The sequence below is a fragment of the Nicotiana tomentosiformis genome, chromosome 2, assembly GCF_000390325.3.
Source record: "Nicotiana tomentosiformis chromosome 2, ASM39032v3, whole genome shotgun sequence".
In the NCBI taxonomy this organism is placed as follows: Eukaryota; Viridiplantae; Streptophyta; class Magnoliopsida; order Solanales; family Solanaceae; genus Nicotiana; species Nicotiana tomentosiformis.
In genome coordinates, this window is record NC_090813.1 from 150,031,423 (window position 1) to 150,103,511 (window position 72,089).

Here is a 72,089-nt window from a genome sequence, read left to right on the forward strand (position 1 = left end):
TTCATTAGGCTATGCATTTTTGTAGTCTACTTTTCTTTCCTTTTCCAAAAATCCCTCAGCTGTAGCTCACAAATAATTGTGTCCATCATGTTTGATTGACATGCTTAGCAGAAGGAATGCGACTTAGTTGTAGTCTACTCTTCTTTGATTGTACTGTGGGATTAATGATTCTTTTCTTATGGGTGGCTGGTTTGGAAGGAAATGTGTTGTTACAGTGCTCATTGATATCTAATGCACGAAAGGCGTGGACTTTTCTCTTTTGTTTTGATATATTCTATGCAGAAAGCTTAAGCTTGACTTTATTCCTTATGCAGAATCCTTGATTTATATATATATATATATATATATATATATATATATATATATATATATATACTATATTAAAAGCACGAAGTTCCTTAGCGAAATGTCGTTCGCCTTTTTTTATCCTTTGAAAACAGATTTCATACTGAACAAATATGTCGTTTAATTATTTTTCCTACAATTTAGGAGTTTGAAATCAACTATAATTATGACTATTAAATTTTGTCTTATTTGAACTGTGTAGGAAGTCCTAATATTTAGTACTTTAAAATCGATTAATATTTTTCCTTATGTAAATTCTTCCTTATTTGAACTATTTAACACAACTATATTTTTGTAATGTTTTAAACTTTAACATCAACTAAACTTTTAATTATTGAAAAGGACGTGTTTATAAATCACAAAACACTGAATAGGTAGGAAGTTTGTAATGCAATGTACTAAATTACAATTCCTCTAATATGTTCTGTTATTCGGGTTAGAATACGCTTGTTGGGATCGAACAATAATTTGTTCACATTTTGGTTAATTTTAGATGATCTTCTTTTAAATTTGTGTTACCTTTGTAGTAAATATGTGATTTATATATATATATATATATATATATATATATATATATATATATATATATACACACACACACACACACACACTAAGCTCAACAATTGCATTATAAAATATTGGATTGCTAATTTATAAAATATTTTATTACTAAGCTCAACAATTAGAATAACAAAGAAAAATATTTGAAAATATAAATGAGAAAGAGACTGAGCGAAAATTGGTCCGCAAAAGTTAAATAACACTAACGGTTCAACAAGCACAAAGATCCAAAATAAAAAAGTAATCGATTCTTATTTTTTAATTTTTATTTAGAAATAAAATTTTGCATTTGATAAAAGTATAATTAAAATTAATATTTCAAATATGGGACGAGTTATATATCTTACACTATTATTTTATATCTATACTTATTTATATCAAAGTGAATAAAATCGCCAGTTAAAAATTCGTAATCTATTTATCTGCATCTACATATTTTACACTTTATTTTATAGCTCAAGCATATTCTTTAATATAACTTTAATGCGATTTTATTGAAAAATAATAATTCTTCTGATACGGATACACGCAACGCGCATACACTAAAACTAGTACTATATTAAAATCACAAAGATACTTAGCAAAATGTTGTTCATCTTTTTTGCCCTTTTCAAATAGAGTTCACACTAGACAAAATAGTCATTTAGCCATTTCCTTAATATTTGGTACTTTGAAGTCAACTAAAACTTTAGTTATTAATGTTTTTCTTATTTGAATGACTACACCAAAAAATCCTAATATTTAGAACATCAAAATCAATTAAGTTTACCTTATACAACTAAAATAATTAGTTTATAATTTTTTTTCTTATCATCTACGTACATAGAAATTAGCAATGTATATTTAATAAAGCATTTTTAAAGCTCCATTCATATGTGGTATACTTTTTTACAAATAAAGTATTTAAACTATTATATATACATTAATATATAATTATTTACTTGAAAATATACTTATGTAATTAAGTGTAGTTCATGTTTTTGACTACATACAGTATTAACCCATTCTAACCATTTTAAAATCATGAGTATTATGAAAAATATAAAACCCAAGTTTTAAAATAAAAGGGACAACTATATGGAAAAATAATGAAAATATATCAATATACAGCTCACTCAAGGTAAAATACTCTTAACTTAATCATTGCGCAAAATTATAATTTAATTATTATTTAATATTTAAAACTTTTAAATCAACTAAAATTTTAGTTATTAAATAACTCTTTATTTGAATTATGCATGAAATCCTAATATTTAAAACCTTAAATCAATTAAGATTCTACCTAAAATAAATTATTTATTATTTGAAGTGTGTACCATAACTATAATACCTTTTATGTTAATTTTTTTTAATATTTTGAACTTTAAAATTGACTAAATTTTATTTATAAATTTTTTTCTAATAATATTTGAAACTACACTCAATAATTATTTCGACTTGCAAACATCATTTCTTCTACATGTGTTGAATGTACTCAATAATTATAAGCAACATAAAGACAATAATTATTTTTCTATTAATGTATGCAAACTTGAAACAATAAGGATGAAGCAGTAGAAGATAAAATATATTCTAATTGAGTTATTGTTAATTATCTTTTTTTATTTTTACAAATATTCTAACAAATTACAGCTCCCTACAATTTTTATATATTAATTTATTATTATAAATTATTGACTCAACATTAGTCATTTTTAAAGTGAAAAATCATTTTTAAAGTTTATATTTTCACTTATTAATTTTTTCGTAGGAGCTACATGTCAGCCTCATCGTGATGTATTAACGCATAAATATAATAATAATTTTCATTAGATATTCTTACAAAATTTTGAGAACATTCATTTGGCTGGATTTGGGATACATACATACACATGAATTTTAAATTTATTTTTGTTATAACTCAAAGACATTATTTAATGTGATTTTTTAAAAGTTATTTTCTTATTGACATGAGAAACACGCGTAAACCTAAGACTAGTTTATAGAAACTGAATGGTTGTATGCAGAATGCTTAGCTAAGGATTTGCTTTCATTAGCTTTATGGTTACTCTTGTAAAGCACATTTTGTGTTCATATGATTTGCTGGTGATGCTGGAACTTAACTATACCCCAGACCCCAGTACACAAAATGAGGAGGATAGCTGATCTAAAACACACCCTCATCTCATGAAAAGACACAAAATGACATCACTAGTTGGCTTAGTTCAAGAGTAGAGACTATAGGTGACAAACGGGTGGGCCGGGCCGGTTTGGGTCAAAAAATTTAGTGACCGGCCGGCCACCAATCCGGGTCGGATACCGAGTTTTACAAACCGGACTTAACGAGATCTGGTTCATTCGGTCGAAAATTGAACCGAAACGGTTCCGGGCCTAAGGGGCCAGGCCGGACTGGGTTTATATATATATATATATATATATATAAAATAAAAAATAATCTTATAAAAAGAGTGTTTGAATAAAGGAAGCAAAGATTTTAAAATTCTTATATTTGAATACTTAATTAAGAAATTAAGATAATAGAATACAATGGAGATAGAAAAAAATTGCACTTATAATTTGCAAGTTCTTTTTTTATTTCAAACTTGCAAATTAAAGTTTACATCTAACAACTAAATTAACGAAAAAAGAGTAAATTCAAAGTTTAATTATTAAATATAAATCTAGAACTTCAAAGGTTTTGCATTGCCTTAGTAAGTTCTTCATAATCAATATGAACTTCTTGGTCATCTTCTGGAATGTTAAATTCAGATGGATGACCATGTGTTAATATATCTTCAAGTTCCTCGTCTTTTGGTTTATCAACATCTTCACGTCCCTGATTTCTTCGTTCCGATCTAATCCAATCTTCACGTCTCCTAGTTGTTGTCTTGCTTGACTAAATGCACTCTCTGATGCAACAGTTGAAATTGGTACATTCAGCACGTCCCGAGCCATAATGGAAATAACAGGAAATTACTTTTCATTCTCATGCCACCATCCCAACGGTGAAAATTTCTTAGTGCGAGGCTCTGATTGCTTTTGCAAGTAGAATTGAAGTTCATCAATGTTCATGCTACTGGTTTTAGTGGAAGGAAATGTAGCCAAAATATTATAACCATCAAGGCCTTCATCTTCATCCATATTAGCAGATGCAGTAGAAGTAGTATAATGCATAGTGAGATTAACATTGCCTACATTAATAGTAATATCATTAATTATATTTGCAAAATAATTATATAATTATTATAAATAATCATTTAACTTGTTCATACAACAATATATATCTGGGGTTTCAGTTGGTCAAATCTCCATATAACTATATAAAGCATTGATTAATTGATGACAATTAGACATCTTTACAGAAGGATTTAAAACATCACCAATTAAGTAAATCGGAGGAATAGAAAAGAAATATTTTTTGAATTTGGCTTGTATTTTTTCAACAACATCCTTATATTTTTCTTTCTTCTTAAATTTAGAGAGTAGAAAAAAAATTTCAGCTATATGTACTAAAGCCATAGTAACAATAGGGTAATATGCTCCAGAAAACTCAACAGTAGATGTATAAAATTTATGTAAAAATTGAACAACATCATTAATGGCCTCCCAAGTATTAGTTGTTAACATACGGTTTGGATCAGTACAATGCGCATTAGCAACTTCAGTTATTAGCAATCTATATTTATACCAACATTTTAAAAATAAGTTTGTATAATTTCATCTAGTAACAATTTCATCTGGCATGAATCTGGGGTTAAGGTTATGCTCTGTACACTTAGTCTTAAATTTCCTAATTCTAGATTATCTATTATTTCCTGGAATAACACCCACTGCTCTTCTAACATGAGTAATCTCAGTCGAAATTAAATCAAGGCCACTTTTAACGATTAAATTATAAACATGGCATGCACACCTAACATGAAAGATTTCGTCTAGTGGTGGTTTCAAATGTAGTCTTAATATTGAAATAGCGACATTATTGTTAGAAGTATTATCAAAAGACATACACAATACTTTTTTATTAAGATTATAAATTCAACAACTTCGCAAATAATAGTACTTATAAAATAGCAGTATGACTTTGATTTTCATCATATTTAAAAGCGATAATACGTTTTTGCATACAATAATTATCATCTACCCAATGACATGTAATTGTCAAATAATCATTTCCATTTACAACATGACCAATATCAGAAGTTAGAGAAACTCTACAAGGAAGGTGATCAAACAAATAACGTATGTATGTCTGATATTGTCCATGAAGTCTAAAGATATCAGAACTACAAGTACTTCTAGGGATACCTTTAAATAAGGGATTATAATTCCTTTGAATATACATAGTCAGATATGATGAAGAAGCAATTCTAGGGATACCTTTAAATAAGGGATTATAATTCCTTTGAATATACATAGTCAGATATGATGAAGAAGCAAAAGAAAAAGGTAGACAACCCAAATCAATCATTTTTTGCTAACTCCTCACAACCCTTCATTTTATCATATTTCATAAGTCCTCCCGTACTAGAGTTTAGAGTTCCTTGATTTTCATCTAAATCAGAGCCCCATTCTATAGGATGATTAATTTTCATATGTATACTAAGTGTTCCAGTCCCCCCTTAACTTCCTCCAGTCTTATGTTTAAAATCATCTTTACAAATTTTGCATATAACTCTATCAGAATTCTCTATTTCGTCAAAAAAATTCCAAATCTTACTTCTTTTTCTCCGATTAGTAGTCGGGGACACAAGTGATCTACTACTACCGCTACGGCCACCACCCCTGCTACCAACTCCAACACTACTAGGTGTAAGTGGTGTCTCATCTTCAATTTCTCATTCCTTATCTTCTATACCGAAATCTTCATGTAATTGTTGATAATCTATATTATTATTAGGTGATATTTTAGAAACATGTGTAGAGTCATTTAAATTACTACTAGATGTTGAAGAAGTATCTCTTTTTCTATTTTTCTGATTACCCCGATTAGCAACCTTATTACAAACTCTTTTTGCAGCATTAAATATATTGTAAAAATTTAACTACTAATAAAACTTAAATATGCAAATAAAATAGTAAATAAGAGAAAGAGTTGGAGGGAGTGCACCGAATTCCGCAATAAATTGAACACTTGATGATTTTCGCAACTCCAATGTTACCACGAAGAAACGTCAATTGTTCAAAGTTCAAAGTTCAAACTTCAAATAATACGATAAACTAAATTCCAAAAAAAAATGAGAGCCAAATAGTTGATTGCAATTTAGGTGAAGAATGAGAGAATGACAATTGAGATTGAGAATTTGAGTTTGAGAAATAAGAGATGAGTGAAGAAATGAAGAAGAGAGGGGGTGTATTTATAGGTTTTCAAAGGGCTAAATTAGTAATTACTAAAAGTATTATTTTTTAAAAAATTGCCCAAAAAAGGGGCCATTCTTGCAAAATTTCCGTTGGGCAATGGTCAAATTGGAAGCTGATCGTTGCCAAAGGTCAAATGCATTTAAAACAAAAATAAATTTCAGAAAATAGCCGTTGAACCGGTCCGGTTAACCGGTTCAACAGTTATTTTCTTATACCGGTTTCGACCGGTATAAAAATTATATACGGACCAATCTCCCTAACTCCCCAAACCCAGCCGCCTACCACCGGTCCGGGTTACTACCGATCTGGGCCGGTCCGGAACCGGGTCAACCCGGCCCGTTAAACCGTTTTAGTCGAGACTAAAACTGAAATTGCTAGATAAGCTACTATGAGTATGTATTCAATCGCCAAACTATTTGGGGTTAGCTAGCTTTTTATATTCATTTTACTTCAATATGATATGTTTCATTCCAATGTCTATATTTTGTCTTCTAGGACAAATCTGTAGTTCTCTAAATCTCGTACTTATGTCTATACTATACTATATAATTTCTAAAATGGAAAAGGGCCAAAATTATCCCTGAACTATTAGAATTGGTACAAAATTACCCTTCCGTCCATCTATTGAGCCAAAATTATCCCTACCGTTAAATTTTTGGCTCAAACCTACCCTTAAAACTAACAGCCCAAAACTAATTTAAATTTTTTATAAATTTGAATGACGTGTCTCATTGTTATTAGACGAATTTAAACCCCACTCCAAATCTATCAAACCTACCCGTATAACCTGACCCACTGGATCAACCCGACCCAAAATTGGTGTAGCTAATTATCGGTTCTGTCTTGCAAATTGATTTTAGATTCCATGTTTGTTTGAAATCTGCTGCGTCAACCTTCAATTTCTACTTCTCTCGATATTTCTGCTGCGTCAACCTTCAATTTCTATTTCTACTTCTCTCGATATTATTTTATTTTTTATGGATTATTATTATTATTATTATTATTATTATTATTATTATTATTATTATTATTATTATTATCGAAATAATAAGGTGTCATGCTAACAAATTATTTATCTTCAATGACGGTAAATTAACCAGCAAAAGAGAAATATGCCAAAAGAGACACAAACATAACGTGGTTTGGTCAATTGACCTATATCCACAGGAAAAAATATGCAATCAACTATAAAAAGAGAACACAAAATATCGAGAGAATAATAGGCACATACAAGTGGCAGGCTAACACTCGTCTCACAAATTCTCCCCTAAACGAGACTCTTAATGTAATGATCCAACCAATCGTTTTGAGTTCTAGCATCCCGTTCTATGATCTGAGACCTTGAGTAAGTTCATATAATATTTTATCAATTGCATGTATGGTTTGGTTCGGGTTCCGAGAGGTTCGAAAAATGATTTGGAACACTTAGTTCCTAACTAGAGGCCTTAAGTTAAAAGAGTTGACCAAAGTCAATAATTTGGGTGAACGTGCTCGGATTGGTGATTTGAAAGTTTTGATAGGTTCATACGATAAGTTTGGACTTATACGTATCTTAGGATCGGATCTCGGGTGGCCTAGGAAGGACTCGGCTTTTGGTTGAAGTTGGCAATTTTAAGAATTTATGAGTTCATAAGTTTAACTTGGAATTGATTTTTATGTTATTGCATTTTGTTTCATATTTTGAGCTTTTGGATAGGTCCATATAGGGTATTTAGACTTATCGGTATAGTTTGTAGGGGACCCAAGGGGCTCAAGTGAGTTTCGATGCGTTTAGAGCAAGTTTTGAAGGATTTGAAGTGTTGAAACGTAATTTTCTGCACTTGATCTGATTTCATAAGAGAACTAACCCTAATCTATCAAGTATTTGATGAAGATTCCTTGATAAGAGTTGTAGTCCTTTGAATCTAGTTTCCAAAAATTTAAAGTGTTCATCATTCCGATATGTGTAAGACAAGCTATGGATATTTTAGTGAAGGAAGAGAAGTGATGTCATTCTTGAAAATCTACACTATAAATTGATGCACTTGTGTATATAACCTCATTTATGTACTTGACCTTCATCTTATCATTATAGGAGCAAGGGAGATAGGATTGAGGCAGATTTTGAAGTAATTTTCTCCAAAGACGATGGGGTAAATGATTCTTACTTGAATTTATAATTATAACATGAATCTATCATCAGTTTTGCCTTAGAATTCAAGGATTTAGAAGAAGAAAATTGGATTTTTGATTTGAAAGTTAAGAAAGTGTATTTTGGGGGTTTTGAATATCAATTTGGACTCGGTTTTAAAAACTAATCACATATTTAGAATCGTAAAGTTATGGGTCAACGAGATTCGACCTTGACCTTGGGTTTTGACTATGTGGGCATGGGGTTGACTTTTTTTATTTTATTTTTGAGATGTGATTAAAAATTAAAGTTTTATCAGTTAGACTTGGTTTATATAGCTTTATTTGACCTTTTTGAGTATTATTTGGGATAGATTGGGCTCGTTTGATGAATTTGGAGTTTAAAAGGTAGATTTTGATGAATAGAGTTATTCCGGTATTATGTAAGTATCTTGCTTAACCTTGACTTAAGAAAAATTTTCTAAAATGGACTTATTTGCTAAATACTGGGTGCTCGAAGGTGATGTATATACGAGGTGACGAGCGTATATGCGGTCAGCGAGGTTATACTATATTTGGGAGAGATTATAGATTATGCTTTAATTATTTGTATGACTATTGAGCTTTCTTATTCACGTTAGAGATCATGTCTAGGCTTTTGATGCTTTATTTGGATATGATGGCTGTTTGTATGTTCGATTACATGTTGGAGTCGTAGTCATACATTATACATATGCATACATCATGCATAAAGATTATCTCTTGTACACAAGCATACGTCCTATATGTTTATTTCTCTATTCATGTTCATCATATCTGCTTATCTCATGTTCATATGTAAATATCTGTCACGACCCAAAATTCAACTAGTCGTGATGGCACCTAACCCAACCCTCCAGGTAAGCCAATTAACAACTATCCAATTTAATGAGATTTATTAAGAAAGGAAATGATAATACATCGCTTTTATACAAGATTTTTTCAAGGACTGGTAGTACAAATCACGAGTTTCTAAGATTTAGAATTTATAAGCTAGTATGAAATAAAGTACATCATCTGTTTGAAATATACACGAACAGATTAAAATTCTAAAGCTACCAAAGATCAAGATGCAGCTATGATCGTAACGCAGGTACATCTTCAAATCCAGCTCCCGCCGTGCACAACAACATCAACATCTAACATCTGCACGCAAGGTGCAGAAGTATAGTATGAGTGCAACCAACCTCATGTACTCAATAAGTAACAAACCTAACCTTAGGTTGAAAGTAGTGACGAGCTGGAGCAAAGGTCGGAGTCCAACACCAATAGCCAACAACAGTTCATAACAACATAATAAAAGTGTTAAAAGAAGTAACTCAGAGATATATTGCTCATCTCGTTCACAGTTCCGGAAAATAGGCATGCTTTTCAAGTATATCAGTGAAAACTCAAATCTTTTACCGAAATCACCAAAATATGAGTACGTTTGTAAAACTGTGATTTTTCCCAGAACTTTCAACATGTAAATATTTCATTTTCCAATGGAATGAGGAAAATACATCTTTATGCATACATGTCAATGTGTATGTGAAGTCATGAATGATGCAATATCGGACAGCATGAGGAAAATGCATCTTTATGCCTGTATCTCAAATGTGCATGTCGAATGCAATGCAACTCAGTGATGTGATAAACCATATGCATACTCTCAGAGTATCAATTCACTCAATCCTCATAGTCACTCAGTCCTCACAGTCACTCAGTCCTCCCAATCACTCAGCACTCGCACTCGGTACTCGCACTCAGTAGGTACCTGCGCTCACTGGGGGTGTGTACAGACTTCGAATGGGCTCTTTCAGCCCAAGCGCTATAACAAGCTAATCATGGCATAAATCAATAAAACATGCTGCGACGTGCAACCCGATCCCATCATAAATCAATAATACCTGCTGCGGCGTGCAGCCCGATCCCATCAATATCTTCAAAATCAGGCCCTCGGCCTCACTCAATCATCAATCTCTCTAGTCTCTCGGGCTCACAATGTCATAAAAATCAGCCCATAATGATGATGTGATGTATCAATAAATAGTTACAGAGACTGAGATATGATATACAAATGAATGCGTATGACTGAGTATGTAATTGCAATGTAAGCAAATAACTCAATAGCAGAAATGATCTCAGTGGGTCCCAATAGGATAAGCATATAACCTAGATATGGTTTTTAGCATGGATCACAACTCAATTACTCTAGCACGTAGAGATTTCATAGATACAAATAAGATTAGGTAACTACACAATACCATAGAAATAGTCGAGTCACAATTCACACGGTGCACTCCCACACGTCCGTCACCTAGCATGTGCGCCACCTCAACACCAAACACATATCACGTATATTCAGGGGTTCATACCCTCAATACCAAGTTTAGAAGTGTTACTTACCTCGAACAACCCAAATCCAATACCGAGCAAGCCAAGTGATGCTCCAAAAATGCCATCTCGCGTGTACCGACCTCCGAACGGCTCGAAACTAGCCAAAAGAAACTCAATTACATCAAATAATGCCAAATGAAACAAACCCAATCGATAAAGGTCGAATCTTTAATCAAAGTCCAAAATCAACCCAAAAGTCCATCCAAGGCCCGCGCCTCGGAACTCGACGAAACTTATAAAATCTGACAACCTATTCAATTACGAGTCCAACCATACTAGTTTCACTCAAATCCGACTCTGAATCGATGTTCAAATCTCAAAAACTCACTCTATGAAACTTTAGGCTAAAACCCCCAATTTCTCTTTAAAATTCATAATCCAATTAACAAAACGAAGATAGAATCACGACATATAATTATAACTGAGTATAAGCACTTACCCTAATCCTTGTGATGAAATTTGCCTCCAAAATTGCTTCACTCCGAGCCCCAAATCTCAAAATATGATAAAAGAACCAAAAACCTTGATTTATAGCTTCTACCCAGCATTTCCGCATATGCGGTCAAATTGTTGCATCTGCGACCTCCGCTTTTGCGGCAAAATCTCGCTTCTGCGAAGCCCTATGAAGACCAGCCTTTCCGCACCTGCGGAATTTTCCCGCTTTTGCGCACACGCAGGTGCGCCAACCAACACAAGCTTCTGTGCCACACGTCGCTTCTGCTGCTAAACTTACGCTTCTGCGGACGCGCAAATGCGCCCTTAATTCCGCTTCTGCGATCTTCCTCGCCCAGGTCTCACTTCGCTTATGCGACCCCTTTATTTCTTCTGCGACCATCGCACCTGCGCAAAACTAGCAGCAGGTGTGATCACACCGGATCCTTCCACCAGCAGCCTTAGCTAAAAAGAATTGATCCAAACGATCCGAACCTCGTTCGAAACTCTTCCGAGCCACTCGGGACCCCTTCCAAATATACCAACTAGTCCAATAACGTAATGCGAACCTACTCGAGGTCTCAAATCATGCATAACAACATCGAAATGACGAATCGTACCTCAAATCATACTTAAATGAACTTTGAACTTTCAACCTTCAAAACTTCCGCCGAAATATATCAAATCAACTCGGAATGAACTCAAATTTTTGCATATAAGTCCCAAATGACATATCGAAGCTATTTAAATTCCCGAAATCACAATCCGAACCCACTATCCACAAAGTCAACTCTCGGTCAAACTTACGAACTTTCCAAACCTTCAAATTTCCAATTTTCGCCAATTAGTGCCGAATCCTTCTAGAAATATTCAAATGCAAATTCGGGCATACGACCGAGTCCAAAATCACCATCCGGACCTAACGAAACCATCAAAACTCTGTTCCGGGGTCAAATTCACAAAAGTCAAACTTGGTCAACTCTTCCAACTTAAAACTTAAATCATGAAATTCATTCTTCCAAATCGATTTCGAATAATCTGAAAACCAAAACCGACGATTCACATAAGTCATAATACATCATACAGAGCTACTCATGCCCTAAAACTACCGAGCGAAGTGCAAATACTCGAAATGACTGGTCGGGTCATTTCAATATCCCTACATATGGTACTCTTACATGGACTGAGATTATGACATATGAGTTATCCGTGCGGTTGAGATAATTATGGCACGTGAGTTGTCCATGCGATTGTTATAATTATGGCACGATGGTTCATTCCGTGTGGATTGATGATTGATTTATGAGATATTGATGATTGATTATAGAGCTATAATATTCTGGCACATGGATTTGGATCCATTCCTTTGTAGTCACGTAAATTGCCTATTCTACCTTGAGCCGTGTGTGCACAGTTCGACACGGGGAATGTTAGGGGTACAAGAATTGTCTATTATTGTAAAGTTTGAGTTTTTATCAAGCATCAATATTCTAGACTCATGTACAAACATTCATGCATATCATCTACATATGTATTTGCAAGCATTTTATACATATGTAGGACTTGCTAGTGGAATGTTAGACACATGAAGGTATATGATTGATGTAAAGGTTGAGTTTTCATCATGCACAAATATTTTAGACCCATGTACGAGCATTCTTATAAATGCTATTTGAGAATTAATGTGAAGTTGAATCTTTATCATACATAAACACTCTATATTCATGTAAAAGTATTCAGGTTAATGTTACTTGGTCTACATCTTCTTTATATGCGAATTTGGTATATTTGTATGTGTTTTTGATATGATTAACCGAAAAGCATGCTTATTACCTTTATCTTGGATTGTGCATCTTATTATTGATGTCCGTTGTTCCTTTGTTGTTTCTCTACTTATGAACTGCACATGTTTTATTAAGTGAGTATCTTATGACTAAATCTCGCCACTATTTTGTTGAGGTTCGTCTTGATACTTACTGAGTACATGAGATCAGTTATATTCATATTATACTTCTGTACCTTGCATGCAAATATCTGGAGCCGAGCTATTGCGAAATTCGAGGGCTAGCATTGAAGATGTACTAACATTCTAGTTGCAAGCTACTATTGTTTTCATGGTAGTTTAGGAGTATATTTTTGTTTATGTATATTCAAACAGATGATATATTTCCTTCATACCAGCATTGTATTCCATCTCTTAGTTACTCATGACTTATAACACCTGTTCTTGGGGTAATCTGTATAAAATTTCATTTTTATTTATTTATTTTATAATCTTTGGTTTGAGATGCGTTATGTTGGTTGGCTTGTTTATCGGGTTGGATTAGGTATCATCACGATTCCAGTGGGATTTGGATCGTGATACTCAAACCCCTTATGCTTGATGCTACAAAATGAGAAAGTATACTTAATTTGTAAAAGTACAAAATATTTTCCTCCAAGAAAAAAAAAAATTAGCTAACTATGAGATATTTATAATTTCCTTTTAGAAAAAGAAAATCTTTCTTCAAGAGAAAGAAAAATAAAAAATGATTAAAAAATCAGAGCGATCACCTAATACTATGATTAATTTTTTAAATGATTGATTGTAAATTATCAACTTACAAAAGTTAAACTCACACTACTAGAAAACTGCCTAAAACTGTTCAGAAATACAGACCGAAATAGGTCGAAAAACTGAAAAAATCGATCGATTTTCGACCTACTTTAATCCGTCGAAATTAGGCTGGTCGGTAATAAATAGCGACCAAAGTCGGTCGCTATTTCCGATCGATTTCGGTCGGTCAATTAAATTTTACAAACGACCAAAAAAGAAAAAATCGACCGAGGTCGGTCGGTATTTTTAATTATGCAATTAAAAAATGCACCGTATGGGAATCGAACCGGAATTTGTATTGTGGCAGGATATTATTCTACCACTAGACCATTGGTACATTTTGGTTTAAGACTATTTTTTATTTTATGTGTACCCTTTAATTGCATTTTCGCGCAAAAATAACCGACCGATTTCGGTCGGTTTTATTAAAAATATAAAATTACCGATCGAAATTGGTCGATTTTTTAAAGTGACCGACTGAAATAACCGATCGACTTCGGTCACTTTTTTGAATATTAATTTTAATTTATTTTATATGAAAAATCGACCAAAGTTGGTCGATTTCTTAAAAAATAAATTTCGCGGAATGCCAAAATAATTTCCCGCATTTTTGCGCTAAAACAATTGACCGAAATTTGTCAGTTTCATAAAAAAAATTAAAAAATATAATATTTTGAAAACCAACCAACTTTGATCGATTTTTCCGGTCGATTTTAGCTGAATTTCTAGTAGTGTCAATATTAATTACTTTAGGCATCAGAGATTATTGGGTCTCCACTTGCAACTAACAATTCTTTTATGTTATCTAATTGAGACCTTTTGACTAATCAGCTATACGAACTATTAAAACTAGGGAGAAGCAGCCTCCCTACAGGCTTCGTTCAGATACGACAAATCTCCCCTACAATTTTAAGACTTAACAAAATATGCTGTAAGAAGACAATTTAGACTGATTTCTCGAAAATTGATGTTAGTAATAAAGTAAAAGTAAATCATTTCATCTATTCAAGAATGTCGTGTCCACTATTTGGCGAATCAACTTACACTAACCCTTTCTGAAAGTCTGTTAAATGTAAAATTTACATATTGTAGTACTTTTTAGAGTTTTAAATTAATTATCTATTTTAAAAATAAATTCAGTTCCTTTATGATTTTTATATTTTGAATTTATTTTTAGATGAAACTCCAGGTAGACAAGCATCTTTTTTGGCATATAAATGTAAAATTTAGACATATTCGGGATAATTCTTAATCTTCTATCGGAATTTTTGGTCTTAAAACACCAAGAGAAAATCTGTCTTTTTTTTTTCTTTTTCTTTTTTGGTTTAACTTGATAAATTAATCAAGTTAACTTTTGATAGTTGCAATTATGTATTCAACTTCACAAATAACTATCGAGGAATGTGTCAAGATGAATATCTTAAACAGAGATTTTAGTTCGCGTCATGAGTATAGTGAAATTCTAATTTTATGAATCTTGCACTAAATTTATGAATCTTGTTTAAATTTTCCATTTCTTTTACGATTTTGATTTCTTTTGTCACAATAAAACATAATCAAATTGGATATATTTATTTCAAGCTTTATATATTCCAAATAATCTTCAATTGATATTTGGCTTAATAAAAAAGTTTGGTCTTCCACTCCTTCTCAACCCCAACAGAAGAAAATAGGAAAAAACCAAATAATTGTTCAAACAGCTTACAAAGTAAAGCACTAGTGTTAATTGTTAAAAAAAATAATCTAAAAAGAGAATACACTTTAATTAAAAATCTAACACTACAAGGATTTTTTTTTTAAATATTAGGCAAAACTGTGCCTCTGCCCTTCTGGGAGGGTAATATAGGGTAATAGTAAGGTTGCGTACATCTTACTCTCCCAGACATCACTTGTGGGAATTCACTTATTTGTTGTTGTTGTTTTGGGCAAAACTATTCTTTAATTTTTTTCATATGTTATTTATGATAATTTGTTTTTTTCTACATAGTTAAAAGATTATGATCACTCATATACTAAAGTTTGAATTGTAATCTCCTGACAACAAATTGTATTTTCTCAGTAGAAAACTGAGTAAATTTTATGGGTGGTCATTTAACTTTGTGTTAATTACGCAAAAGTCACTTTTCTTTCTTTTCGTTACGTAGAAATTATTTTACTTTGCTCTTTTTATCACAAAAGACACCTTGGCAAGATTTTATAATACTTTTCCTTGAAAAGTTTATTATGTCCTTGACATTATAAACCCTCTCATTTATGTAATACCTTCTATATTATATACTATATAATATATTTTTACCTAGGTATTTTACTTATAATTAAAATAATTTTAAATTATTTTATTTTATAATATATCCATATATTTAATTTTTACATGGCACTCAATTTGTTTAATCATATTCAAACATGAACATAATTTAAATATAAAATTGATAATGTTTTTTAAATATTTATTTAAAATAATAAAAATAGATTTGTTTAACAAATGATAATTATTTATAGTCAATAAAAATTTTAAAAATAATTTAAAAGATATTTTTTTTTAATATTAAGTTTTTTAAAGCTTTATCTGTTAATATTATTTATTTGAAAGTATTAATATGATGTATCATTTTGCTAAATGTGAGTATTTTATTTATTAAATTAATGGGTATGGCTTGGCTGACAAATCAATGAGCTTTGATTTTTTAATTTTTATTAAACATATTTCATTAAAGATGATTAAGAACGTGGACTTGAGATTTGTTCACGGTAATGTTATTGATAAATTTAATAATGCTACTTATATATCTTGAAAATTAATTTAAGAAAAAATTAAATGTGCGAATATATTATAAAAATCATAAATAAAATAATATTAAGTTATTTTAATTATAAGTAAAATACCTGGGTAAAAGTATATTATATAGCATATAATATATAAGGTATTACATAAATAGGAGGATTTATAATGTCAAGGGCATAATAGACTTTTCAGGTAAAAGATTTGTAAAATATAGTCAAAGTGATTATTGTGATAACTAGAACATAGTAAAATGATTTTTGTGTAATAAAAGAAAAAAAATGACTTTTTGATAATGAACACAAAGTTGAATGACTTGTACGTAACAACAGAAAGAAAAGTGACTTTTGGAAAGTTGAATTATGAAATTTACTCTAGAAAACCTTTTGTAATAATAAACTTATATCTTTTGTTAATGAAATTGGAGGTGAGAATCAGAGATCTAACATGATCCCGAACTACTTTTCTCGAATGTCTGTGATTGTTCTTTATAATGACTGAACAATCATGTAGTTTAAGAAATCACGAGTTTGGTGGCAAGTTCAAAAACTAGAAACTTCAAATTCTATCCTTTCATTATTCTCATATCATATCTCTCAGATACCTCCTTGTGCCATTTAAGATTGTTCTGCAATGTTGGGCGAGAACTAATGTTAATAATAAGTAAATAAATAAATAACGGAGCTTTGAAAAATTGTTGAAAAAAAATATTAGAGTTATAAAAGCACTCACTCTCCAACTTCTCTGTTGAAAGTTTCGGTGAGTTCCTCAGTATTTTCATTATAAGCAGCAAGAGAAGATTTGAGGGCTTCTTCAGCTTTCTTTTCCAAATAAGGGTCAAATTCGGCAATGTTGGCATCCAAGTTTGGGATTAAAGAAGCAAAAAATAAAAGGGAAAAGAGAAAAATGACTGAATTACAACTAATGGAGGCCATTGTTCTCTTTCTATTTATTTATATTCTCTGTTCAGCAGCTATCTCTTGTTTTATAAGTGATTTTTGTTTTGCAGATGAGTTCCTAAAGCTTGGGAGTTGGGAAGATAATAATAGTAAACAAATATATACCACTAACGAGAAACAGATAGGGAGTAACTTAAGGGGTAACAATTAACGGATCACCAATAAAGACTTATTTGCGGTGGACACCAACAGTTTTACGAACTAACTTTTGAATGTTGGTGCGGGAAAACTAAGTCACGTCTTGCGCTCCGGCCTTAGAAATGAAATACTTCTTGTTAGAATTTATACGATACAAATTTAAATTAGTCGAAATAACGAGTATGAAAAGAATAATAAAATAATAAAATAAAAAAATAAAAAAATTGATGAGGCTGTTAGTAAGCCAATTGTTATTGTTGTTGTTTGGTGATTATAACCAAATTGCAGTTGATAAGGCACCACTTGCCCCCGGTTGTCGTGCAGCTCCAAGATTGTTATTGCAACAAGATTGATTTTGTTGTCCTCATTGCTGTCCACCATCTTTCTTGGCCATCAAAGTTGCTCACATAATTCATATCCTCTTAGTAGTTCTGGTTATCGCATTCACCACTCCATGAGCAAATGGAGAACTTTCCCACCTCACACTTAATATTCCCAATACACAATAAAATCAAAAATAGTAAAGGAACTCCCTGCCACTCAGAGCCGTCTATGAAGAACGCTCTGTCCGGCTCCTCAGCCAAGTCAAATCCATCATCAATGGCATCCTCATCCTCATTATCGGCATCATCTGCCTCCTCCTTAGCAGCGTCCTCATGAACGGATGGCTCCAGAGTGTTTATATCCTCCCCTGGAGGCACTCCTAAGCCAAACCCAATGCTAACCAACTATTGTGCACGACTGTTGGGAAAAAATCACTAATGCAACTGACCCCTCTCCTCATGCATAGTGGATCGGCCACCAATCTAGAGCTGAAGGTCCAACATCTCATGAAAGTGAGCCTTGAAGCTACATTCCGAGCATGACGCTCAACAGTAGTGAAAGTAATAGCTCCGTCCTCATCTGCCCATGTATACTAGTGATGTCAGAGCTCGCGGTTTTGCTAGAATAATGATGTCACAATCCAGATCCTTAGACACATTCTCAAGTCGCAAGTACTGGGTCAGTACATTGCCAAAGAACATCCTAGAGAGCTTGACAACTTTAGTCTACTCTATCTGCTCACGCATCAAATGACCCACATTTACAGGCTGCCCAATCATCAAGAAATAGACAAGTCACACACACTCCCTCAAATTATATGTATCATGATCACACGGTAAAATTCTCGTGTTCACCAACATCAAGCACACCTTTCACGGCCTTCAAAAAACTTCACCTTTGGCATAGTACCATGCGTTCTCCCTTCCTTCTTACTCTTCCACACAACATTTGAATTGATAGCACATATCAAGAGCATTAGATTGGTTAGTTAGTCTTAGGCTGAGTAACTAATTGAGGGACCTAAATGTAGATAAAATAACTTTAGGGGACACATTAATAGATGGGTGTGAAAGGCACGTGATTATATAACAGTGCCCTTCCCCAATTCAGTTGTAATTTTTCTTCTTCAGAAGCTAAGAAATGTTCTCTCTTCTCTCTAACCCTCCTCTTTATTTCTCTCTCTATATTTCAGTAGATGCAACCGTAGATTTATTTGCATGTTGTGAAGCTCAGTTCATAGAGTGTAGATTCAATAAATTGACAAAAGTGTGTCTAATAGCCTGATAAGTAAGGTGTGCAATGAACTGACACAATAGCACGCTAGAGAAACTATGATAGTCTAGAAACTTGCACAATAGAAACTTGCACAATGCACTAAGTGAAAAGATAATCAACCTTCCGCGAATGGATACGAAATTCTCTGGGTCACGAACATCCCAAGAAGTATAGAATTATCTAATAATGCTCACAATTGCTTCTCCCGGATTTTTGAACACAAAGACCCAATCCATGTTATGCACGGCTTCCCATATGTCGTTATACTTCACATTCAAAGTATTCTCATCAATAGCCATATTAGGGGTGTACATGGTGCGCGAAACTTCTTGTACCATGCCTTCCCGTAGGGTCGAACATGCTTGGTACTAAAGAGATGTTTCTTCTTTTCTTGCGACTGAGCTGAAGCTAATGTGAAGGTTGACTGCTTCCCTTCTGTCTTGCTACTAGATGCAACCTCTATGCGATTCCTCTTTTTAGGTGGTGGTGCTGAAGTGGAGGTCTTAGCCTGAGGCAGAGCTTTGGTTTGAGCCAAAGCCTTAGCATTAGTTGCACTGGGTTTTGATCGAACCATTTTTCAAAGTACCTATTGTTAACAGTCAATTTTGACCCTCCCTTTTAAATTAATTTATTTATAATTAATAATTTACAATAAATATTTTAAAAGTATTCTCTAGAAATAAAAATTTATTTTTACAAATTAATTACGTATTAATTTTAAAATTAATCACATAGTATTAATATTATGTAATTACAAATATATTTATTATTTTAAGATTATTAAAATAACTTTTAAATATACATTAAATAGGTTCTATAATTAATTTAATGAATTACTCTTTAATTTCTAGTTAATTAGGCTACTATGTTAATAATTCGAAAACAATGTTACAATCTAGAAAACAAAGTATTTTTACAAATAAGTAATTAAAATAATTAGTAGTGTATATAATAATTATAATTTTACCACATTTTATTAAAAATTTTTAAGTTTATTTTAAATTAATTTTAAAAAGGGATCAAAGACAAAAGGCTACAATTGTAATTCTCAATTAAATGTAAAATGGCTATCTTTTAATTTTTTTTGGCCCAAACGTGCAAGCCTAGTCCGAAATATACACAATTCAAATACCCCTCTCTTTCCACTGTGGCAATCCTTGCCATCTCCTTTGCACCAATCACTGCGCGCCACGTCACCCTCCCTCACCACTCGCAAGACAAACACTCACATCTGAGCCGTTGTTCCATCTGATCAACGATTCATATTTTATCTCTGATTTTCTCTTGATTTTAAATACCCGCCCCAGAGATCTCATCCTCACCGTCCAAAATCCCATAATCTAACGGAAACCAAAGATCTTCCATAAAAATCCTAATTGACCAAATTATCAGGGCCGTTAATCTAATGATCCAATGGCCCAGGTTCTATCTCTCAACATTAACCCACGAGACCAACCCTAATTCCCCCCAAACCCTAATCATTCACTCAAAGACCTAGCCGCCTCTCTTTCCCTTTCCTCTCTCTTTTCTCTCATATATATCAGCCATTAATCTCCAAAACCTTGCACAAAATCATCTCAAAATCACTCAAAATCATCTCTTCTGTCTCTCTATCCGCGAATCCAGCCGGCTATTTCCTATCTCAGCACTCAAAATTCAAAATCCAATTCTGGAACCCTAAGCTCAAAACATCCCTGGATTTCTCCTTCGTTCTTTCAAATCCAACTTGCAGATTCGTCTGCTTTGTCCCTAGGTTATGAAGCCAGTTGATTTCAGTTTTCATTTTCATTGAGTAAGTTCGAAACCCCTAATCTGAAACCCTAGACTCAAACATGCAACTTCAAATCTCCAGATTTTCTTCATGTTCTGTTAAATCGAAGCATGCATGAGCACATTTCAAAGCCTCATCATGATTATTCGAAGTTCAGAGGTCAAATGCAATGTCCTCTGGACATTGGAGTTTTGACCGGTGGGTTTTTCCTTCAACGGTCAACCTTCTTCACTTAGGTAAATTTGTTCATCATTTCCCCCCTCTGTCTCTCAGATTTTTCACTCGATTTTGCTATCATCATCAATCTTTCGTCACTTTCCACTCATGATTTTGAATCCGTTGAAATCCCAGAGCCTTAATGGCACTATAAATAGGGCCTTTAATGTTCTCACCTAACATCATCTATACAACCACATAACACTGAAAAGAATACACCAAGAACACTTAGCAAAATAAAAAATCAGTATAGTAGTTATAGAATTTCTTCGACTAAGCTCTTACTCGAATTCTGATTTTGCTCTGAGGTATTCATTTGGTTAAAGTCTCTGAGTTCTTGGGTCCTAACGGCTAAACGAGTTCTATTTGGTCTGCTCCCCTAAGAAAGGTCAGTGCGCCTTCACCCTCACCTCTTCTAATTATTTTACTTGAATGCTATGTACATGTTTTTTTTTCTATTAACTTCATTAGCTTATAACGTTTGTCATTAGCCTATAAAGTGTTATCCCAGTTCATGTTAAAGTGTTGTTGATCTGTGATCATTCCTCATGATTTCAGAATCTCTTTAATTGGCATTGACTAAACTGTTACATGACTTTAATGACATGCATCTCTGAGCCTAAACAATCTACATGATTAAGTTTTCTTTATGAGCCTTAGTGACTTTCAGATAGCCAATATGATTTAATTCCCTTAATGTGCCTTAATGACTTCCAAGCTTGTCTAAACTTCAAATTTTCTGTAAATAGTTCTATTACTCCCTCCGATCCAGTTTATGTGAACCTATTTCCTTTTGGGTCCATTCCAAAAAGAATGACCATTTTCTAAATTTGGAAATAATTTAGCTTAAACTTCCAATTCTACCCTTAATGAGAAGCTTTTATAACCACACAAATACTCTGGACCCCTTTTTGACTTGTTTAGGACCACAAATTCAAAAAGTTTTTATTTTTTCTTAAACTTTGTGCCCAGCCAAATAGGTTCACATAAATTGGAACGGAGGGAGTATGATCTTTAATGTGATCTTTGTCCCTGAACACTGGTTTTCCTGCATCCTGTTGTCTTATGGTCAAGATCACTGTCTGATAATCCTCATTAGGACAAAATCTGAGAGTTTATAGTTTACACCCTTCACCATTTAACTGAAGTCTGAGAAATGGAAGTGTTCTAAATGCTCTCTTCCTCTATATCTGTATCTGTTAATTCTGAGGACAACTCTCTGAGTCTTCTTTATTATGTTCATGTCTTATTGATTGGCTGCACATATATGAGATAGTTTTACTAACCTGAACTCTTAGGAATACCAATAATTCTTCTGTACATACTCTGTTAAGATTAAGTTACCCCTTTTCATAACAATAGGTCAGGGTTTTTGTTTGTTACAGTTGAATAGTAACTACTGATAATCTGAACATAGTTATCTCATTTTTAGATATAAAATCTCAATCTGTATATCTGAGTTGAACTTATTTTGGCTTAACACTTTCTTTGTCTTTAACCACCTCATGGCATTGCTGACTTTGTAAAGCTTACCCTGCCTTTGTAAAATTATTAAAGTATCTATGCATATTTGATGTTACATGTTTCCCTGTTTTGGCTTCATGATTCCCTGCCTTTTGTTTAAAGATAGTACTCAGTCCTCTCCTTACTGTCAACCTGAGCTGAATCAGATCTTTAAATCTTATGAGAAATTCTTTATTGATTCTACCTGAACATAATAATTTATTTAAGGTTAATACTGTTATGAATGTGATCCTGTTGAGCACCTTAGGAATTCCATGTTTAAATCTGTAAACCTGTGGTCATATTGAGAGTGTTGATCATGTTTCTGATGTCTCTGATAACTTATGTAAAAGTGGTTAGTTGTAACTGTTTGTGCGAACCATTACTGATGCACTTTTAAAAGGTTCCAAGTAGTGTTATTAACCCATGCATGTACTAATGGCAATACTTAAGCTAATCAACTCATAAATAGTCTGCCAGGGTAGGAGTATCTGTATTTCTTGTGTTGCTGCATGTCTGAACTCTGAATGTGTTTTCCCTAGTGTTTAGACCTTTGACAGTATATTATAGTATTTTCTATCCCCTCCTCACATGTGTATCTGACTTATTTAATACGTGTATGCTTCATATGATATTAGAAATTAGTTATAATTTATTCTTATATTGTTCTGGGAAAACTACACTTCTGTGGTAGGGGGTATTATGGTAGTTAGTTTACATTGAAAGGGCCTCATTGGCACTTAAACCCATAGTAAAAAAAAAGTTGTTAGTGATTAGGGATATTTGGGAGTGGAGTTTAACTCTAGGTTGGGCTGCTCTCCCCGGCACAAGCATTGCCCTGGGCCTTGAGTCTCTTGGGAACTTTGAAGTGTCGGGGAATTCAAAGGAGGCATCGACCTTGAGTAGAACTCTCTCCTTAGCCCTTAATTCATTGACACTTTTAGTTCTCTAGGGGTTTAGTGTTTAATGACAACAGAAGGGTTTCAATGTAAATCATTTGCCATGTATAACCACTAAATTAGTATAATCTTCTCATGAGTATTTGAATATTGAGAGTTTGTTACATTTTTGCTCCAATTATTTGTTTATATGTTTCATATATGGTTGAATGCATAGAACATGTATCTAATGACTTTCCTTTTTTGGACATGCATATTTGTGTGGGCCTGCTGAGTTCTTAAGGAACTCAGGCCCAAGCCCAGTACTGCCACATTATTGGAAGTCTGAAGTCATCTGCTGCCATCTCTTTATTGCTGGGCCTGCCTTCTTAAGGCCCAATTACCAGAGTCCAGTCCTCTTTTCCTCAACTCCTTTATTATTGTTTACTGCTTCACTAGTTTAGCCCACTGTCTTGTTGTATTTCGTTATATCTTTGTTATTGTTCTATATCACATGTATATAACACCCATATATTAGATCATGTACTTTATTTTATACTTTAATGTCATATAAAACTTAGGCAAGCCCTAAAAACATAGGACTAAAAGAATCAGTTAGTAATTAGTCCCCAATTCGCTAATTCTATTTGTTTATACCATATTATGTTTTCGCTCATCTACTTTTCTTAACAAGATTTAGAAGCCCATAATTTAGCAAAAAACAACAGCCCACTTTCCAAAGAAAATCGGATTTGAATCACAAGCTTTATCATCAAAGAGGCAAATCAGAATTTTCATAAAAAAGTGAGGTACTATCGCTTCAAATGGATTTTCAAAAGACCCATTTTCTTTAAGTTTTAAAGATCAAGGTATATCTTAGGCTTACTTTCTTACCAACATCTCTTAGAGTTACATGAACATCAATTCTCTAAATCAAGTGTTTTATAACTTAACCTCTTTTCACATGCTTTATAAATATAAACCATTTACGTACATATTTCAAAAACTCATTAATTATATCCACCAACATATCTTTAGACTCCTTTATAAACTCACATCCTTTTGAAGGTCTCACACTCCTTTTATTAATATTATACTCTCCCTTAGATGTGCTTGTCACGATCCCAATTTTCCTCCGTAGGATGTCGTGACGACACCTAGTCTCTAAGACTAGGTAAGCCTAATATTTATGCAGAGATAACCGAAATAATAATTAAAGGCTCAAAATACAACAACTAGCATAAGAAAAATCTCCACAACTCAGTATATACGTATTTGCCAAAAACCTGGTGAAATACAAGTCACAAGCTCTATGCCAATATCAAGTCATCCCTATACAATTGTATCTAGTAAAGAAGGAAAATATAGAAATGGATAGAAGGTGACTCCGAGGCCTGCGGACGCGGGCAGGTGTACCTTGAAGTCTCCAAATGCGTACTCAGCTCACTGGTGCCAGGACTGATAGGAAATACCTGGATCTGTACAAAAAGATATGCAGAAGCGTATCATGAGTACACCACAACGATACCCAGTAAGTGCCAAGCCTAACCTCGGTAGAGTAGTGACGAGGTCAGGTCCAGGCCCTACTGGAATTAATAAAAAATATGACGAAAGATTTAATAATATAATAATAATGACAAGGAAATGAAACAAGTAATGAGTAAACCAAGAGTTAGCTACACAGAATCAATGCAAATAATGCATCACGGAAGGGAACAAGGGTCACTATCGAGGTAACTCCTCGTAGTCCCAAATCACATGAATAACTCACAATCTTTCCTTATATCACCGCAGGAGCCTTTACATTTAGTTTTGAAAATTCTTTTCCCGAAATAGCATCCCGCGTTTTAATCCACCTTATCACACCGCATGGGTTCTAGTAGTTCCCCTACTAGCCACGCGTATTAAGCCCACCTTATCTCACCTCATGCGTTTGAACCCCAAAACTTTATACCACCGCATGCGTATCAATATCATAACGTATCACAAATCGCACCTCAAGTGCCCAATATCACGACTTTCCAGAGAGACCAAACAAATACAATATTTTCACAGTAAAGAGCCCATGGCTCAACCATAATGTACACAAGAGTCTCAACAATAACAACCGGAATGAATAACTCAACAAAATGGTATTTCACAACTTAACACTTTTCCTCAATGTGAATCACGACCTTTATATCTCAATACCAATTTCAACAACAAGACATTCCACGATTTAACAACTTCAAGTAAAGAGTTCAACGATCAAATAGTGAATACAGAATAAAGGAAACAAGAACTTCAATTAAACATGTAAGGCAATTAGCATGTAAGAGAATAAGACAAGTAGACATGTAAAAATAGACTAGAGATGATGACTATAACATTTTAAGATAACTCAATTACGGCATGAAAGGAATCTACATAGCTTAAACCAGTAATTTTCACATGTAGCCCGTGTACACACTCGCCACCTTGCGTACACGGTTTTCACATATTACAATTATCACAACCAACACAAATCCTAAGGGGTAATTCCCTCACAAGAGGTTAGGCAAGTCACTTACCTCAAATAACGCTAAATCAATCCACTAATAGGCCTTTTCCTCGATTATCCAACTCCGAACGACTAGAATCTAGCAAAAAGAAAAACTTCATACCATAAATATAAACTATAGGAAACTAATTCAAACAATAAAATTACGATCTTTGTGAAGAAATAAAAAGTCAACTCAAAAAGTCAAACTAGGCCCGCGCCTCGGAACTCGACTAAAATTGCAAAATCCGAACACCCATTCGATAACGAAGTTTAGTCTAGGAAGAATTACTCAAATCCGACCTCAAATCGCCTTTCAAAACTAAAAAATTTATTCTAGGAAGTTTCTACCATTTCCCCCCAAATTTTCTAACTTAAACCACTAATTAAATGATGAAATTATCAATAGATTCATGTAAATTAACCAAAACCGAGTTAGGAATTCTTACCCCAATAATCTCTCTGAAAAACTCCTGAAAATTCACCTCAAACCGAGCTCTCTAAGTCCAAATTATGGAATAAGAGGTGAAACCCTCGTTTTGAAATTTAAGTCTGCTGCCCAGTAATTTCTTCTTCGCGAACGCGGATAATGCCTCGCGTTCGCGAAGCAAAAAAATATGGCTGCACAAATTTCATCTTACGTGAATGCTAGAACCCACACGTGAATGCGATGACAAAATCTCCCAAGCTTCGCGTTCGCGAAGCCTCTCTCGCGAACGCGTAGACCAAACGCATGAGGTCCCTCCAGCCTGCATTTCCTCTTCGCGAATGCGGCTGCCTGTCCGCGATTGCAGTGCACAAAATCCGGACCCTTCGTGAACGCACGGCCATCTTCGCGAACGTGAAGGATAAATCTCCAGTAATCCCTGAAGACTCTACGCGAACGCGGGAACACCTTCGCAAATGCATAGAAGGAAACGAGAAGCACCAGATTCAACAATCTTCAGTGTTACGTCGAACATAATCCGAATTACTCCCGAGTCCCCCGGGATCTCAACCAAATATACCAACAAGTCCTAAAACATCATACGAACACGCTCAAAGTGTCAAATCACATCAAACAACACTAGAATCACGAATCACGCATCGATTCAAGCCTAAGAAACTTATGAACTTTCGAATTCCAAACTAATGCCGATTCATATAAAAAAACTCCGATTGACTTCAAATTTTGCACACAAGTCATAATTGATATTACAGACCTATTCTAACTTTCGGAACCAGATTCCAACCCCGATATTAATAAAGTCAACTCTCGATCAAACTTTTCCAACTTCCAAACCTTTAACTTTCCAACTTCGCCAATTCTCGCCGAAACAACCTACGGACCTTCAAATCAACATCCAGACACCATCCTAAGTCCAAAATCACCGTACAGAGCTATTGGAATCGTCAAAATTCTATTCCAGAGTCGTCTACACAAAAGTCAAACTACGATCAACTATAACAACTTAAAGCTCCAACTTAGGGACTATGTGTCCCATTTCACTCCGAAACTCACCCGAAACCTAAATCAAACACCCCGACAAGTCACATAATCACAACATAGCGTAGAGGATTCAATAAATAGTGGATCGAGGATAAAATACTCAAAATGACCTGCTGGTTCGTTACAATACAATAAGTCGTACTCTTTAATACTAATTAAGCATAGTGCAAATAATTGATCCCAAACTTAGTCTAAGTCCTATGGAGCTACCTCAGGTAAATTTTAAGGGGTGTCTAACACCTTTCCCTTAGAAGAACAAGAACCCTTACCATAATCTTACTGGTTAGCAGACTAATAAAGAATATGACTTAGTAATTAAATAGGTACCCTAGTATACCTTTAAATATTAGGTGGCGACTCTCTTTTATCAACAATAGAGAAACCACAAGTTGAATCTTGTTTTAACTAGTGCAAAATAAGGTGCAACAACAGAGAAACCACAAGTTGAATCTTGTTTTGACTAGTGCAAAATAAGGTGCAATAACATGGCGACTCTGCTGGGGATTCACAATTAGATTCTGACCTTAGCAGACTTAGACTAATTTGGCATCTAGATTTATTTGTACATTGCTTTAATTGTAGATAAAATTGCAATTACGTGCTTACCTTCTTTATTTGTTCTTTATGCTTATTATCATGCTTATTGCTGCTACACCCTTGTTTGTTACTACTTTATATACACTATCATCACATTTCTTCTTACCGAGTTTTGGCCGTACACTATCACACACAATGGCACGCGAGGGTTGTCTTTTACACCCCTATGAACCTTCTTTTCAAAACTCTCTAGTTTCAGAGAATGGCTTTGTCATGTCAACTGGCATAACTTCTCGCAGCCTTCAGTCCAACTCAAAAGTAGGAAACACTCTACTCTAGTAAAATATGTCATACTGAATAAACCTTAGGTGAGTCGATCCTTGGTGCCGAAGCACGATTAGGAAAGCCACCCTAATGTCAACAGGTCATGCACCCAACGACATGACTTCTGTGGAAAGACAAAAAAACCTGACATGATACTTAAAGATCCGAAGCAAACATTTACCAAACATCTTTCTTTTACCCAACTCGGAAAAATGTCAATCAACCGAAACATCCCTGAGATTAGCATAGTAATGGGAGCACTACATAAATTGAAATAGTGGTGGAAGAATATTCATCGGGTACACGGAGATGAGGTTCGAATGCACCTGGGGGCATTAACTGCTTTGCTAAACATTCGAGCAGGCAGGGCGCTCACTCACCTGTTGATAGAATTTTAAGATCCGGCTAAGGTGGTGTTCAAATTTGCCGATTGTGAGCTAGTACCGACATTGGAAGAAGTCACAAGTTTCACGGACATGCCGTTCAATGGAAGGAAGCCAATATTGCCAGTTACTATGCGCAGTTACCGGTTCTTGGATGCCTTAGGCCTGGACAACAGTAGGAGGAGTCTCAGAAGTATCAAGGAAGGATGGGTGAGCCTCGACCAACTGTTCAACAGATTTGGGCACCATGAAAGCTACGAGTGGTATTCAGGAGAGTTTCAATGTGACAAAGCGATGTAGGAGAGTCTCAGGACTATCACCTTCTCAATGGCACTATTGGGGCTATTAGTCTTCCCGCAGAGAAGGGCTCAGATCAACATCAACCTATTACCTGTGGTTCTGGCGACCTTCCATGGAAATCTTCAAGCTACTTTGGTGCCGATGGTGTTAGCTGAGATGCTGAGGGCTTTGTCCGCATGTGCATGAGGGTATGATTTATTTAAAGGTTATAACTTGCTGCTTCAGATCTGGGCTACTAAACATTTCTTCCAGGGAGAGGCCACCATCGACTATTTCATGGGCATCAACAATGTCACGACCTAAATCGATGGGCCATGACGAGTGCCCTTCGAACACCCCTAAGCATACGTCTAAGATAAAACATGAAATAAGTGTAGGAAATGCATAACGTATGGCAATAACTACTTAATTGTGTGAATAACATATGCGAGAAAATGTGCCCCAAAAGACATATGTACATATATATACGGAATACGGTAGGGTAAGCCGACAAAGCCACATACTATCCGACTATACATGACTGTCTATAGAAATCTAATAGAGTATACATCTGTATAAAGGACAGGACTGGGCCCCATCATACCCATATATGTATACAAACATATCGTACCAAAACCTAAAATCAGCTCCGGATCAAATGGAGCACGCCAACTCTCGCTGAGCAAGGATCCTAAGAAGGGAAACTGTCAACCTGTCTACCTGAACCTATGGGCACTAAACGCAGGCCCTAGGAAATAGGGGTGTTAGTACGAATAATATACCGAGTATGTAAGGCATGCAAATCAGTACATAAAAGACGTAAAAGAAACACAGAGTAAAGGAATCCGCCTGTAAGTCTAAATAACTTAGTGAATCCTGAAATATTTTTAAAGTCATGCATGTGAGTATAAATATCATATCATGCATAGGTATATGTGTACATAATATCATCAAGCCTCTGAGGGCATCCCATCATATCATCTCGGCCTCTGTGAGCGAAATCATCAACGTATACCAACTAATTAGGTGGTGGTGCGTATATAACGCCATAACCTTTTTCTATATCCCATATACATATAATATACGCGTATATAACGCTATCTGGTCATAGGTCAATGTATATGTATAAATAAATGAAATGCATAAGAAATAAGTTAATAAGATTTCTCGGAATGTCATAAGATCAATATGCCTTCGGATAAACTTTATCAACTTACATATTTTCTGAGACCCATGAACAGACGATATAATAATAGGACACATGGGGAATCAATAACATAGGCACCCCTAGTACTTCTATGAATAGAGTCATTTATGAAAGTTGTGCATTTTCTCGTTTCGTTGTATCATATGGATCATGCCAAAATGAAAGAAGGGATAGCCTTAACATACCTGAGCCGATTCTCTTAACAATCCTTCTAACATACGTCAATTGCGACAAAACACGTAATGATGGATCGAAGTAGGGGAAAATTCGTATGATGTTCTTGAGAAATATTGTACCGTGCTCCCTTAGAATTTGCAACTCACGCAGCTAATTGTAGGGGTTCATAAGAATTCCTTTGTGAGAATTTCCATCAGTTACTAGCAAGCATATACATTTCCCTTTAATGATATAGGGAGGTGTCTTTATCATAGTGGGTGTGGCCCCCACTTTATAAGATGACTTAGCCGAAGAATTCCCTAAATATGCCACCTAGCCCCATAATATACCTATTCAATATTAGGCTTAATTAATAGCCCCTACTTGCTGCCACGTTGGGAGGTATTAAGCTTATCCATAATTTCCTAATTAGCTTGTTAATCTCCTACTAAATAAATAATTAACTAATTACCTACATAATTAAGAATTATCTTAAATTACTTAAAATACTAATCCCTTTTAACGCACTTTATATACCTTACTATCATGGTCATGTGGTACATTGTATGGCACTAATCCATAAATACAGGGTATTATAGCTTGGACTGTATTTTATCCCGAATTGTCAAACTTCAACGAAACTCATTTTCTTCAATTTGTTTACCCTCTAACCTTCACGACACTTACTTATCACCTGTTATAAATAGCATAAATACTTATAACATAAAAAATAATCCCATTCCCGAGCCTACGTCGATTAACTTACGACGAAACTTTAACGTACGAAAACGCGAAATGTAACATCCTTCCCCCATTGGAAACATTAGTCCTCGAATGTTTAACTCCCCGGGATCTATATAAAGTTTGGCAGAGTCGCCTTTGTAACAGTACTACTACCAAACCTTCCTGTAGAAAACTCAATAATTCAATGCCACATAGGGCCATAATCATCAATAACGACAATGGCCTCACACGACCAATGACAATAACTAACACAAGAATACATACACGCACCTTAAGGCTATGATGTCTCAGTCGGATCGTCCTATCGAAGAGGAAACAACTGAGGATACCTACACTTCATGTCTTCTTTGGCTTCCCAAGTCGTTTCTTCCACATTATTGTGTCTCCAAAGTACTTTCACCAAAGCTACGTCTTTAGTCCTCAATATTCGAACATGTCTATCTAGTATAGCAATGGGAGTTTTCTCATATGATAGCTGCTTTGTGACCTGAACATCGTCGACTGACATGACTCTAGAAGGATCTACGATACATTTACGGAGCGTAGACACATGAAAGACTAGATGTACAGACTCCAAGTCAGAAGGCAAGTCTAACTCATATGCTAATTGGCCTACCTTGCGTATGATCTTATATGGTCCAATGTACCGAGGGCTAAGTTTTCCTTTCTTACCAAACCTCATAACACCTTTCATCGGTGATACCTTTAGGAATACCCAGTCGTCAACGTGAAACTCTAAGTCTCGCCGTCGATTATCCGCATAAGACTTCTGACGTCTTTGAGCTGCTAATAGCCTTTCCTGTATAAGCTTAATCTTTTCGATTGCTTGTTGTACCAACTCTGGTCCTACTAACTTAGTTTCCCCAACATCGAACCATCCTATAGGCGACCTACACTTTCGTCCGTAAAGAGCTTCGTATGGAGCCATCTGAATACTGGAATGATAGCTATTATTATACGCGAACTCAATAAGAGACAGATGATCATTCCAGCTACCCTTTAAGCCTATCACACAAGCCCGTAACATATCCTCAAGTGTTTGAATAGTACGCTCAGCTTGTCCGTTTGTCTGGGGATGAAATATTGTACTAAGACTTACCTGAGTCCCCAATCCTTTTTGGAAGGTGTGAGCACCTAATTTTTGCCCTAATGCAAAGCACTCTAAAAAGTCCAAAAATAATTTTAATCACTTTTATAAAGTTTTAGGAATCTTTATTTATTTGTTTCGTATTTATTCACGTTGTTCATACATATTTGGAAATGTTTTAAATCATAAAAAATCATCAAAATATTTTTTTATCTTTCATTTAGTTTATTAGTTGCATTATTGAATGAAAATCACAAAATACATGGGGTATGTTTACATTTTAGTTTTTAGTTTTAAATTAATTAGTTTTAAGGCTAATTTTCACAAAATAATTTAAGAATCTAGTTTAGGATTTTATTTAGTTTGTTTAGGATCTTAATTAATTCAATTAGAGTTTTAAAATCAAACAAAAAGAAAGGAAAACAAAGAAGAGGGAAAAAGGCTATTTTTGGAGCCTCAAACCAGACTGGGCCAATATTTGAACGACCCAATTGCCAAATACCCACCCCAGCCCAAAAGAAAATCGATCCAAAACCCCTCACAAACCAAACGACCTCGTGTTCCCTTCCCCCATTTTCCCTAAAAGGGCAAAACCCTAGACCCATCTTGAATAGAAGAAAACGGACCTCTCCCTCTGAGGAACCCGAGCGAACCTTCTTCTCTAACAAGAACAAAACCAGCCGCCGCCCTAATGAGATTTTCTCTTAAGAACGAACCTCCCCCAAAACTTTGAAAACCCTAGCAGCCGCCCTGATTCCCCTCTTCTCTCTACCCGATATTCCTCTACACCAAGAACCCTAGCTAGCCGCCGCCTCTCCTCATTCTTCACACTCTCAAAACCTACACGCACTCAGTCACTCACGCAAAGAATCTCTCATCCACAGACTCCCACTCACATTTTTGAACACATACACACATTTCGAGAATGGAGAAGCACATTTCGATAGCATTTGGTGTCTATTTTTTCTTGTTTTGCTGAAGAAACTGTGTTGCTGTTATCTTCTGCTGAAAGCTTGAAGTTCGGCTTCTATTTCCAGACCTTGTTTGGTCATTTAACACAGTTTTACTGTGTTTAGGTATGTAAATATTCATCTATTTTTCACTTTAAATCTATGAATGAAGATTTGAGTTACTCAAGCCATATTCTTGATTGATTTAGAAGATGCGTCACTGAATCTGATTATAATTTCATCTCTTTTAGTTTGTCGCTCACTTTGGCTTGAATGTTAAACTGGAATTATTCTCTGTTTAAGTATAGTTTTGCTAGATGTTTTATTATGCCTCATTTTTCGTGAAGTCATCACCGGATTTGCCTTGTCGTTTCTATGTTAGCTATTGATTCGACTGATTATTTTAACTGATTACTCGAGCTGAAATTAGTCATTGATTATTAGATCTCAATTGTAGGATTTTGAAGCCAAATGATTTTGTGTCTGTTTCGGACAATTGAAAAGTGAAAGTGATGAAATTGCTATATATTGAATATGAATATATAGAATCTAGCTTTGAGCAAAATAGTTACTGGAGATTTCTTTGTCAGCAACCTTATCTAAACTCAATTTGTATAAGGATAGTTTATAGGTTGTTATTATAAATTTTGAGCTATGATTTTGTGTAATGAGTTTTCAACTTGGTCGAATCCTGCGTTAACATCTGGAGTAATATGCTTTAAAGACAACTTTGAAATCATGTTAAAATTCAGTTTGGTGCACTTTTGGGCTTTCGTGCTCATGAGTTCTCTGAGCCAAAATTCATAAATGCCTGGCTGGGCCGAATCTTGTCAATAGATAGAATAGTAAGAACTTTAAAGTTGTAAATAATTTCTAGTGATTAAACCTATCCCCCTTTCCACAACGTTACTTCCATAAATCATGGCCTTTACAATAATCTCAAAGTTAGGAAATACTCATAAACATCATAGCTTACTTTAGGCGCGATTAATAATAAATTATCGTGGCTATAAGTACGGTTCTCTTGGCATAGTCATGATACGTAATTTCCAATTCGAGTGTGCGTCTCACGTGACTCGACCACAACTTCAAATAAAAATTAAAATAAACATGTTGTGAGTCACGGGTTCGTTTCACGTGATGCGATTCGCAACGTGTATAAAAACAATAAGTGCGCGACATCGCGACTTATTTAAATAATTTTCATAAATATTAAAAGCGGTTAAAGAGTAAAAATGCACAATAGGTTCAAATATATATTAAATCAGATAATTAGGCCAATTATTAATAGTTGAGCGACCGTGCTAAAACCACGAAACTCGAGAGTGCCTCACACCTTCTCCCGAGTTCAAATCTATGTTCGCGGACCGTAAATAAGAGTCAATTTCCTTGATTTGGGATTTAAAATAAACCGGTAACTTGGGACACCATAAATTATTCCAAGTGGCGGCTCTCAAATTAAATAAATAATCCCATTTCGAATAATGTCACTTTAATTAAAAAACCTCCCCTATCCCCTCAGGAAAAAGGAGGTGTGACAGCTCTGGCAACTCTGCTGGGGATTGAACCCAGAATCTCTGGTTCAGGGTTCAGAATTCAAGCTTAGAATAACTTTTATATTTGGCTTTCTTGTGATTATCTGATATTACATGTTTGGGCCTAATGTGCTAAATATCGCTTTTTACCGCTTTGATATTATTTGAACTGTATATAAAACTGTTACGAAACCCTTCTTCTCTCTGAGTCTTCTAAATCTTCTGAGAAGTGCACGCTGGCGTGACTTTTTTTCTGTTAGTGTCATGCCCTAATTTAGAACGTGGATCAGATCAGTTACAAAGCCAGATGGCCTTATGGTTACCGGTACATTGCTCCCCCCGGCTCGAGTTGTCCACTCGGGTAAGCTTGGTCTAGAACAATACACCCATATTTTAAACCTAGAATAACATAACCTCATGCCGGATCCCTAGTAGGTACGCTTGTTTTCATCATGTGCATTTGACTTTGGGGACTCAACACATGGGTTAGGTCCGTCTAGGACAGGTGTACCCAAATTAAAAGACCACCCTGATGCCTCTTACGTGCTACTTGTGTATTTGTTTGTTCGGCTTACATGTTGACTGGCTTCTAGAATAGAGAAAGAAAATCAAGAAACAATAGGAGAGAGAAAATTGACCAGGTTCCTGAAAATACCAGTATTTGAAAAAAAGAAAAAAAAAAAGATCCTGAAACTTTGCTGAATTTTTAGATGGTTGTTGCAAATGAGTCAAAATTTTCAAAAATGACATTTTCCCCGGTCTTGAAAAACTGGCCGAACTACGCGGGTCTGATTCTCACCGAATGTGAGATATGTAGGTAAACTTCATCGGTTCCGGCCTACAATTTTTAAAAAATAAATTCAAAAATATTTTCCTTTACTTCCTTCTTTAGAAAGTCTTTCTTTTATACAAAATCATTTTCCTTTTAATTTCTTCTCAAAATCCAAAAATATTTTCATACTTCTTTCGAAAATTGAAAAGAAAATTCAAGATTCAAAAATATTTTCTTTTTTCTTTAGAAGTATTTCTTTCATAAATTCAAAATAAAAGTCCAAAAATCGAAAAATATTTCCTTTCTTCTTTAGAAGTTTTTTCTTTCGAAATTCCAAAAAAACAAAAGAGTCGAAATTCAAAAAATAATGTTTTGTTTCTTCTTTAGAAGTTTTTCTTTTCAAAAATTCTTAAAAAAAAACAATCAAACAAATCGAAATCTAAAAATATTTTCTTTCTTCTTTATAAGTCTTTGTTTCGAAAAAAAAAAAATCTTTTTAAAAAAGAGTTAGTTTATTTCCTTTATTCTCGATTTTTCTGAACTCCGCAAGATCTGATTCATGTTCTCACATGATACATAGGCAACCCACATCAGGTTCGATCGACCATTTCAAAAAAAAAGGTGTTAAAAAATAAAATAAAAAATGATAATAATAATAATAATAATAATAATAAGGACCGACTGAGTCCATTCTAATGTGTCTCTTGTTTTGAATTGTAAAGAAAGGTTGAGGTGGTTGGTTTGTGATAAGTTGACAACACAAGATCCAAGGAAAAATGACAACTGACATAAAAGTTGTTACGAGTGCTCAAGAGGCTCAGGGTTAGAGGGTTCAACAAGAGTCTACTGTGGTTGAGGAAAATAGAGTACTGAAGCAGCAAATGACAGAAATGTGTCAAGCATGGGCCAATGGCCAAGGACCACCTTTTTCTATTCATGGTTTCCCAGAGGTCACATCCATCTCGACTACTACCATTCCGGTCTTAATGTAACACCCCAGAAAATTTTGAAGAACTTAAGTATAAAGCCCGGTAAAATTTGAAAAGAAAATAATATTTCATGGTGCCGGACCTTTTGGGTTGAACAATGCACGGAAAAGTAAAGGAATATTTTTGGCGAAAAAGTACATTTCTGCGGTTCATTATGCAACCGCAGAATTACTCTACACACCGCATAATGGCCGCAGAGTGAGGCAGTTAATTGGTTCAGTTGGAAGCGATTATGCGGTCGACTATGCGACCACATAACAGTTATGTGATGTATTATGCGACCGCAGAACAGTTATGCGGACCGCATAGTAACCGCAGACTCAGGCAAATTTTTGGTCATTTTGGACACCAATTGTGCAACTGATTTGCGGTCCAAATAACTATTATATGGTCGCATAGCGACCGCAGAACCTGTTCCGGAGCTTAATTTATTTTTTAAAACCCGACCCTATTTCGTTAAATACACTCTTTGGGTCATTTTTGAGGTATAATCTGATATTTTAGAGTGAGAGAGAGTGCCCTAGTGTGAGAAGGTGTTCCTCAATAATTGATTCTTCAATTCTTGCTCAAGTTTTGGAAGATTAAGGAGGGAAACTCACTAGGTCTTTATCCTAGAGGTAAGATTCTACACCCTAACCCTCAATTTCGAATTTTGTCTAGAAATGGGTAATAAGCAAGATAATTTCTGGGCAAGAGGGTTGTTTATTTTACACGCATGCATTATCAAGAGGTGTAGAAAGATTGTTGAGCTAAAAATGATAAAGATTGGGTTGTGGGATGATGGAATCCTCCATAAAAGGACCTTGAACATTAATCCACACTTAGTGTTTGATAAAATGCTCAAATGAGCTGAGATCATGAATATCTTCCTAATTATGGTTCAATTTTGTTATGTCTCAAATAGATTGGGATTGCTAGAATTTCTGGAACGTTGTAGTAATTTAAGGAAAGCTCAATTGAGGTATGTTGGCTAAACTTTCTCTCTTGGAATTGAATTACATAATGTTTCCGTGAGTTTCAAAGTATGGGTTGCGTATTAAAATATGGTGGCTTGAATCGTATTTCAAATGAAAGCTAGTATGCCAAATTGTGTGAGAAAATTTCAATATTCTTAAGACTCTTAATTGCTCATATGTGCACCTAAAGTCTTGATTGGGAATGTCTTATTATTGATAACCTATAAAAATGGTTGGAAGTGAAATCAGTAAATTGGGAATATAAAGTGTGGCCAAGTGCCAATAGTGAAAGTTATACTTATGACCAATGGTGCCAATGAAATGAAATAATGTGAGAAAGATTATGAAATGAGCTTTGACTCAACTATTCCAAAATTGACTTCGACAATATAATCGGCTAAAAGTTTATGAACTCAAGTGATACCCATATGTGGCTGTTTTAGCTAATGCTATGCTTTGTAAGTAATTTTCAATGTGTTTTGCATTCTTACATATTCGTGAGTGGAAATTGTATATGATTTTAACTTGTACTTCGATTGCCAATCATTTTACTCCATTTATTAGAAAGAAATCGATTGTGTTTAAAGCCTTCATTACTAATGAATTTAAAGTTGTGATTTCCGGAATATTCTACTTGTTGATAATTATGATGATGATCTATGAAAGGGAAGAAATGAAATTGTGGAATATGAAATACGGCCATTGCGCCATGAATAAAGAATCATATGTATGGGCAAGAGAGCCAATGAAATAATAATATTGTATGTGGTTGAAAGTACATACTAGGTGATATGTGGTGTGAAAGGTTATGAGATGTACGTATTTATACTTTTGTTTCCAATGTGTTATGAAACCCTATGGAAGGTCTTTGAAAGGTATAGGTATATTGTGATATGAAATCCTGTGGACGGTCTGTGAAACGCATAGGTACATTGTGTTATGAAATCCTGTGGACGGTCTATGAACGCATAGGTACATTATGATATGAAATCCTGTGGACGGTCTATGAATGCATAGGTACATTGTGTTATTAAATCCATTGTGATATGAAATCCTATGGACGGTCTATGAAATGCATAGGTGCATTGTGTTTAAGAGGTATAGATGTACGGTATGAATAAACACTATGGATGGTCTATGAAACGCATAAGTGTATAATATGATATGTGAATACTAAGGACGGTCTAATGAGACACATTATTAATGCAGACAATAGGTTCCCCTTTTGTTGTCCTTGTTTGTACAGGTTGTTTCAATTACATTATATTATGTGTTCCACGTATAGATCATATGGGCATTCTATTTTGAAAGCGGATTTCTAGCTATACAGACTAGTGCTATTCGACAGTACTAACGTCCCTTTTGCCGGGGGTGCTGCATCTTTAATGGATGCAGGTGGTTCTACAACAGATGGCATTGATCAGTGATAGCAGTACACTCCTTTCAGCTGATTTGGTGAGCCCCACTTCATTTCGGAATCATGTATCTTTTATTTCTCATATACTTTGTGGTTGAGGTATACCCGGGCCTTGTTGCCGGCATTTCCATATTACTCTTCAGTTGTACTTAGAGGCTCCGTAGATAGGTTGTGGATGGTATTTGATGTTGGGAATTGGATTAGAACTGTTGGTATTTGGCAACATATTTTTCATTAAATCTATAAACTCGTACTATTTTGGAAATATTGAATGATGCTGTTAATGGGAATGAAATGGAAGCGGTTAATGGATCAAGACACATACCTATTTGATCTTCTTGCAAAGATTGAGAAGCCTGCCCAAAAGATGGCACAGGAAGAAATGACCTAAAGAATGAAAGCTTAGAACAACAGTTGAAAAACATACAAGGGTTGGCAGGTCAGAAGAGTATCGCCTTCAATGATCTATGTATGTTCCCCGATGTTCGTTTGCCACTTGGTTTCAAGACTCCCAAATTTGAAAAGTATGATGGACATGGGGACCCCATAGCCCACCTGAAAAGGTATTGCAATCAACTAAGAAGTGCAGGAGGACAGGAAGAATTATTGATGGCTTATTTTGGGGAAAGTCTTACGGGATTAGCCTCTGAATGGTTTAAGGATCAAGACACATCTCGCTGGTATGTCTGGGATGACATGGCCCATGCCTTTGTCAAACAGTTCCAATACAACATCAACATCGCCCCAGACCGCAATTCCTTTTCCAACCTGAAGAAGAAACCAACTGAAAGTTTCGGGGAATATGCCATCAAATAAAGAGAGCAAGAGGCTAGAGTTAAGACGCCCATGGATGACCACGAGCTAATCACTGTTTTCCTTTAGGCTCAAGAGCTAGATTATTTTCAAAACATGAGAAGGATAAATAAACCATGATTACATCAGGTACGTGTATAAATGAATGAAATGCATAAGAAGTAAGTTAATTAGATATCTCGGAATATCATAAGATCAATATGCCTTCGGATAAACTTAATCAACTTACGTATTTTCTGATACCCATGAACAGACGATATAGTAATAGGACACATGGGGAATCAATAACATAGGCACCCCTAGTACTTCTATGAATAGAGTCATTTATGAAAGTTGCGCGTTTTCTCGTTTCGTTGTATCATATGGATCATGCCAAAATGAAAGAAGGGATAGCCTTAACATACCTGAGCCGATTCTCTTGACAATCCTTCTAACACACGTCAATTGCGACAAAACACGTAACGATGGATCGAAGTAGGGGAAAATCTGTATGATGTTGTTGAGAAAGATTGTACCGTGCTCCCTTAGAATTTGCAACTCACACTGCTAATTGTAGGGGTTCATAAGAATTCCTTTTTGAGAATTTCCATTCGTTACTAGCAAGCATATACATTTCCCTTTAATGATATAGGGAGGTGTCTTTATCATAGTGGGTGTGGGCCTCACTTTATAAGATGACTTAGCCAAAGAATTCCCTAAATATGCCATCTAACCCCATAACTTACCTATTCAATATTAGGCTTGATTAAGAGCCCTTACTTGCTGCCACGTTGGGAGGTATTAAGCTTATCCACAATTTTTTAATTAGCTTGTTAATCTCCCACTAAACCAATAATTAATCAATTATCCATATAATTAAAAATTATTTCAAATTACTTAAAATACTAATCCCTTTTAATAAACTTTATATACCTTACTATCATGGTCATATGGTACATTGTATGGCACTATTCCATAAATACGGGGTATTATAGCTTGGACCGTATTTTATCCCGAATTGTCAAATTTCAACGAAACTCATTTTCTTCGATTTGTTTACCCTCTAACCTTCACGACACTTACTTATCACCTGTTATAAATAGCATAAATACTTATAACCTCAAAAATAATCTCATTCCCGAGCCTACGTCGATTAAATTACGACGAAACTTTAACGTACGAAAATATGAAATGTAACAAATAACATGATTCGCAACCACAACGAAAGAATGAGACATTGGGTCTCCCCACATGGGCAAGAAGAGTGGAGGAAAATGCTGACCAACCTGAGTGGGGAATATATCAACTGGAAACTATCCTAGTTAGGCGGAAGAGCAAGCTTGAGGACTCCTCAGAAATACTTCATTGAGCTGATCGGACTTAAATGTATTCAACCATATTCACCCCTGGGGTTCCTTAGACAGTTCGCGATGATCCAATATGTGCCTCTTTGGACAAGGACATCACTATACGAGGATGAGTACAACGGGAAGATTCCAATCCCCAGGATAAGAAGGCTCCAAGAAGAGTGGAACGACCTGGTCACAATGCCTATGGGTCAAAACTCGTGGTGTACTCCTGAGTATTACGTCTGGATCAATGAGGAAGAAGAGCTGCCCCCCCTCCCCCCGCCCCGAGCAGAGAGGGTATATACCAGTTAGAGGACGCGGTGGCTGCTTTGCAGATTTACCATGAGATCCTGCCACATTACCTTGTGACCACTTCAATGCACCACCAAGTGGTCCCAGGATCCGTCGATCATACGATACCACCTGCTGAAGACGATGACTGGGTAGTGGAGTACATCCAAATAGAGTCTAGCATAGATCCAGAAGAAGATATGGAGGAGGAGTCAGAGTTCAACGATGACGAGGAGGAGTTTGAGGAAGACCCGAAAGAGGATCCAGAAGAAGATAAGGATATGGGAAACGACTCAGGGGATGGTTATTAGATTTGATTGATTTCACTTTCTTTCTCACTTTTTACCTTTATCCCCAGTTCTCTCTTTAATTTCCAAAAGGGCAAGTTGTCCAAGCCCATGCAGTTCTATAAAACAATGATGTAATCATTGTTCCCACTTGTATTAGTCCAAATTATCAATGAAAATAGATTGCTTCAGATCTAAATGTGTCAAGTCTAAATGTTTGTCAAATATCTGTGATTTAGGCCTACCTCCGGCAATGAAAGGTCCACGCGAATCCTAGGCAACACATTAGCCTTAATGCATAAATTAATTTCTTTGTGTGATTTCTTGCTTGTATAAACAAAGAAACTGACTCTTGTTCCTTTTTATTTTCTTTCTTCTTATCTTTCTTTTGCTTTATTATTACCCCCGGAAAGAAAAGAAAGTTTGTTTGTGTTGACTAAAACTGGCAAAACCACCATACAATCTAAGGTTAAAGTGAAAGATATCAGCCGCAGAAAACCCAACTGAACATGCTCTAGTCATAGCCGACAACCCGGGGCGATCGGGGGAAAACAATGACATCAGGAATGATGAACACGTGGCCAGGATGGCCCATGAAATGGAGTCTTTAAGGGAGTAGGTACAACATATCAGGGAACTAGCGCACCTGGTCGTGACAACACTTCCTCAACCACCTCGATTCCCTTCTTTAGATTCACTCCCTGACCATTTTCCTTCCACATCACGCCAAAACAACAACACCCCAACTTCATCTCCTACCACTCAAGTCATACCTCCAGTGACCCCTTCTAATCCACCAAATCCCCCTATCCACACTCCCTACGTACCACAGTATGTTCAGACACCACAAAACCCGCCTATTACTACTAATGCAACTCATACCCCTCCTTGTGACGGAGTCACTTTTACCACTAACCAGCACATACTTGTGGCACATGCCGCTGCTCATGAACGGTACATTCCCCTGTATATGCCATTTCTAAACCTACCTTTACAATACATGTCACGGTCAGGGTGCCTTCTAAGATTAACTAATGCGCCGAGATAGGGAGGGAAGCCAGACATAAGGAAGAAGAGTCAGTATCTGAGCAGTTGTAAATTTTGGACTCTAAGTTGCCCGAGGAAGTGAAAGTTTGGACTACGAAGATCTGTATATTCATCTGGATCTAGATATGCCAGCAGGGTATAAACCCCCAAAGTTCGATATCTTCGATGGGACAGGTAATCCCCATGCACATTTGAGGGCATATTGTGAAAAGTTAGTCGGAGTGGGAAGGAATGAGAAGCTACTGATGAAGTTATTTATAAGAAGTTTAACGGGGGAAACACTCACCTGGTATACTCGACAGGATCCTCGAAATTGGAGAACTTGGCATGATATGGCGGAGGACTTCATGAATCATTTTCGATTCAACACAGAGATTACTCTCGATCGGTTCGCACTGGTGAACTTGCAGAAAATACCATCTGAGTCATTCCAAGAATATGCACGTCAGTGGAGGTCAGAGGCTGCCAGGGCGCAACCTCCGCTAGACGACAATGAATTAACCATGTATTTCATCAGAGCCCAGGAAGGGATATACTTCGAAAAAATGATGGGAATGACGGTACAGAAATTCCTCGAGCTGGTCAAGATGGGAGATTTCTTAGAAGAGGGCATCAAATTTGGAAAAGTATAATCTATGGAAGCGGCCAGCAAGGCCATTCAATAAGGGTCAATCGATAGAGGAAAGAAGAAGAAAGAGGAGGGCTCAGCTGTCGTCCCTTACTATCAACCCAACCCACATCACAGAAACACTTCATATTCTCCAAACAATCATTCACCATCACCCACTTACGCTCCAGTCTATAACACCCAGCCATATTACCACCCTCAACCATAATACAACCCTCCTCGAGCCAACAATAACCAAAACCCACAATGACCATATGCTCCTGTCCAAGCCACTACTCACCAAAACTGACATGTTTATGCACCACGCCTTCGTACCAACTTTGAAGAGAGGGGTCCTAGAAATTATACCCCGATTGAGAAGAGAGGGGTCCTAGAAATTATACGCCTTTGTACCAACCACTACTCTGGCACAATTGTTCGAGAGATTGAGAAGAGCAGGATTGATACACCCAGTTGAAGGAAGGTTTGCTGAATATCCCTCTAAGTATTTTGATACCACTAAAAGATGCATGTACCATTCCAATGTACCACGGGCATGATATTGAACATTGTTTTAAGTTGAAAAATGAGATTGAAACAATGATCAAGAGTGGAGCCATCCAGTGCACTACGGCGTCGCCCAATGTGAATCGTGATCCGTTACCAAATCACCAAAACCAGGGAGTTAACATGATCACATTAGACAAAGAGTATGAACCGAATGGAACGATTGTCACTATAGGAAATACAAAAGTTGCAAGGATTCCTCCTCAAAGGGCTCTAATGATTACAGTACAAGTGAGACCTACAGTGGCTATTCAAACTTATCAGCGACAACCTGCCGTTGCTACAGGAGATGAAGAAAGTTGGGAGTATAAAACCGTCACATGGACGTACCAGCAAAAGGGAAAAGCCAAAATGACAGACTCTGCCATAGCCCATGGTATGACTAGGTATGGGAGATGCTACACTCCTGAAGATGTCAATCGAAGGAACCCGGGAAGAGAGAAAATTCAAAAAAGGAACATAACAGACCCAGAAGTCGCTGAGTTTTGGAAGAGAATGTCAAACAAAGAGTATTCTGTGGAGGAGCAGCTGAAGAAAACTCCAACACAGATATCAATCATGAATTTGTTAATGCGTTCCGACAGTCACAAGGACGCCCCGTTAAAAGTAATAAGTGGGATAAGTGTACCAAGTAACACCACTAGTGAAGCGCTGGTCACGAAAATTAGGAAAATGGTCGAAGCAAACATGATCACTTTCAGAAGAGACGAACTTGTTGTCGAAGGCGCAAATCTAAACAATGCTCTTCATATCACTATCAAGTGCGGGGACAAAGTGGTGTCCTGGGTGTTTGTCGATAGAGGGTGAGGAGTCAATATTTGTCCTCTCTCCACCCTACGGGAGTTAGGAATTCATTTGAGGGAAGTCAAGGAAAGCTACGTGAGGGTGAGAGCCTTTGACGGATCGCAAAAGGATGTTATTGGAGAAATTTATTTGGCCTTACAGATCGGGCCAGTCGAATTCCCCATATTGTTTCAAGTAATGGACATCTCCTCTTCCTATAAATTGCTGCTGGGAAGGACCTGGATACATATGGCAGGGTTCGTCCCATCCACTTTGCACCACTGAATGAAATTTGAGTGGGAATGTCAGGAGATCATGGTCCATGGCGAGTGGGGTCACTCCTCTTATTTGAAGTATACTGTTTTGTTCATTGAAGGGCTAGACAGAGTTGCTTTCCATGCAATGGAAATCATGCAGACTACTGAGATGAAAGAGACTGAACAAAACTTGGGATGGCTATGAGGGAGATGATGAAATATGGATATAGGCCAGGAACGGGGCTGGTAGCTAGGTCGGACGGAATCATAGATCCAATTAAACATAATGGGCAGAAAGGAAGGGCCGGCATAAGATATCAGCCTCCGAAAGAAAAAGATCGTACCTTTAGCTCCGGTAAAAAGGTTTTTGTGCCAGAGCATGTTACAAGTCTAGGTCAGAGCTCAGTACCAGAAGATGATATCATCGATGGGATGTGAAAGCTGTTCGTGAATATGATTGAAGAATGCTGTGAAGGGACTGACATCAAGACACCGACTATCAGGGATACCGAACCAGGGGAAGCCAGTCCATCTTTAGTTCGCCAAGAGTTTTGGTAGTATGGAATTGTAAAAGTTTTCTTTTGAAAAGCGCATGGTCAATTGAGGCTTACACTGCGTCTGTACCTTTTTGTCATTTGCCTCTTTTGAACGCTTAAGACATTCCTCTTTTGATGAAACAAAAAGAATCATTTTCTCAAATATTGCAACTTTATTTACCGCTTTATTTATACTTAGCTTTTCTTTTCAGTAATCAAACTACTAAAAACCCGCGTTCCGCAACTATGACATGTAACGAAACCGTTGAGCGCAACAACCTAGATTATGAGGAGTATGACGAGAGCATGATGCCCGACAATCTCACGCAGTAGATCGAGCAATTGGAGAGTCAGAAAAATCCTAACCTCGAAGAAACAGAAGTGGTCAATCTTGGAAGTGAAGAAGATGTAACAGAAACCAGAATCAGCATTCACCTAGAAGTCGGGCAGAAGGAAAAACTGATTGAGCTCCTCCGACAATACATCGATGTATTCGCATGGTCATATGATGACATTCTGGGACTAAGCACTGACATTTTCTCGCATAGATTGCCCATCGATCCTACCAGACCGCCGGTCAAGTAGAAACCCAGAAATTCAAACCTGATTTAAGTTTGAGGAAAAAGAAAGAAGTGACCAAACAGATAAAAGCGAATGTGGTGAGGGTCACCAACTATCCAATATGGTTGGCAAATATCGTCCCAGTACCTAAAAAAGACAGAAAGATCAGAATGTGCGTGGATTATCGAGATCTCAACAAAGCTAGTCCAAAGGATGATTTTCCTCTGCCGAATATCCACATCCTCATCGATAACTGCGTGAAGCATGAACTGCAGTCATTTGTGGATTATTTCGCTGGGTACCACCAAATCTTGTTGCACGAGGAAGATACAGATAAGACAACTTTCACCACACCTTGGGGAGTTTACTGCTATAGAGTTATGCGGTTTGGTCTCAAGAACGCCGGCGCCACCTACATGAGGGCTATGATGATGTTTTTTCATGATATGATTCATAAAGAGATTCAAGTGTATGTGGATGATATCATCATAAAATCTCGAAAGGGTTCGAAGCACTTGGATGATTTGAGGAAATTTTTCGAATGCCTGCGAAGGTACAGTTTGAAGTTGAACCCAGCAAAGTGCGCGTTCGAAGTCCCCGCTGGAAAGCTTTTGGGCTTCATTGTAAGCATGAAGGGAATAAAATTGGACCCATCAAAAATCAAGGATATTTAAGAATTGCCACCACCAAAGAGCAAGAAATATGTCATGAGTTTCCTGGGTAGATTGAATTACATCATCCACTTCATAGCCCGGTCCACGGTAATCTGTGAACCCATTTTTAAGTTGCTGAAGAAGGATGTTGCCACAAGATGGACAGAAGAGTGTCAGAAAGCCTTTAACAGAATCAAGGAATATCTCTCAAATTTACTAGTGCTAGTTCCCCCCAAACCAGGGAAGCCATTGTTACTCTATTTATCAGCCTTGGATAACACCTTTGGCTGTGTGTTGGGGCAACATGACAAAACTAGGAGAAAGGAGCAGGCCATCTACTACTTAAGTAAGAAGTTCACGCCATGCGGGGTGAAGTATACTCTGATAGAACGCACTTGTTGTGCTCTAACTTGGATTACCTAGAAACTAAGGCATTACATGTCAGCATACACTACACATCTGATATCTCGGCTCGACCCACTCAAGTACATCTTCCAGAAGCCGATGCCTGCCAGAAAGCTAGCTAAATGGCAAATTCTCCTCAGTGAATTTGACATTATGTACATAACTCAAAAGTCTATCAAAGGACAAGCTTTAGCCAACCACCTCACAGAAAATCTGGTAGATGGGGATTACGAGCCACTTACTACGTATTTTTCCGATGAAGAAGTGTGATTTGCTAGAGAAGATATTGCGGAATCGTATCCTGGATGGAGAATGTTTTTTGATGGAGTAGCAAACTTCAAAGGAGTCGAATTGGGGCAGTCCTAATTTCAGAATCTGGATATCATTATCCAGCAGCAACAAAGATAAGATTCCCTTGAACCAATAATATAGCTGAATAAAAAGCATGCATCCTTAGGATCAGAATGGCAGTCGACATGAATATCAAAGAAATTTTGGTGATAGGAGATTCCGATCTATTGATACACCAAGTCTAAGGGGAATGGTCCACTAAGAATGTCAAGATACTTCCGTACCTGCACTGCATGAAGGAGCTGTGCAAGACGTTCATAAAGATTGAGTTCAAGCATGTCCCTAGGATTCAGAACGACTTTTTTGCCGACTCTCTTACAACCCTATCATCTATGGTTCAGCATCCAGAAAAGAACTACATCGATCCTATCGAGGTAGAAATTAGGGATCGACATGCCTATTGCTTCCATGTAGATGAAGAACCAGATGGTACACTATGGTATCACGACATCAAGAAATTCCTTGCGACCAGAGAATACCTGAAGAATGCTACTAATGCCAAAAGCGAGCCCTCAGGAGGCTGGCGAACCACTTTTTTCCTCAATAGAGAAGTCCTGTACAGGAGGACCCCAGACTTAGGTTTGTTGAGATGTGTAGACGCTGCCGAGGCAACCAGACTATTGGAGGAGATACATGCAGGAACGTGCGTACCCCACATGAACGGGTTCTTATTAGCCAAGAAGATCTTGAGAGCTGGATACTTTTGGATGACTATGGAAAGCGGCAGTATCTGCTACGTACAGAAGTGTCACTAGTGCCAGATTCACGAGGATTTCATCTGGGTTCTGCCAAATACGTTAAACGTAATGGGTTCACCCTGGCCGTTCGTCGTTTGGGGCATGGACGTGATTGGACCTATAGAGCTTGCTGCATCAAATGGACATCATTTCATCTTGGTAGCTATTAACTATTTCACTAAATGGGTCGAGGGCTCTACTTACAAAGCCGTCTCGAAGAAGGTAGTGGCAGATTTCGTCCAGAACAACATCGTCTGCAGATTCGGAATACCGGAGTCTATCATCACTGACAATGCCGCTAATCTCATGAGAGAAATCTGCAAAATGTTCAGAATCATCCACCGCAATTCCACAGCCTACAAACCACAAATGAATGGGGCTGTCGAGGTAGCAAACAAGAATATCAAGAGAATTCTACGGAAGATAGTGGACAATCACAGACAATGGCACGAGAAACTACCTTTCGCTTTACTGGGTTATCAGACTACCATGAGAACATCTACTGGGGCAGGGCCGTACATGTTGGTATATGGCACTAAAGCAGTGATACCTACTGAGGTAGAAATACTGTCTTTAAGGGTCATTCACAAGGAAAATTAGACAATGCAGAGTGGATACGGGTCAGACAGGAGCAACTCATGCACATTGATGAGAAAAGAATGGATGCAGTGTGTCATGGTCAGCTATATCATAACAGGATGGCAAGTGCATTTAACAAGAGAGTGAAATCTCGCCAGTTCGCACTGGGGCTGTTGGTCTTGAAGAAAATTATTCCCCATCAAGAAGAAGCCAAAGGAAAGTTCACACCAAACTAGCAAGTTCCTTACGTGGTTCACCAAGTACTGTCAGGTGGAGCTCTAATCTTGGTAGAAATGGATGAAAGACATGAAGCCTATCAACTCAGACGCAATCAAGAGATACTATGTTTGAAGACAAATATAGTTAGGTTTTAATGTAACAGAACTACGTTCAACCTAACTTCCCATGGAGGGATACGTAGGCAACCCACGTAGGGTTCAGTTTCTCTCCCCCCTTTCTTTCTTGTGATAGAAAATCCAAATATCACTTTTGTATGTTGCTCAGGAACAACGTCGGCTTGATTTTCTTATAAAGGAATACGTAGGCAATCCTCATCGGATTCAGTCGTCTTTTGTAATTGAACTATGTTCTGGCCTGATTCCTTTTGGATATGTAGGCTGTCTGAGTCAACTCGGCCATTTTCATTCTTAATCTCATCATATTGCATCTGTTGTAATCGAACTATGCTTTGACCTGATTCCATTTGGATACGTAGGCTGTCTAAGTCTGGCTCGGTCATCTTCATCCCATTATATCATAATCCATGAACTACTTTCAGACCTAATTCTGTTTTGGATAAGCCTTGTAATGCATTACTTTGAATTAGGATGCAGTCGCGACAGCAAGCAGCCATATTGGTCGATGCCAACAGGACAAAGTTTTCAAGAGGATATGCTCACGTGTGGAGAACCTATCGTAACATGTCATAATCCGGAACGACGATATTTTCCTTAAAAATAATGTATTTTCAAAATGTTTTCTAAAATAATATATATATGTGTATATATATATATATATATATATATATATATATATATAGTAATTTGTTCCATCTACCAAACTTCGCGGCGCAATCATGTCAAAGGCTAGGGCAAATCAACACTGAGATTTTTTCTTTGAGTGCAGGGTCAACAGGGAGTAAGGAATCACTAAGACCACACTGGGGCAAATGACAGACCCACCACTTGCCTAAGATTATCTCTCTTCTTTCTTTACTTGAATTTTTATGGTACAGCTAAGAGCTAACCTTTGAATCTGTTACGACCCAAACCGATGGGCCGCGACGGGCACCCGGTACCTTACTCAATCGAGTACCAATGTAATGTATCTGTCGTATCATACTGTCATAGGTAAAGGAGCCGGAAAGGTTGTCGTGAGATAACTAGAATACAATATGAGGGAAATACTCGACTTAGGATGACCCAACATGATGTACCGACTTATACATATGATATCTGTCTACAAGCCTCTAAGAGTACATAAATGTCATAAAGTTCGGTACAGGGCCCTGCCATACCAATCAATACATGTCCAAATTATACTATGATAATAGGCAACTCCGGAGCAAATAGAGTGCACCAACACCTTCTATCGAGTTGATAGCCTACTTGGAGGATTCTTAACTTGTCTATCGGCACCTGCGGGTATGAAACGCAGCATCCCCAAGCAAAAGGGACGTCAGTACAAATAAAGTACTGAGTATGTAAGGCATGAAAATCAGTACATAAAAGACATAAAAGAAACATGGAGTAAAGAATTCCACCTGTAAGTCTAATCAACTTTGTGAATCCGGAAACATTTATAATGTCTTGAACGTGCGTATAAATGTCATGTCATGCATAAGTATATGCGTACATAACATCATCAAGCCTCTGAGGGCATCCCATCATATCATCTTGGCCACTGTGGGCAAAATCAACAATGTCTACGAGCTGATCAGGTGGTAGTGCGTATATAACACCGTAACCTTTTTCCATATCCCATATACATATAATATACGCGTATATAATGTCATCTGGTCATGGGTCAATGTACATATATAAATGAATGAAATGCATAAGAAAAAGTTAATAAGATTTCTCGGAATGTCATAAGATCAATATGTCTTCGGATAAACTTTATCAATTACGCATTTTTCTTAGACCCATGAACAGAATATATAATAATAAGATACATGAGAATTCAAAAACATAGGCACCCCTAGTGCTTCTACGAATAGAGACATTTATGAAAGTTATGCGTTTGCTCGTTTCTTTTGTATCATATGGATAATGCCAAAATGAAAGAAGGGATAGCCTTAACATACCTGAGCCGATTCTCTTGACAATCCCTCTAACACATGCCAATCGCGACGAAACACGTAACGGTGGGATCGAAATAGGGAAAAATCTGTATTATATTCTTGAGAAAGATTGCACCGTACTTCCTTAGAATCGCTAATCTTACGTTGCTATAGTATTATGAAGTTTCATATGAATTATTTTGGAGGATTCATCTGTTACTTAACCAACATGCACATCCCTCTTAAATGATGTATGGAAATCTCATATCTTTAAGGTTTGTGGGCCCCACTTTTGGGGATTATTTTGCCCAAAAATCTCTAAATATGCCACCTAATTATATACACCAAAGAGTCATTGATGCTTAAGTCCCCTTGCTGCCATGTTGAGGGTGATGTCCCTTTAAGCTTATCCACCAAAATCAATTACCTTGTTAACCTCCCACTAGAAATCAATAATTAACCAATTATCCACATAATTAAGAATTATCTCAAATTACTTAAAATACTAATCACTTTTAACACACTTTATACACCTTACTATCATGGTCATGTGGTACCTTGTATGGCATTAGTCCATAAATAAGGGATATTATAGCTTGGACCGTATTTTATCCCAAATTGTCAAACTTCGACGAAACTCATTTTCTTCGATTCGCTTACCCTCTAACCTTCACGGTACTTACTTATCACCTGTTATAAATAGTATAAATACTTATAACCTCAAAATAATCTTGTCCTTGAACTGATGTCAATTATCTTACGACAAATCCAACGTACAATACTACGAGGTGTAACATCGTCGTAATACTATGGAGTGTAACATCGACGTAATACTGTGAGGTGTAACATCATTCCCCCCTTTGGAACATTCGTCCTCGAATGTTGACTGATGCACTTATCTGTCTCATAACCGGATAGCTCTTGCGAATGGTTTTAATACCGTCCTTGCCATTTAGGCAACTGTTCTGTGAATAAATCCAAAGTCCAGGGCATTCCCACCTTTAGGCATCTTTCTCACACCACGGCCTATGGTCGGAATTCTTCCAATCTCATAACTCTTGCTACCTTCTGTCATGCAGCCTGTACAACTTTTTCCTTGTATGTGCACCTATGCGACTCTTCCCTCCAGCTTTTAGCCAATCTCTAGGTCTCACTTTGGGAACATATACAGAACTTGACAAGATGTCCCTCTGGGCATCTATAGGTATATTAAAGTTCTTCACTCTGTATTTTGTCGAACTTACGACTATTGCTATATCTTGTTCCATAGCATTGGTTATCTATCCTTATAGCTTTACTACATCTAGGTAGGTCATACAATATCCTAACTCTTACTTTGATTTATTATTTCCGAGGCCTGCTACCAAATTCCAGGTTACTCTCTCGCTGCTTATCATATATGTACAAATCTAAGTCCTTTAATGCTTCCTCATTACTGTTCATCTTAAGAATGACAGCCTGATCTCATCTTATACTGTTGAACTTTTATCCATCTATTGTTGATTCACCTTAATGTTGATCTATAATCTAACAATGATAACTTGACCTCTTATGTAACACTGCCGCTAGGGCTTACGTCTCATCGGGAAACATCTGAAGCGACTTGACTGATCTATCTAGGGGCGATACTATACTTTCATAACCATATTTCATAGCATCCCAATGTGATTCACCTTACGTGGGTATTTTAATCCTGTACAATGCATGAAGCCCCTTTTTTTTCAAATCATTACTCAATCGAAGGCCCAAACGTCATCCTTTATCTGTCACAATTACACCCTCATTCTACTACCAGGGCAGCATTCCGTCTCTTCTAAATGCTATTAGTCTTAGACTCCTTTGAGTTCATTCAGGCTATACTGAGCTATCTATAACTTAGAGAAACCATCAGCTCTCTTGTTTTCATGGGCTTAATCCCGTGGACTTATCCATTCTCGTCACCTTCTCCCTCGCTTTTTCTTATCCTTACTCCTATCTTCCTAAAACCTTTTCGCTCTACCATACTTTAACTTGCGACCTACACATATCTATTTATACTACTCGCAACTTTCCTTTAACTTGCTTGCACCATAGATTTTCGTAGGTTATTCTGGAACATCAAGCGAGACATTACATCATCTCTAACTCTTCTTTACTCTCTTAACTAAAACTCTCAGTACCTAGAAACCATAGGCTAGAAGATATGCCACTAATGACGTCGCTATCATTCCTAGATACTGAATCTCGAGGCTTCTATCCCTCTATCTGAAGTATGGATTATTCACAACCTTCTGCACCTGAGTATCTCGTACGTTGTTCAACTTTACCTCACTTACCTTAAAATCTCAAATCATATCTTCTATCTCTTTCATAATCCCCCTTCCACATAGGTATAATTAACATCCACAACTTGAAGCTCTCTTATAATACTTGCACCTCTGGTGCATACACAATCCAGCGGGAGCTCCATACTGACTTCTTATGAGGCTGGTACTCTTCTAACTGGCTTTGTCTCAGTTCCCACGCATGCCGAAATTTTTGTGCAACTCATACTATCTCGAATATTACTTTTGGTTTCACTTCCTGCTTATTAGCCACGATAGGTGCAACTTTCTTATGGAGTGCATACAATGTTATAGTGAGACTGATATCACAAGACCATTTATTCTTCATGTTACTATGCTTAGGTTGAAGCCTTTTTCCTTATTTCCTTAGCTAATCTCTTGTTGTAGTACTTGGGGGACACCCTCTGAATCTTGTAAAGTTGCGAGCTTATTAAATCATTTACCAGACGGAAATTCCACGCTCATGTGCTCGTAGGGTTTCTTCTGAACTGAAATTTTGACTGTCTTCCTAGTGGGATTCTCTTTTATTTTGGTAACTGTTACATTTCACGTTTTCGTACGTTAAAGTTTCGTCATAAGTTAATTGACGTAGACTTGGGAATGAGATTATTTTTGAGGTTATAAGCATTTGTGCCATTTATAACAGGCGATAAGTAAGTGCCGTAAAGATTAAAGGGTAAACGAATCAAAAAAAATGAGTTTCGTTGAAGGTTGTCAATTTGGGATAAAATACGGTTCGAGCTATAATACCCAGTATTTATGGACTAGTTCCATACAAGGTGCCACATGACCATAATAGTAAGGTGTATAAAGTGTGTTAAAAGTGATTAGTATTTTAAGTAATTTGAGATAATTTTTAATTATGTGGGTAATTGATTAATTATTGGATTAGTGGGGGATTAAAAAGTTAATTAAGGAAATATGTGGATAATTATTGGTGGGAAATCTCCCCCCTCCCCCAACGTGGCACCAAGTTATGCCCCATTTGTGACTCTTTACTTACATTACAAGGTGGCACATTTAGAGGGACTTTTGGCTAAGTCATCACCTAAGTGGGGTCCACACCTACTAAGGTAAAAGATATCTCAAAATTCACTAAGAGAGATATATCTAATCTTCATAGCAATGTAAATTGCTCCAGCAAACTCATACAAAATGATAACAACGTGATTTGCTACAAAATTCATACAAGACTACTTAGCAACATGAGAATTGCGATTCTAAGGGAGTACAGTACAATCTTTATCAAGAATATCATACGGATGTTTCCCTACTCTGATCCGCCGTTACGTGTTTTGTCGCGATTGGCGTGTGTTAGAGGAATTGTCAAGAGAATCGGTTCAGGTATATTAAGGCTATCCCTTCTTTCCTTTTGGCATGATTCATACGATACAAACGAAACGCGTAAATGCACAACTTTCATAAATGCCTCTATTCATAGAAGCACTAGGCGTGCCTATGTTCTTGATTTTCTATGTGTCTTATTATATCTTTTGTTCATGGGTCTCAAAAAAATACGTAGTTGATAAAGTTTATACGAAGACATATTGATCTTATGACATTCTAAGAAATCATATTAACGTACTTCTTATGCATTTCATTCATTTATACATGTACATTGACCCATGACCAGATGGCGTTATATACGCGTATATTATATGTATATGTGATATGGGAAAAGGTTACGACGTTATATACGTACCACCACCTGATCAGTTGGTATATGTTGATGATTTCACCCACAGAGGCCGAGATGATATGACGGGATACCCTTAGAGGCTTGATGAAGTTATATACACATATACCTATGCATGATACGACATTTATATGCACATGCATGAACTTATAAATATTTCAGGATTCACAAAGTTATTTAGACTTACAGGTAGGACTTGGGCACTCGTCATGGCCCATTGGTTTGGGTCGTGATAGTAACACTCATACGGTACCTTTAACTACCCCAACTCCTATCTGAATATTTCTCAAGGGTCACAATGTCATATCTACAAGACTGAATTCCCTATGTTGGGGTTCACTGCATTTATCTTGCATGATCTGTTGATTTATCTGTAACCTCTTATCTAGCCCTAACTAGACTCTTCCTGAATCAACTACTAACTACTCGTTGGTCCATTCTCATATCTATATTCCACGTAATCTCTCTTGGGATATGTCCTTTGTCTTATCATACTTCTTGCACCGGCTCTAGATGTATCAAGTGTCCATTCGCACTTATTTATCAATAACATCCTGGCCGGGAACTCTTAGTGCCTCTCCCCGGTGTCGTGCTTGCATAATATTCTGGAGTTACGATATATCTATAGGATCTGAATAAATGCAACCTCATCCCTTTTGCCTTTTTACTACATTCTTCCTTTACCACTCCATAGTTACCTGAACCACTTAACTCCGACTTAATACCATATCACACCATATTCCCCCCTTTAGGGGAGTACTAAGATTTAGTGCTACGACGATCTACCTATAGATATTTTACCTCTTCATCTTTGGCGTCTTTTCACATCATCAATGACCCTGACTCGCCTTGCGGAAATCCTTCTGTACCAAGGATAACAAAATTCCTTACTCACGAGGGAGACACCTAGTATAACTGGCACACATAGTCCCTTAAGCTTAACTTTGCTCACATTTCTTGCTTTAGGGAAGCGTCTTCCTGAATGACCTTTAAAGGTTATTCTTCTGTCGTCCATTCTATTATTACCGGAATGCAATCTCTGAAATTCTCATGATGCCGACTATTATCAAATTACTCAGTCCTTAATTCATGTTTAATTTATTTTGTTCACCAGGCCATACTGATTTCTATTTCTCTGGGGTCTAACTTTTCCTTCTGGTAGTCACATTGGAGTCACGAACTTATTTCTCGAAATGAGGATATTACTCACTCCTTTGTTGTCTCAAGGCCTGTCACCTCTCGTCTTTTCCTTCACTTGACTGTAGACTCTATAATACTGTTATTTTTGTTTTGATCTATCGTTGTCTTCCATGTATCACATCTTACTCATAATGCTTCATTATCTCTCTTCTTATTTCCCTGCTAATATTTCTGTCTATCACTTTATTCTGAAAACTTCAACAAGACATTCTTTTGCTTTTAGCTCCCCTTGCTCCATCCATTGGCTTTTCGGGTTGCCTAACATTTTCTCTCTACTAGGGACGGGAGCCACACTAAGGTAATATTTATCCCTTCCAAGCTTCCGGTGCCTATCTTTGTAATTTTTTTTATTGAACATTCTAGTATTCATATCTAGTAGCTATACTATTCTAGAGTGCACCATCTGGGTGTCTCACAAGGAGATCTATTAGCATATTTGCAATATCCTTCAAAAATGTCAACTAACGCAAACAATCCATCCACCATTTTGGGTTACTCTAACCCCAGCCAGATCCTGATATCCCGTCCTTCTCATAAAGTATATATGTTAGCTCCCATAGGGCATAACTGAGATAGGTGTGGCCGATTGCACATACATCTGTTACTGTTGAAGGTAACTCAAAATGCTTATATTTCTTTGCCTGAATTGTAAATACTGATAATCTCGTGCCTCGTACCCTTATTCACCTTGATTCTTTTACTTGTTGAAACTTGTATCTACCTTTTGAATCTCTCATTGCTTTTCACCATATGGGTGGATAGATATTCTTGCCTTAAGGCTCCTTATCAAGAAGTTAACACGTCTTAGTACACACATGTTATGCTGAAGACCTCACATTTATCCATCATAAGAATGACAAAATCGAGTTCCTCTAACTCAACTCTTCTACAATCACATGCAATCTCTTACCAACTATCTTTTGGATGTAGGTATCGTCTTACTATGAATAAAATAGAATTTAGGAGTTTGAATTCTTATAAGTGAGCTCTACCACATGATCTAGAGTGAGAAGAAAGAGTGACAATCTTAAATGCCCTATAGCCTCCTGCTTATAAGTATGGTGTACAACACACCCATAAACAAGGCTCTACTAGAGACGGCTTGTAGACTCCCTAGGACAGAACTGCTCTGATACCACTTTTGTCACGACCCAAACCGATGGGCCGTGACGGGCACCCGGTACCTTACTCAACCGAGTACCAACGTAACGTATCTGTCATATCATACTATCATAGGTAAATGAGCCAGAAAGGCTATCGTGAGATAACTAGAATAAAACATGAGGGAAATACTCGACTTAGGATGACCCAACATGATGTACCGACTTATACATATGATATCTGTCTACAAGCCTCTAAGAGTACATAAATGTCATAAAGGTCGGTACAGGGCCCTGCCATACCAATCAATACATGTCCAAATCATACTATGATAATAGGCAACTCCGGAGCAAATGGAGTGCAGCAACACCTTCTACTGTGTTGATAGCCTACTTGGAGGATTCTTAACTTGTCTATCGGCACCTGCGGGCATGAAACACAGCGTCCCTAGGCAAAAGGGACGTCAATACAAATAAAGTACTGAGTATGTAAGGCATGAAAATCAGTACATAAAAGACATAAAAGAAACGTGGAGTAAAGAATTCCACCTGTAGGTCTAAACAACTTTGTGAATCTTGAAACATTTATAATGTCATGCACGTGCATATAAATGTCATGTCATGCATAGGTATATGGGTACATAACATCATCAAGCCTCTAAGGTCATCCCATCATATCATCTCGGCCATTATGGGCAAAATCATCAACGTATACCAGCTGATCAGGTGGTGGTGCGTATATAATGCCGTAACCTTTTCCCATATCCCATATACATATAATATACGCGTATATAATGTCATCAGGTCATGGGTCAATGTACATGTATAAATAAATGAAATGCATAATAAATAAGTTAATAAGATTTTGCGGAATGTCATAAGATCAATATGTCTTCGGATAAACTTTATCAATTACGCATTTTTCTGAGACCCATGAACAAAAGATATAATAATAAGACACATGAGAATTCAAGAACATAGGCACCCCTAGTGCTTCTACGAATAGAGACATTTATGAAAGTTGTTTGTTTGCTCGTTTCGTTTGTATCATATGGATCATTCCAAAATGAAAGACGGGATAGCCTTAACATACCTAGGCCGATTCTCTTGACAATCCCTCTAACACATGCCAATCGCGACGAAACATGTAGCGGAGAGATCGAAATAGGAAAAAATTCGTATGATATTTTTGAGAAAGATTGTACCGTACTTCCTTAGAATCGCAAATCGTACGTTGCTATAGTATTATGAAGTTTCATATGAATTATTTTGGAGGCTTCATCCGTTACTTAACCAACATGCACATCCCTCTTAAATGATATATGAAAATCTCTTATCTTTGAGGTTTGTGGGCCCCACTTTTGGGGATTATTTTGCCCAAAAATCTCTAAATATGCCACCTAATTATATACACCAAAGAGTCATTGATGCTTAAGTCCCCTTGCTGCCACGTTGAAGGTGGTGACCCTTTAAGCTTATACACCAAAGTCAATTACCTTGTTAACCTCCCACTAAAAATTAATAATTAACCAATTATCCACATAATTAAAATTTTTCTCAAATTACTTAAAATATTAATCACTTTTAACACACTTTATACACCTTACTATCATGGTCATGTGGTACCTTGTATGATACTAGTCCATAAATACGGGGTATTATAGCTTGGACCGTATTTTATCCCAAATTCTCAAACTTCGACGAAACTCATTTTCTTTAATTCGCTTACCCTCTAATCTTCACGGTACTTACTTATCACCTGTTATAAATAGAATAAATACTTATGACCTCAAAATAATCTTGTCCTTGAACTGATATCAATTATCTTACGATAAATCCAACGTACAATACTACGGGGTGTAACATCGTCGTAATACTACAGAGTGTATCATCGACGTAATACTGTGAGGTGTAACAGAATCCTTGTAGGTACCTTTGAATCAGACAACTGATACGGAAGAACTTGTACATAGCAAACCACCTGCTCAAATAATCGGAGCACCCTGTACAAATGAGCCGTCGACTTCACCAATTGAAGTCCTGTATATAGCAAACTGCTTTCTTAACTAATCGGAGCACCCTACACAAACGAACCATCGACCTCATCAATCAATCGGAGCACCCTGTACAAATCGAACGTCGCCTTTGCCAACCAGAGCCTTGTATATAGCAAACTGTAAACTTCGCCAACAAAGCAATTCACATCGCCGCTCCATCGCAACGGATGCCATAATAGACATTCGCAAACCTCGTCACCGATGTTTTGCCAATCGATGGCCGCAACTTAGCTTCACAGTCAAGAGTATCTTTTGGGCATGCTTTTATTTTGTTTGCTATTACTTTGAATGTTTTGACATTTTGCTCATGCAACTTCAGACATGATTACGGTTTAGTTAATCACTCCCAAGCGGAGGTTGCTTTACATTCCTCAGTGCAAAGCTCCCCCAACAAACGGAGACGCACTTTACAAATTAAGCTGCCCCAACAAGCAGATACATTTCTCAGTGCAAAGCTCTCCCAACAAGTGGAGACACGCTCTACAAATCAAGCTCTCCAAACAAGTGGAGACAATTTTCAAATGCTCCGACTGCTGCGGAACGGTACACAACCTGGCTAACAAATCGATCAAAATCAAGTGTTCCATCATCCCGATCCCAAATAACGGCTCGCCGACAGCCAGGCATCATCATTCCTACATCATTTACATTGTATCTTAATATATTCTGCATTACAATATATTGGAATGCGTATTCTTTATTTGTTTTGTAGGAACAAACACCACAACGTGAAACTTTTCAAAGCAACAGACCAAACTACAATGCTATGGGGATAGCAAACCCATTAGCGGGCCAAAGATCCAAGTTCAAGACGACCAGTGAAATTCAAAATTTTCAAATCCTTCAAATCAAGCTATCGTGAGTGCCCAATCTTCCGTCTCGCCTTATCGTCATAATACGATACTAGGGCAATTCCTACGAGTGTCGCTCCCTCAAAAATCTTCACTCCAGTACTATATGAGGTCTGATCCTCGTTAAGCCCGAGGTAGGTAAGCAATTCAAAGCAAGAATTCGGCCCCAATCTCTCCAAAACTCATCCCAAAGTCTTTCCAGATTTTTCTTAACTCTATTCTGCAATTCATAATCTTCATGCCACTCGTGCAATGCATGCCTAAAGTCGGGACAAAATTGGCCTTGGTTCAATTTCTTTGCCCGAAAACTCTTTTATCGCCTCCGGTCAAAGAGGGACAGTTGTTGACGACCAATTTTGACCCTCCTTTTTAAATTAATTTATTTATACTTAATAATTTACCATAAATATTTTTAAAGTGTTCTATAGTAATAAAAACCTATAGTTACCAATTAATTAAGTATTAATTTTAAAATTAATCACGTAGTATTAATATTATGTAATTACAAATATATTTACTATTTTAAGATAATTAAAATAACTTTTATATATACATTACGTAGGTTCTATAATTAATTTAATTTTAATTTCTAGTTAATTAGGCTACTATGTTAAAAATTCAAAATTATTGTTATAATTTAGAAGGCAAAGTATTTTTACAAATAGTTAATTAAAATAATTAGTAGTATATATAATAATTATAATTTTATCATATTTTATTAAAAATTATTAAGTTTATTTAAATTAATTTCAAAAAGGGGATCAAAGACAAAAGACTACAATTGCAATTCTCAATTAAATGCAAAATGACCATCTTTTAAATTATTTTTGGCCCAAACGTGCATGCCCAATCCGAAATATACCCAGTCCAAATACCCCTCTCTTTCCACTGTGGTAATCCTTGCCATCTTCTTTGCACCAATCACTGCGCGCCACATCACCCTCCCTCACCACTCACAAAACAAATACACTCGCATCTGAGCCGTTGGTCTATCCGATCAACAGTTCACATTTAATCTCCGATTTTCTCTTGATTTTAAATACCCGCCCCAGAGATCTCATCCCCACCGTCCAAAATCCCATAATCTAACGGACACAAAAGATCTTCCCTAAAAATCCTAATTGACCAAATTATCAAGGCCGTTGATCTAATGATTCAACGGCCCAGGATCTATCTCTCAACATTAACCCACGAGACCAACCCCAATTCCCCCCAAACCCTAATCGTTCACTCAAAGACCTGGCTGCCTCTCTTTCCCTTTCCTCTATCTTTTCTCTCATCTCCATCAGCCATCAATCTCTAAAACCTTGCACAAATTTGTGCAAGGTCACTCGAAATCACTCAGAATCATCTCTTCTGTCTCTCTATCTTCGAATCCAGCCAACTGTTTCCTATCTCAGCACTCAAAATTCAAAACCCAATTCTGGAACCCTAAGCTCAAAACATCACTGGCCTGATTTCTCCTTCGTTCTTTCAAATCCAACTTACAGATTCGTCTGCTTTGTCCCAAGTTTATGAAGCCAGTTGGTTTCAGTTTTCATTTTCGTTGATTAAATTTGAAAGCCCTAATATGAAACCCTAGACTCAAAGATGCAACTTCTAATCTCCAGATTTCCTTAATAGAGCATGCATGAGCACATTTCAGAGCCTCATCATACCTATTCGAAGTCCAGAGGTCAATATAACCTCTGGACATTGGAGCTTTGACCGATGGGTTTTTCCTTCAACGGTCAACCTTCTTCACTTAGGTAAATGTTTTCATCATTTTCCCCCTCTGTCTCTCAGATTTTTCACTCAATTTTTTGCTATCATAATCAATCTTTTATCACTTTTCACTCATGATTTTGAATCCGTTGAAACCCTAGAGCCTTAATTTTACTATAAATAGGGCCTTTAATGTTCTCACCTAACATCATCTACACAACCACCTAACACTAAAAAGAATACACCTAGAACACTTAGCAAAAGCAAAACTCAGTATAGTAGTTATAGAATTTATTCGACTAAGCTCTTACTCGAATTCTGATTCTGCTCTGAGGTATTCATTTGGTTGATGTCTCTGAGTTATTAGGTCCTAATGGCTAAAAGAGTTCTATTTGGTCTGCTACCCTAATAAAGGTTAGTGGGCCTATACCCTTTTCTCTTTTAATTTTTTTTACTTGAATGCTATGTACATGCTATTTTTTTTTTCCTATTAACTGCATTAGCTTATAATGTTTGTCATTAGCCTATAAAGTGTTATCCCAGTTCATGTTAAAGTGTTGTCGATCTGTGGTCATTCCTCATGTTTTTAGAATCTCTTTAATTGGTATTGACTAAACTGTTACATGACTTTAATGACTTGCATCTCTGAGCCTAAACAGTCTACATGATTAATTTTCCTTTATGAGCCTTAGTGACTTTCAGATAGCCAATATGATTTAGTTCCCTTAATGTGACTTAATGACTTTCATGCTTGTATAAACTTCATATTTTCTGTCAATAGTTCTATTATGATCTTTAATGTGATCTTTGTCCCTGAACACTGTTTTTCCTGCATCCTGTTATCTTATGGTCAAGATCACTGTCTGATAATCCTCCTTAGGACAAAACCTGAGAGTTCATAGTTTATACCCTTCACCATTTTACTGAAGTCTAAGAAATGCAAGTGTTCTAAATGTTCTCTTCCTCTATATCTGTGTCTGTTAATTCTGAGGATATCTCTTTAAGTCTTCTTTATTATGTTCATATCTGATTTATTGGCTGCACATATATGAGATAGTTTTACTAACCTGAACTCTTAGGAATACCAATAATCCTTTTGTACATACTCTGTTAAGGTTAAGTTACCCCTTTTCATAACAATAGGTCATGGTTTTTGTTTGTTATAGTTGAATAGTAATTATTGTTAATATGAACATATTTGTCTCATGTTTAGATATAAAATCTCAGTCTGTATATCAGAGTTGAACTTATTTTGGAATAACACTTTCTTTGTCTTTAACCTCCTCATGGCATTGCTGACTTTGTAAAGCTTAACATGCCTTTGTAAAATCATTAAAGTATTAGTGCATAGTTGATGTTATATGTTTCCTTGTTTTGGCTTCATGATTCCTTTCCTTTGTTTTAGGATAGTACTCAGTCATCTCCTTACTGTCAACCTGAGCTGAATCAGATCTTTAAATCTTATGAGAAGTTCATTATTGACACTACCCGAACATAATAATTTATTTAAGGTTAATACTGTTATGAATGTGATCCTGTTAAGCACCTTAGTAATTTCATGTTTAAATCTGTGAACCTGTGGTCATATTGAGAGTGTTGATCATGTTTCTGATATCTCTGATAACTTCTGTAAAAGTAGTTAGTTGTAACTGTTTGTCTAAACCTTTACTGCTGCCCTTTTAAAAGATTCTAAGTAGTGTTATTAACCTATGCATGTGCTAATGGCAATACTTAATCTAATCAACTCATAATTAGTTTGCTAGGGAAGGAGTATCTGTATTACTTGTATTATTGAATGTCTGAACTCTGAATGTGTTTTCCCAGTGTTTCGATCCTTGACAATATGTTATAGTGTTTTCTGTTCCCCTCCCACATGTGTATCTGGCTTACTTAATACATGTATCCTTCATGTGATATTAGAAATATAGATATAATTTGTTCTTATATTGTTATGGAAAAAGTATACTTTTGTGGTAGGGGGTATTATGGTAGTTAGTTTACATTGAAAGGGCCTCATTGGCACTTAAACCCATAGGGAAAAATAAGTCGTTGGTTGTTAGGGGTATTTAGAAGTGGAGTTTAACTCTAGGTTGGGCTGCTCTCCCCGGCACAAGCATTGCCTTGGGCCTTCAGTCCCTTGGAAACTTTGAAGTGTTGGAGGACTCAAAGGGGGCATCAACCTTGAGTAGAACTCTCTCCTTAGCCCTTAATTCATTGACTCTGTTGGTTCTCTAGGGGTTTAATGTTTAATGACAACGAAAGGTTTTCAATATAAATAATTTACCATGTATAACCACCACATTAGTATAATTTTCTCATGAGTATTTGAATATTGATAGTTATTTACATTTTTTCTCCAATTATCTGTTTATATGTTTCATACATAGTTGAATGCATAGAACATGTATCTAATGACTTTTATTTTTGGACATGCATATTTGTTTGGGCCTGCTGAGTTCCTAAGGAACTCAGGCCCAAGCCCAATACTGCCACATTATTGGAAGTCTAAAGTCATCTACTGCCATCTCTTTACTACTGGGCCTGCCTTCTTGAGGCCCAATTACCAGAGTCCAGTCCTCTTTCCCTCAATTTTTTTTATTATTGTTTACTACTTCACTGGTTTAGCCCACTGTCGTGTTGCATTTCGTTATATCTTTGTTATTGTTCTATCTCACATGTATATAACACTCATATATTAGATCACGTACTTTATTTTATACTTTAATATCATATAAAACTTAGGCAAGCCCTAAAAACATTGGAATAAATGAATCAGTTAGTAATTAATCCCCATTTCGCTAATTCCATTTGTTTATATCATATTATGTTTTCGCTCATCTACTTTTCTTAGCAAGATTTTGAAGCCCATAATTTAGCGAAAAACAGCAGCCTACTTTCCAAAGAAAATCGGATCTTAATTGCAAGCTTTACCATCAAAGAGGCAATTCAGAATTTTCATAAAAAGTGAGGTACTATCGCCCCAAATGGATTTTCAAAAGACCGCTTTTCTTCAAGTTTTAAAGATCAAGGTATATATTAGGCTCACTTTCTTACCAACATCTCTTAGAGTTACATGAACATCCATTCTCTAAATCAAGTGTTTTATAACTTAACCTCTTTTCACATGCTTTATAAATATAAACCATTTACATACATATTTCAAACACACTTTAATTATATCCACCAACATATCTTTAGACTCCTTTATAAACTCACATCCTTTCGAACATCTCACGCTCCTTTAATTAATATTATACTCTCCCTTAGATATACAGTAAGCCGTACTCTTTAATATTAATTAAGGGTAGTGCAAATAATTGATCCCAAACTTAGTCTAAGTCCTATGGAGCTACCTCAGGTAAATTTTAAGGGGTGCCTAACACCTTCCCCTTAGAAGAACAAGAACCCTTACCCATAATCTCACCGGTTAACAGACTAATAAAGAATATTACTTAGTAATTAAATAGGTACCCTAGTATACCTTTAAATATTAGGTGGCGACTCTCTTTTATCAACACCTAAAGCTCAAGCAACACTTTAAAGCTCAAGATAGGGTGCAACACCTACCAACAACACATTGAATCAGTTTAGCGATCCAAGAAAGAAAGCATAAACGTGTCAGAACGGCCCCACACTTTAAAGCTCAAGCATATGCTAACTAGATAATCACAAGTTACTCAGATTTTCCTTGTTTAAATTTAGTGCATTAACATTCAAACAACAAGAGCGATACTAGGAAGCACAAATTATGTGTAAAGCTTTCAACACTTACCAGACTCCGTTGAGCTACCTTACAATTAATTCTTATGCTAATCATTTTCTCAAAATAGAATAATATAAATCTTGGATATTCGGGCTCCAACGGGACTTGAAATGCCTTTGAGGCAATTCATCAAACACTTAGCATGTAAAATTTGTCAGTGAGTGTTTTTGTGAGTGAGGAACTACCTCGTCCTCTCAAATTGGTTTGAGAATTAAGTGTGGAACACTCATCTTAGCAATAATTAGAACAAGTATGTGGAAAAGGGGCTTGGGACCAATTTCACCATGTTCCACCCTTGTTGAGTCACAACAAGCTAACAAGTATATGCTACACTAAACTATTATAGAACAAGAGAGAAAAAGAACTACTAAGAGAGAATAAATTTACCTTTCTTATGAGGGGATTCTACTAAGAGAAATTGGGTGTGCGCATGTGTGATTAGGTTAATATTTTGAGGGGGGAAGAGACTTTGGAGAAGAGAAGAGGCTTAAGTTTGTTTTAAGAGATGAAGAAAAAAAAGGGGGATGGGGTTTCAGTCGAGTGAAATAAAAGAGAGGGGGGTTGGTTTTGGTTTAAAAATAAAAGAAAAAAGGGTCAAGGGGTCGAGTTGGGTCGGTGTAGAAAGAACTAAGGTCTAAAAACTTACCTAGGGTCGGGTTCATGCGAGGGGCGGTATGAGCCAACCGTAGAACTGGGCGCGGGGCCACTCTAACCACAGTTGAACTGACGCAATATGAGGTGAAATGCGGTTGCAGAACATGGTGAACTGAGGCACGAAGAGACAGGCGATGCGATTGTGGATGGGTTGATGTGATTTTTTTCTTGCATGTTTGTGCGCCATACTAGGTGTGATACGGCCCCAAACATGGAATATTTGATTTTGTCTTCTAGTGACATGGGGTTACAGAGGGTCGATGTGACCATTTTGGCTTTTTTTCAGGCGTGGAAACTGGTTTGGGGCAATCGTTTTGGCGCCCAATTCCGCTATCTTTGATTCATGATCATTTATTTCACCGTGTAGCTCGAGCATTTTGTGAAGCAAACAAAAGACACAGAAATCTAACTCGTTTGAGTGGATAAAAACATAAATCCAAACTAAAACTACATCTAAGCTAATGGTCGGGTTTCATCCGAACAAGATTTTTATTAACATTGTGGCACAACGAACTACACTACCACCATGGATTGCCTCCTAGAAAGCGCCCGATTTAACATCTCAACACGATGCACGCTAATCCTCATCAAGGATCCCTCAAGTAAATAGTTGAGACCAGTTTTCCTCCTCAACCATGCCTTGGTAAATCTTTTATAAATTGCATATAGAAATCGGCGTGACCGAGGAAACTCCTTATTGCCTTGACTGTAGTGGGCGGTGGCAACTTTTCTATCACATCAACCTTAGTACAGTCGACCTTTATTCCTTTGTGTGACACTCGGTGTCCCAAGACTATATGTTCCTGTACCATAAAATGGTCCTTTTCCCAATTCAACTCTAAATTTGTCTCTATGTACCTTTCAACACTCTTCTCAAACTTCTAAGGCAATCATCAAATAAATTCCTAACACTGATAAGTCATTTATGTAAACCTTCATAATGTTTTCAACTATATCAGCAAATTGGATCATCATACACCTCTGGAATGTGGTGAGTGTATTGCATAGGCCAAATGATATTTTCCGAAAGGCAAATATACCATACTGACATGTGAAGGATGTTTTCTCTCTATCCTCAAGGGAAATCGAGATTTGATTATACCCCAAATATCCATCCAATAAACAACAACGAGATCTCCCTGCCAACATGTCTAACATCTGATAAGATAAAAGGCAAGGAAAAATGATCCTTCCTAATGGCATTATTTAGTTTCCTGTAATCTATGCACATTGTCCAACTCGTGACCGTTCGAGTAGAGATCAACTTGTTATTCTCATTTTATGCTGCATTCATTCCACCTTTATTTGGAACACATTAAACTAGGATAGCCCAGTTGCTGTCTGAGATGATGAAGATAATTTCTGCATCTAACTAGTTAATTACTTCCTTATTCGCCATTTTCTTTATATTCGAGTTCAACCTTCTTTGACGTTACCTTGAATGTTTATGCCGCTATTTCAATAGAATCTTATGCATGCAAAAGGATGGACTAATACTCTTAATATTTGCAATGGTTCAACTAATAATAGTCTTACATTCCTTCAAAATCTGCAAAAGTTATTCTACCTGCATATCTAGCAAATCAGATAAGATAATAACTGGTAAAGTAGCGCTAGGTCCCAAGAAAATATACCTGAGATGGGTTGGTAGCAGTTTAAGCTCCAACTGTGGTGGCTCCTTTATCAATGGCTTAACGGGGGGAGTGTTTATTTCTTCTGAGTGTAAGGGTTCAAACTGAGGTTCCCTTTTCAAAATTCCTTGACCTTTAAGAGCCAAGACCCACTCCCCCAAGTCCTCACCATCAACGTTTGCTTAATTATTCAAGCAAGCTTCTAATGGGTCTCTAGCATGAATAGTCTCATCCTTCTCTTGAATTTATCACATCAACTACCTCTATAAGTAAGAAATTTGTAAACTCACTAGGTCACCTCATAGAATGTTGAAGCCCCACGAGAAGAATTACCCTGTGCTCGATTTGGAGTTGGATGTGATAATTCATGCTCTTAAGATCTGGAGGCATTATCTTTATAAAGTGTCATGCGAGGTCTACACTAACTATCGCAATTTGCAGCATTTGTTTAAGTAGATGGATCTTAATCTGAGATACCGCAGGTGGCTTGAGTTACTAAAGGATTATGACATTACCATTTTATCATCGGGGCAAGGCGAATGTGGTCGCGGATGCCTTGAGTAGAAAGGCCGAGAGTATGGGTAGTTTGGCATTCATTTTAGCAGAGGAGAGGCCTTTGGCTTTGGACATTCAGTCTATATCTAACCAACTTGTGAGGTTAGATATTTCAGACCCAGTCGAGTCTTTGCATGCGTTGTGGCTCAGTCGTCTTTATTTGAGCCGATCAAGGTTCGTCAGTGCGATGATCCGCACTTACTGTTAGGGAGACGGTGTTGCGAGGTGATGCCAAAGAGGTTACTATCGGAGATGATGGTGTTATGCGACTCCAGTGTCACTTATGTGTTCCTAATGTTGATGGCCTGAGGGAGACGATTTTAGAGGAGGTGTACAGTTCGCGCTATTCTATTCATCTATGTGCCATGAAGATGTATCGTGACCTGAAGTAGCATTACTAATGGCAACGGATGAATAAAGACATAGTTTAATATGTGGCGAGGTGTTTGAATTGCCAGAAGGTTAAGTACGAGCATCAAAGATCAAGTGGTTTACTTCAATAGATGGTTATACTGGAGTGGAAGTGGGAGCGCTTCATTATGGATTTTGTGGTTGGTTTGTCGCAGATGTTGAGGAAATTTGATGTCGTTTGGATCATTGTCGACAGACTGACCAAGTCTACACACTTTATTTCGGTGATGATTACATACACTTCAGAGAGGTAGGCCCAAATCTATATTCAGGAGATCGTCTCGTTGCTTGGCGTGCCTATTTCCATCATTTTGAATAGATGCACTCAGTTCACTTCACACTTTTGGAGAGCTGTATAGAGTGAGTTGGGTACCCGGGTAGAGCTCAACACTGCCTTTCATCCGTAGATCGATGAGCAGTCGGAGCGGACAGTTCAGATTCTGGAGGATATGCTCAGAGCATGTGTGATTGACTTCAGAGGGTAGTGGGATCGATTTTTACTATTAGCCGAGTTTTCTTACAACACCAGTCATCAGTCCAACATCGACATGGCTCAATTGGAGGCCTTGTATGGACGACGATGTCATTACCCATCGGTTGGGTGGAGCCCAATGAGGCTAGGTTATATGGTACTGATTTGGTGAGGGATGCCTTGGATAAGGTAAAGCTGATCCAGGAGGGACATCGCACAACATAGTCCAGGCAGAAGAGTTACGCAGATCAGAAGGCGCATGATTTGTCATTCATGGTAGGCGAGAAGGTTCTCTTGAAAGTCTCGTCGATGAAGGGTATCATGAGGTTCAAAAGGAGGGGCAAGCTGAGTCCAAGGTTCATCGGTCCATTCAAGGTGTCGGAGCAAGTTAGAGAGGTTGCATACAGACTTGCTATGCCTCTTGGTCAATCGGGAGTTCATACGGTATTCCATGTGTCTATGCTCCGGAGGTACCATGCCGACAGGTAACATGTGTTGGATTACAGTACAATTCAGCTAGATCAGAGCTTGGGCTATGAGGAGGAGCCAATTGCTATTGTTGACAGGAAAGCGCAAGTTGAGGTCTAAGAAGATTTCAGCGGTGAAGGTACAGTAGAGGGGTCAAGCAGTGGATGAGGCGACTTGGGAGACCGAGGAGGACATACGGAGCAGATATCCACACTTATTCGATGCTCCAAGTATGATTCTAAACCCGTTCGAGGACGAACGTTTGTTTAAGAAGTGGAGAATGTAATTCCCGACAGGTTATTTTGCTTTCTAGATCCCCATTTCCTTATTTGAGACTTTCCGTATATGCTTTTACTATTTTATGACTTGCGGGGATGGTTGGTTTTATTTTGTAAGGGTTTGGGTTGAATTTAGAACACTTAGTTCCGTAATAGTTTGACTTGAGTCAACACCCTCGTAATTGGGATTTGAAGGTTCCAATAGGTTCTTATGATAAGTTTGGACTTGGGCGTATGTCCGAATTGAGTTTCGGGTAGACCGGGAGCGTTTCCGCGCTTATTGTTGAAAGTTAGCATCTTGAAGGTTTTAGAGTTTTTAAAGTTTGATTTGAAGTAGACTTTAGTGTTATCGATGTCTGTTTGGGATTCCGAGCCTTGGAATAGGTTCATATTGTGATTTGTGACTTGTGCGTAAAATTTAGCATCATTTCGAGTTGTCTAAGTATGGTTCATCGCGTTCCTAGTTAGTTGAAATAAGTTTGAAGTTTAGAAGTTGATTAATTTGGTGTTGAGGTGCGATTCTTGATTTTGATATTATATTACGTGTTTCGAGACTTCGAGTAGGTCCGTAGTATATTTATTGACTTGTTGATATATTTGGACGGGGTCCTGGATGGATCGAGTTAGTTTTGGACCACCCGGAGCAAAGTTAAAGTTGGCTAATATTGCTGGTTTGCTGGTGTGCTTCGCGATCGCGAAGGTAGTCCTGCTATTGCGAAGGAGGCTAGAGAGGGGTCTGAATTTTTCTCTTCATGAACGTGAAGAGGGCCTCGCAAACGCGATGGAGGATCTGGTTCCTCTTCGCGAACGCAGAGCCATCTTCGCGAACGCGAAGAAGACTGAGGCTGAGTTGGGCTGAAAGGTTGTTGGCCTTCGCGAACGCAAAGGGATGGGGGTATTGGTCCTCGCGAATGCGACCGGTCTGTCGCGAACACGTAGAGGAAGAAGCTGGACTGAGCCAGTTTGGCCTTCGCAATCACGAAGAAGGATCACCTGGGCAAATTACATTTTTATATCGGGACTTAGGTCATTTCTCTCACTTTTCACTTGGGCTTGGACGAACGTGAGAACCCTTTTGAAGGGTATTTTCATCAAACATCACAAGGTAAGTGATTTCTACCAATCTATATATTATTAAAAGGAGAAGAAAAAGCCCTCTCCTTAAGCCAAATGGCAGCCTAGAAAAAAGACACATGGCATAAGTAGTTAATAATTAGTTATTTAGTTAATAATTAGTTATATGTTATTATTTTTGAATTTAAATATTTATAAAATAATAATAAAAAAATATTTTATAATAAAAACGAAAATTAAAAAAAACATTGTCCATTCAAATTGGAGGGTAGTTTCAAGTTGGAGTTTTTAAATTATTTTAAAATAAAAATCTAAAATTACAAAAAATAAAAAAATGTCAATTCAAAATTTCTTTGGTTTTCTTAATAATTTTTGTTTTTCTTTTTAAAACTAAATAGTTTATTTATTCAGAACATATTATTGAGAATAATAGAATAAAATATAAAAATATATATCTTCTATTATATTAAAAAACTAAATAGCATACAAAAATTTAAATTAAGTAATATTCTAATAAACGTTTCTATTAACAATGCAATAATACTAAATATGGATAATATAATAAAGCAAAATACAAAACCAAAAAGTTATTCAATGCCTATATAAGTCTCTTTGATTTAAGTAATATTTTATTCATTAAAATTCAGACAATATTATTGAGAACAATAGGATAAAATTTAAAATAAAAAATATTTCAAGAGTAATAAAATATATATCTTCTATTTTATTACAAAAAGAAACTATCTATATATTATTAAAAGGAGAGGAAAAAACCTTTTCATTA

The 72,089-nt window shown here is 36.6% G+C and overlaps 2 protein-coding genes and 1 long non-coding RNA gene across 4 annotated transcripts in view; 2 read left to right on the forward strand and 1 right to left on the reverse strand.

Annotated features, from left to right (window-relative positions):
• LOC104103893 (uncharacterized) overlaps nucleotides 1-270 on the forward strand; it is a 3,893-nt gene extending 3,623 nt beyond the window's left edge. For both annotated transcript variants that reach the window (XM_009611847.3, XM_009611848.4), the window contains exon 2: nucleotides 1-270. This exon is cut by the window's left edge. The gene's annotated coding sequence lies outside the window, so the exon portion shown is untranslated.
• A 16,652-nt stretch (nucleotides 271-16,922) lies between these two features.
• On the reverse strand, nucleotides 16,923-17,596 carry LOC104103894 (uncharacterized). The gene is made up of 2 exons (XR_688002.4): nucleotides 17,310-17,596; nucleotides 16,923-17,205 (listed from the first exon to the last, which is right to left on the reverse strand). It is a non-coding gene; the product is annotated as an uncharacterized lncRNA (long non-coding RNA).
• Nucleotides 17,597-42,875: 25,279 nt separating this feature from the next.
• Nucleotides 42,876-43,382, forward strand: LOC117278636 (uncharacterized). The gene has a single exon (XM_033658117.2). The coding sequence runs from the start codon at nucleotides 42,876-42,878 to the stop codon at nucleotides 43,380-43,382; it is 507 nt and encodes a 168-aa protein (XP_033514008.2).
• The last annotated feature ends 28,707 nt before the right edge of the window (nucleotides 43,383-72,089 follow it).

Excerpts from the sequence above, each read along its gene's own strand:
- LOC117278636 (XM_033658117.2), top strand. The coding sequence starts at position 42,876 with ATGCCAGCAGGGTATAAACCCCCAAAGTTCGATATCTTCGATGGGACA.